The sequence below is a fragment of the Lathyrus oleraceus genome, chromosome 7, assembly GCF_024323335.1.
Source record: "Lathyrus oleraceus cultivar Zhongwan6 chromosome 7, CAAS_Psat_ZW6_1.0, whole genome shotgun sequence".
NCBI classification, from domain to species: domain Eukaryota; kingdom Viridiplantae; phylum Streptophyta; class Magnoliopsida; order Fabales; family Fabaceae; genus Lathyrus; species Lathyrus oleraceus.
The window spans coordinates 329,524,632-329,596,720 of NC_066585.1; the positions used below are offsets into that span (position 1 = coordinate 329,524,632).

General features: G+C 36.7%; 2 protein-coding genes across 2 annotated transcripts; both read left to right on the forward strand.

Moving 5' to 3' along the window:
• The first annotated feature begins 37,605 nt into the window (after positions 1-37,605).
• On the forward strand, positions 37,606-47,685 carry LOC127103264 (uncharacterized). The gene is made up of 8 exons (XM_051040524.1): positions 37,606-38,076; positions 38,501-39,065; positions 41,276-41,346; positions 41,443-41,555; positions 42,360-42,464; positions 43,769-45,427; positions 45,536-45,746; positions 46,297-47,685. Exons 1-8 carry the CDS (start codon positions 37,875-37,877, stop codon positions 47,463-47,465), a joined length of 4,095 nt encoding a protein of 1,364 aa, XP_050896481.1. The 5' UTR covers positions 37,606-37,874; the 3' UTR covers positions 47,466-47,685.
• Positions 47,686-67,833: 20,148 nt separating this feature from the next.
• LOC127103652 (uncharacterized) lies at positions 67,834-70,286 on the forward strand. The gene is made up of 2 exons (XM_051040898.1): positions 67,834-68,640; positions 69,681-70,286. Exons 1-2 carry the CDS (start codon positions 67,834-67,836, stop codon positions 70,284-70,286), a joined length of 1,413 nt encoding a protein of 470 aa, XP_050896855.1.
• Positions 70,287-72,089: the final 1,803 nt, after the last annotated feature.

Below are 72,089 nucleotides of genomic sequence, written 5' to 3' on the forward strand. Positions count from 1 at the left end.
TAGAAAAGTAAACCACTTCAAGAGTCGGTTACTCAAGGAAAAATATTTTCATGACTTTAAATTTTGGGGCAAGCCGTCTCCAAATTATGGTACAATTACTTTCGAAATCCTTTCGAGGTAAACATCCGCAAAGACCCAACAAACTGGGGCAAGATGAGTCACATAGGAGCGAGTCCTCTCCATGTTTTCAAGCTAGTCAATAAAAAAGTTTGGTCGCACGTCAACAACCATAGAGTTCGAGACAAGTGTCGGGGAATCATGATATCATCCCATAAAACAACCATCTGGCAGACAGAAGCCTCTCTGCAAAGAACCTTCTCTTCCAATACCTACACAGGGGCATTTTGAAAACCTGCAAATCATTACATAAATCATCATCATGCATTAGTCATGTCACTTTGCTCTAAGATAAAACCATGCATATCATAAAATTCATCGGGTCTAACCCCATAACATGAACCTGGCATCAAAAAGCCTTGAAACACAAAATCTGACACCAAAGCCCAACATCGCTTGGCCATTTCAAAGTCCAGTTCTCGTCTGGCAATTTATTTCAAAGCCCAGTTTCCGTCTGGCAACTTATTTCAAAAGCCCAGTTCCAGTCTGGCAAACCTTTCTCAAAAAACCAGTTCCCGCCTGGCAATTTATTTCAAAGCCCAGTTCCCGTCTGGCAATTTATTTCAAAGTCCAGTTCTTGTCTGGCAACTTATTCCAAAGTCCAGTTCCCTTCTGGCAAACTATATCAAAAACCAGTTCTTGTACGACAAATCATTTGCCAAATACCAGTTCTCGTCTGGTAAATTATCTCTTAATACCAATTCTCGTCTGGTAGATCACCTATTTCGATACCAGTTCTCGTCTAGTAGCCTACTTTAAAAATCAGTTCCTGTCTGACAAATAAAAACAAATTCAGTCTCGTCTGACATTTTAATTATTTTCCCCAATTCTCGTCTGGTAACATATCCTTCAAGTTCTGTCCTCATTTGGCAGTTCAATCTTCTTCAACAGTTCTTATCTGGCAGTTCCCATTAAAAGTCCAACCTCATTGGCAGTCAAAAATAAAAAATCCTACAAAAAATATCCAATTACCCAGTTGCATTCCCACGTGCTTCACATGCATCATTTCCTGCATAATTTTCCTACCAAACGGAAAATTAAAAAAAAACACAGTCATAATAATCATCAGTATACTTATGCATAACCTTATACAAAATCAAAAAATAGTTACATTCCCATGCACATCCTAAATATCCCCAGTCAATTGCATCCCTTCATACATATCATGCATCATCCCATGCATAGTACTGCCGCCCAAAGTGGGACATCATACAAAAATCAAACATAAAATATCAGGATCCAGAGCCATTCATGTATATCTTGGACGTTCCTTATTTCTAAAATAAAATCATTACCATGCATGTGCTCGTGGAATTATTTCTTAGCAAATCATTTTTCAACTTTATGATTAATAATGATATTCCCAGCATTTTCTCTGCTATCATTGCTCCTCAAACAAAGGTTACCCTAAAAAAGTCTCTTATGAGGTTTTCCCCTGCAGAGCATTTCTAGTAAATCTCCCTCAAAAGGAGTCTTTTCTTAAATATTTCCCCCCAATAGATGAATATTTGAGATACTGCTTCATTTATCTGGAGAATCTCATTTTTACTGTTTGAGATACTGCTTCATCAATATGAAGAGTCTCATTTCAGATTTTTTTAGAGATACTGCTCTAATATCCTCGGAGAGTCTTAGATTCAATTAAAGTATCTTTCCCTTGCTAGAATATTTTAATTCTATCATATAAGATGTTGTTTCGACTCGATACAGAGAATCTCACTTTTACTGTTTGAGATGCTGCTTCATCAAAATGAAGAGTCTCATTTCAATTTTTTTTAGAGATGCTGCTCTAATATCCTCAGAGAGTCTTAGATTCAATTAAAGTATCTTTCCCTTGCTGGAATATTTTAATTCTATCATATAAGATGCTGTTTTGACTCGATACAGAGAATCTCACTTTTACTGTTTGAGATGCTGCTTCATCAAAATGAAGAGTCTCATTTCAGAATTTTTTAGAGATACTACTCTAATATCCTCGAAGAGTCTTAGACTCAATTAAAGTATCTTTCCCTTGCTGGAATATTTTAATTCTATCATATAAGATGTTGTTTCGACTCGATACAGAGAATCTCACTTTTACTGTTTGAGATGATGCTTCATCAAAATGAAGAGTCTCATTTCATAATTTTTTAGAGATACTGCTTTAATATCCTCGGAGAGTCTTAGATTCAATTAAGGTATCTTTCCCTTACTGGAATATCTTAATTCTATCATATAAGATGTTGTTTCGACTCAATACAGGGAATTTCATTTTTACTGTTGAGATGCTGCTTCATCAATATGAAGAGTCTCATGCCAGGTTTTCTTGATGCTGCTCTAGCATCCTGGAAAAGTCTTGAGATTTAGCTAGGATGTCACTCCATTACTAACATATCTCGACTATGACGTCCAAGATACTGTTCTGACAATTCCCAAAGAGTCATGACTATTTCATTTTACCTTTTGATAATTTTTTTACTGTATTTCTCACTGCATTTTGTTTCTGCATTTCTTCCTTGCATTTCAAGGGACAAAATTTGGGTCTTTTCGTATTTAATTACCTTCCACTACAAATGTATGAAGACTATTGTTATTCTTACCTTCTAGTTCAAGATAATGAAATAGGGACTGCTGTCATACCCCAATTTTGTCCGAGCATTTTAAAAATTTCATAAATTCGATTTTTATTTCAATTTGCATCAGTTGTACAGCATAACATGCATTTCATCATAAATAATACCTAAAATATCAGTCAGGATAAATTTATTGAAAATACAGACAAATTGGTTAAATCATTTCTCAAGTACGTGCAAAATCAGTGGGTAAAAAGTTTTGAAATTAAATTTGCATACGTCAGTATTATTAATCTACGGTTCACGTAGTTTAGCCTGGCGTGCTCGTAATATTTTTCGGCAACTTGTTCAGCTGCATTTTAATCCATTTGAGTCTTTTAACCGGTGAAAATTTATTTCAGAATTTGAAGAAACGCTGTATTTTTTCAGTAAGTATATTTTATGCTGATCAGTTTAGTGTGACCGATTTAATTTTTTGAGCAAATTTTTGCCCGACATTTATTCATTTCTAGTCATTTTATTTTTATTCTTTCGCCAAAATATTCACAAAAAATAAATAGAATTTTCCATGTCTTCATTTTATTTTTATCATAATCATTTTTGAAGTTGTCAATTTTATTGGATTTAATTGATATAAACTATTTAAATCAATTAAATAATCTAAGAAGGGCATTTTAGGCATTTTAAAAGTTGGTTGCAATTTGTGTTTCTTTCAATGGATCTCAACCATTAAATCATAAGTAATCAACAGTCCATGTTAGCTATCCATGTGCATCTTTATTCACCAATAGAATAATGAATTAATAATAATAGTAATATATAAAAAAACAAAAAGGAGTAAATAAAAAACGGCTTTCTCTCTCTCCCTGACAGTTTTTTTTATTCTCTCAATAATTGACCACAATCCTCACAAATCTCTCCTCTCAATCTCTCATGTCTTTCCCACTTCACTCTCTCATTCAGATTTCAGAAAGATGTTCTCTGCAAAAAATCTCCATTTAAACAATACTTCATTTTGCAGCAACACCTCATAACCGTATCGTTACAACCTCAAAATCATTTTTCACCCAAACACGATTTACCAACCCCCTTCGACCACTACTTATTTTTCCAGTCAAAATCACATCCATCCTTGTTCTTCCTCTTACTTCTCTAAACCTCACTATGCAAAAACAACCGTAAAATATCGTCCTTTATTTCCTAACCATCAAGTTGCCTCACGCGTTAACATCTAACAACCACCGCATCAACCTTAACTCACCGAAAAGCCATCGAATCTCATCTTCCGTTTCCACTCCACTCACCGAACTCACTCCCTCTTCCGTGTTGCTTCTCCAAACTCACTCACCACCACTTCACCCACCACCTCGTCGTAGCCGCGATCCAAACCACCAGCGAAACTTACCGTCAACGATCTATCCCTTAACTCACCACCACCTTTCACAACTCCGGCCACCTTGCGCAACACCACCGCCGTTTTCCTTTCGCCGCAAATTCTCCGCGAACACCCTCACCACAACCACCACGCTTTCATCCTCACCAAATACCTTCATCGTCGGTTTTCATCCGCTCCACAAACCAAACCACCTCCTCAACCACCGGCGAACTTACCTCCAATTCGCATACAAGCCACCACCAACAACGAAACTCCATCATTGAAACGGCCATTAAACTTCAAGCCGAGATTTCGAAGCTTCGGCGCACATGATCTGGGTGTCTATTTGGTGTTTTCGTTAATCTTTTTCTGTGTTATCTCGTGTTATTGGTTTTTTTTTCAGGATTCGACTCTCGATTCTTTGATTCAGACAAAGTAGTTTCAGCATGTCATTATGGTGATGTTTAGTGTTGCTGCTCCAAATAAGTCTGAGTTGTCGCTTACGGTACTAGTTGTTTGTTGGATTAAGTGATGACATATCCATTTTACGGTGCAAATCAATTTAAATTCGTGGCATAACATTGAATCTTTCACTTTCATGACAGTACTGGATATATTTAGGATAAGTTGTGTTTGGGGCAATTTTTCGGTTTCATCTTAGATATATATTCGTTTTGCTGTGGACTTTGTAATGCTCATGTTAGTTTATCTATTAAAGAATAGGATTGATATGATTTTCTGGTTTTTTTTCATCTTTTTTATTTTCATATCTGGATATGGATTCTGTTAGGATTAAGTTTCCATTCATGGTTACGAACTCAATATTTTTTTACTTTATAACCTTTGCTCCCGGATTCACAATCTTTTTAAATTTATGTGTTTAAGACTTATGGTAAGGCAATGTATCGTCATGTGGTAAACGGTCACTACCAAAGCACCAGAAGCAACAACTTATTTGGTAATGTTTTATCGTCTTGGAGGTAGCCGGTATGAACATTTTATTATGGTGCACGCCTCGTTTACGTTGCACCTCTGTTTTGATCCTATGAGAGGTATAGTGAGTGAGAGCTAAGTAAGAGGGAAGGGGATGTGAAAAGCTTCCTTTTCTTGTTTCCTTGTCTTATTATCAACTAGTTTTTAGTTACTTCTTTTTATAGGGTCTGACAAGTGTCAGCCCCTTATTCGATAAGTATTTTAGAAGGAAAATTGAAAAGGGAGGCGCCGGTTCCATGACACTACGTTCTTTATTTGTTTAATTTTTCACTAAGCATATATTCAATTCAAAATCTATGGCTTATTTGTTAAACTTTTTTATTGTTAAAGTGAAAAAGCAGCAAAACCAAAGTCAATTCCTATTAATCCCTTCCACCATCTTTTCATAATAAGAAATTTAATTTCATTGCATCATTAATTTAAAGTTGTTTCAAAAGATACAAATCACACAATTCTTGATTCAAATGTAGAGTCCATTTTCAAATATCTTTGTAAGTCGATCGCTTTTAAGCATCGTCATCAACCTTACATAGCTTACTCTTGGGCTTTCTTACAATGATACCTATTCGGTTATTAATTAATCGAGTAGAAGAACAATACACTAAGATAAAATTCATTTCATTCATAAACACAAAATTAAAACCTCGATCCGATGTTGAGTATTTTTCATTAAAAATTAAAGGAACGTATCCAATCACAATCAAACAACATTTCATTGGGAAATGAAAAGGGGGGTGGCTTTGAGTTTTCAATTCCTCTCCTCGATTATTTGAATACGAGTTCTCTTATTCGGTTAGTCAAATAGTCGTCACTTCCACCCACTTAAGAACAAATAAATCAAATTATTTTATAATAAGAAACGAAAAGGGAGATGGCTTTGAGTGTTCAATTTTTCTCCTCGACTATTTGAATACAAGTTCTCTTACTTGGTTAGTCAAATAATTGTCGCTCCTCTACAAACTTCCAAACCCCGATTAAATCAAAATATTTTTACAGTAAGCTAAATGAAAAAGGAGTTGACTTTGAGTTTTCAACTTCACTCCTCAATTGGTCGAATACGAGTTCCCTTACTCGGTCAGTCGAACAATCGTCATTTCTCCGCAAACATACAACTTAATCAAACCACTTTCATAACAAATTATGCGAAAAGGGAGATGGTCTTGAGTCTTCGGTTCCTCTCCTCAAATGCTTGGATATGAGTTGTTTTACTCAGTCATTCGAGTATTTGTCGTTCATACTAAAATACGTCAATCTTATACAACCTTATTTTCATAAATACTCAGATGAAACAGAGAGTGGTTTAGAGTCTTCTATTCCCTTTCTCGGTTATTAGGATACGAGTTGTCTTACTCGATTGTCCGAGTAATCATCATCCATTTAAAATACCTTAACTATCATCAAATCCTTTTTACTATTAAGGATGAAAAGGGGGATGGTTTTGAGCCTTCGATTCCTCTCCTCGATTATTAGGATACGAGTTGTCTTACTCGACTATCCGAGTAATCATCATCCAACAAAATATCCCAACACATCAAATCTATCTTTTCTTGCCCTCGTGCAATCTAAACCAATCAAAAAAAACATCAAAAATATTAACTCAACTTGTCACCCCCGTGTGACCGAAACTCTTTTCAGAAAGAACATTGTTTAATCCTTTCTGATGCGCATAACAAACTAGTGCTTAAGCCTCCGCCGAGAGTAGAGAAGCCAACGTTTAGCCTTTAGAATATGATCTAAACAGTTGTTCATTAAAAAAAACACCAACCAACTGTAGTTCCCCGAACTACGAATGCTCTGATTTCCTTATTTAAGGATACGTAGGCAGGAGATTGTTGTATCTTCGCGAGCACACTAATAAAAAACCTCCCCTTTCCCTTTCTGAGGTTCTCATCCATTTCTATTTTAATAATTTTATAACTTAAAGATAACAAACAAACATCAATTAACACTCGAAACACAGTTTAGAACTAAAAGGTTCCCGTTGAATACAACGGACGTGAGGGGTGCTAATACCTTCCTCTCGCATAATCCACTCCCGAACTCGAATATGGTTGCGACGACCATTATTCTATTATTCAAAAGGTTTTATCGATATTTTCCTATCCCTTTGATGGGATAAATAAAGTTCGGTGGCGACTCTGTTCGAACATTAAATTTTTCCGCGACTATCGCGAGGAATCGTATTTTTCGAGATGCGACATACAACCTCCTTTCCTAGCTCCCTTTCAATAACAACTCTACTTTGAATTACAAACTTCCACTTGGCAGCACCATCTTCCAGATGGAAAGAGATGTTGTCTAAGTGCACAGCTGCAACCTTGGTTGGAGACTTTTTAACAGTTTGCCTTTTAGCGGGAGAGATGTTTGGGACATCGTCTTCGACATCATCATCAGAGTCAGAACTCTCTTTGACCTTCCTCTTCCTAACCTCTACTTTACTCCATGATTTGGAGGGTCCTACACCAACAACCTTTTTACCTTTTCTTGCTGTCATCATTTCAGCCACTGTCTTCCCTTTTCTGGTCTTCAATTTCCTAGCAACACTTGGTTTTACATGATGAACCAAGGTGTCATCTTCTTCTTCTGAACTCTCTTCCTCCAGATTAATAACATTCTCAACAGTCTCATGAGAAACATCTATTGGTTTCTTACTAGGCAAGGTTTTACCTAGAGAGCATAGTCCCTCAGCAGCCATGTTTTTCTCTGATCTAGATGAATCATCATCTTTCTCAATTTGGGGTTCCACCTCAGGTGATGGGTCCCTTCTAGACAGAGGGGTAGAAACACCCTTGATTGCATGCCCTCCATTTAGAATCCTAGTTACTAGGTTCCTAATGGCACGATCTGTAAAGTGCATGTCATCCTTATGAGGAGATTTATCAGGAATGTTACCTTGATTACTTCCAGCCGTGGCAGAAGGGCCAGGGATGTCGCCTAGAATAACAGAGAGGGGAATAACCTCCAGAAACTCCATGGAGGGAGTCCTTGCTTTATGAGTGGGTTTTGATCCTGAGGATGAGGGATGTTGTGACATTTTGTTGAAGTTTTGAGAAAAATCTTTTTGCCCTAGCAGAGGTTGTCTGAGAAGTTGGATGAAGATGGAAATGGTTGTGCTGAGGTAGCGTGTGGAAATGGCATAGATACTAGTTCCAATACTAGGTAATGATTTATCATAAATGTGGCACTTTCTTTTAAGTGGGCAGACAATATTTTTATTACCTTTTCCACTCCATTTTAATTGCTATAACTTCTCATGAATACAAATCCCCAATTTCCCTCTTAAACATTCAAACTGATTATCATCCAAAACCCTTGCAAATTTGTCAGCTAATTGCATTTCATGCTTTAGTGCTATGATTTTGTCCTCCACAAATTCTCTAATAAAGTGATGACAAAAATCAATGTGCTCAGTCCAGTTGTGCGGAATAGGATTTTTGGACATATTTGAAGCACTCGGGTTGTCATAGTACAATGTCATGACATCGTGTGTGACATTGTATTCAGTCAACATTAGTTTCAACCAACCCTATTGAGAACAGCTACTTCCAGCTACTATATATTCAGCTTGATATATAGCACAAACACCATTTTCATCTTTCAAATGTGTAGGAGCAGGTGTCCTTTCACTCTCCATCCCAATCTTCTTAACATTGTTCTTGGCACATTTGCTTTGAGATAGACACATAGACCCTTCTATCTGCTTGACTTGTAGCCCAAGTCCAACAAAGTTCTTTCCATGTTCTACCATCTGATCTAACCTCCTACCAAACCCAATATTATCTATTTGAGCCACCATGAGTTTTTCTCCTGGAGGTTTCAGACAAAAATCTTTGAAGATTTCAACCACATCAGATTTGTTTTTGGTCCAGGTGTATCTGGAGGAGTCATCCACCACTGCGTACTTCTTTCCACCAAGGCTTTCCACCTGCATGGGTCCCATCAAATCCATATGGAGGAGTTTCAAACCTTTGGAAGTGATGTCATGTTTGAGTTTCTGGTGTGACATCCTTGTCTGACATTTCCCACAGACTTTTCTTTCATCAATCTTCAATTTGGGAGTTCCTCTAGCAGATATAATCATCTTCATCCCTTTTTCTTTGACTAAGGTACACTTTGAGGAATAACCAATTTGAGAGCTCCACATGTAACAGTTGTCTTTGGTACTGACTCCTTTCATGATCACTTCACTTTCTTTGTTAGTAATCAGACATTCAGTTTTAGTGAAGTTAACATTTAGACATTGGTCACACAGTTGACTGATGCTTATTAGATTTGTAGTCAAGCCATTAACAAGTAGGACCTTGTCAAGTTCAGAAACTCCGGGGCAATCAAGCTTTCCTATCCCCTTGATTTCACCCTTTGCTCCATCACCAAAGGTTACATAGCTCGTGGCATGAGGATGAAGGCCAGTTAGCGGGTCTTTGTTTCCATTAGTCTGGAGCACCCACTGTCAAGATACCAATCTTCTTTGGCTGAAACTCTGAAGGAAGTGTGAGCTATTAGACTTGTAACATTAGTCTTAGGAACCCATTGCTTTTTGTTGACAGGTCTGGGATGTTTGGGTCTAGGTTGATAGTGAATCTGATGATGAACAGGGCTAGGATAACCATACAGCTTATAGAAAAAGGGCTTCAGGTGGCCAAATTTTCCACAGTAATGGCATCTCCATCTTTGGTGTTTCCCTTTCTGCTGTCTTCCCTTCTGCTATTGTGACATATGATGTGACATCTCAGGTTTGCTTTTAATATGGGTGTACTTAGGTTTGGATTTAGGTTTACCACCAGTGTAACTGCACTCAGGCTTAGATTCATTAAACTTAATGCCAGATTTATCTCCTATTATTTGTCCAGTCTGGAGAATCTTGTCTAAGGAGTCAGATCCATTGTTTAACATTCTTACATACTTGGTCATCTCTTCCAGTTTAGAGTTCAAGAACACAGCTTCATTTTTTAACTTGGAGATGGTTTCCACATGTTCTGCCTTCTCATTCTCAAGCTGTACTATCACTTTCTTCTGGCTTTCAACTTGTTGACTTTCATCTAGCTTGGTATTCAGAACCACTGCTTCTGTTTTTAATTTGGAGATGGTTTCCAAGTGTTCTACCTTCTCATTCTCAAGTTGAGTTATTACCTTCTTCTGGCTTTCAACCTGTTGGCACACCTCTGCACTTTTGTGACACAACTTTCTGTAGGTAGTGGCCAACTCTTCAAAGGTTACTTCATCATCACTTGAGTCTTCATCAGAACCCCATCTTCCAGTCAAGGCAGACACCAGATTTGCAGACTCTTCTGTTTCACTCTTATCAGACCAAGTGGCAGCAAGACTCATCTTCTGTTTCTTGAGGTAGGTTCCACATTCAGTTATAATATGTCCATACCCATCACATTCATAGCATTGTACTTATTTTCCTTCTTTGGGCTTATCATCTAACCTTGTTCTTCTTCCAACATTGTTGGATTTACTGATGTCAGATGAGATGTTCTTGACATTAGCCTTAGATCTTACATCCATCTTTTTCAACAGTCTATTGAACTGTCTTCCCAGCATTGCTACATCATTTGCCAGATCTTCATCAACATCTTGACCATTTTCCTCCTCTGTGTTTGACATGAAGGCTATGCTTTTGGTTTTCTTTTCAGATCCATCACTCATTCCCATCTCAAATGTTTGGAGGGAACCAATTAGCTCATCAACTCTCATATTGGAGATGTCTTGAGACTCTTCTATGGTTGTCACCTTCATGGCAAATCTCTTAGGGAGTGACCTGAGTATTTTTCTTACTAATTTTTCATCTGACATCTTCTCTCCCAGGGCTCCTGAGGCATTAGCAATTTCAAGGATACTCATATGAAATTCATGAATATTTTTATCTTCTTTCATTCTTAAATTTTCAAACTTGGTGGTGAGCAGCTGTAGTCTAGACATCTTTACTCTAGAGGTGCCTTCATGAGTGGTTTTGAGAATGTCCCAAGCATCTTTAGCCACCTCACAGTTGTTTACCAACCTGAAGATATTCTTGTCTACTCCATTGAATATGGCATTCAATGCTTTAGAATTTCCAAGGGCTAGATCATCCTCCTCCTTGGACCATTGTTCTTCAGGCTTCTTGTCAGTTGAGGCTTCTCCTTCCTTAGTAATTATTGGATGTACCCAGCCTGTTAACACAGCCTTCCAAGCCCTATTATCCAGAGATTTTAAGAAAGCTACCATTCGAGGTTTCCGATAGTCATAGTTGGATCCATCCAAAATTGGTGGCCTGTGAACAGATCCTCCATCTCTCTCCATAGTACCAAAAAGTATTGTCCCTAGATCTCACCCAGAACTAGAGCAAGATGCCTGCTCTGATACCAATTGAAATTCTGGTATCAGATATGAGATGTTGAAGGTAATGTCACGACACTAATATATGAATAATACAAACAGGATAAAGATAAAGAATGGTAATGCAAGAGACACAAGCAATTGTTAACCCAGTTCGGTGTAACTCACCTATGTCTGGGGGCTACCAAGCCAGGAAGAAAATCCACTAAATAGAATCAGTTCAAAGACTCTCAGTACATTCCACAAGTTGCAGTCTTTTTCACCTAATCTCTACCCGTATGATTTCTACCTAAGAACTCTTAGATATGATATCCCACTCACTCCCCCTCAATCACACCAGTGATAATAAACAACAATTACTTATGAAAAGAAGACACTCTTCAAAGACACACACTTGATCTTACTTAGCAGCTTCAATCAAGTAGACACACACTCATGCTTAAAAGCTTTGAGTGACAAATTACAACTCACAAATCAGACCAATTCAATCATCTATGGATGAATTGAATGGCTTACAAGTCACACGACCACACAAGACACAAACCCTTATTCTCTCTCAATATTTCTCTCTATATTTCTTGTGTATCAAATCAGGTTTTCCATGTCCTTTTTATAGAAGCTTTCAACTGGGCTTGGACATCATAAAACCCTAAAACTATTTTCCATTCAAATATTCTCATGACAGCTGATTAGATCTCTTTGGAAAATAAGTAAATCAGGTTGTAATTAATGATTGAATGCGTTTGCAATTAACTCTTCAATCAAACATAGATTGCCATTAAAAGCGCAATCACATAACACATAACATTCACCCTGAATGTTCTGTGTACAGATGTCATGACATCTGGTCTGACATCCTGGAACAATCCTGCATAATTCCTTTTTAAATATCCAGCAGGTACATTATATCAGATGTCATGACATCGGGTATGACATCCTGAAACAATCCTGCATAATAATATTTTAAACTCCAGCAGGTACAAGATATCTTATGTTAAGACATCACATGCAACATCTTGTGAACACTCTTTGTTTTACCAAAATTGCTGCCAACACTTAGAACCAACAATCCTTGAATTTGCACATAAAGATTGTAAAATATATCTCAAGAAGGTTCATCTGCACCAAAATTCAAGCTTGTCATGTGTTGAGGTGGACAATATACATGACTAGCTGGTAATGACTCTTCTTCTTCTTCTTCTTCATTCACCATTTCATCAACCAATAACTCGACTTCTTCTTCTTCCTCATCAACAACATCAACTTCAGCTTGTTCTTTACCATCAGTTTCACAAAACACTTGTAACGGATCAACGAACTATGTAAGACCCCAATTTTGACCCTAAGATCCCCCATGTTATTCTCATCATATGCATTAACATTGGGATCGCACCTTGGCATCCTCATTACCCCTCATTAATTGGGTTTGCATTGGGAGAGATCACCAAGCATATTTGATTGTATCATACTTTGTTTTTCTTTATTTACTAACCAAAATACCAAAAGTATGTCATTTGTATAGTCTAACTATTTTGTAGGTAGTGCACATGCTCACCTTTGATCTATCAAGCTCATATCTAAGGTTTAAGACCCTCATTACAAGGAGCTCAATCAAGAATTGGACTATTATGGCTCTAAGCATCATATATGAGTCCCCATGATCTTCACATGTTATTTTGATCAAGAAATCATCAAGAGTTTGGAGTTGGTTTGCCTTGGAAACCCTAATTCATCTGGGTATCTTGTGTGACTTCTTCAACAAGTTTCTTCATCAATTAATAAAATATTTCAAGGTATACTTCACATTTCATCATATTGTGCATATATGATCCTCCATGAGTCCCAAAAGTCAAGAGAATGTCAAGCTAGCAAGTTGGTTCATGGTGGTTGACCAGAGGAAGTCAACTGATCAAAGCTGGGGTTCCCTAGACTCTATCTCCTACTATTTTTGTCATATGAAAATGATTCCAAGAGAAAAATTACTCTAAATGACATTACAAACAACTTTCATGTTGAAGTCTAGAGCTAGTTTTGCTTGGAAAGTCATTTTTTATGGTTAAAGATTATAGGTCATTTTGTCTAAACTCTAATTTGGAGGTCAACTTCTCAAGACCATAACTTTCTCAATTTTTATGATATGAAAGCCATTCAAGTTGAATAATAAAATTGAAGGTGTCTACTTAAACTTTTATGTTTGGAGAAAGTGAAAATTCAATTTGCAAATACATGTGATATAAGGAAACATTATAGGTCCTTTTGGGCCCATACCATTGAACAAGTGATTTTCCTCAACTTCTAAAATGCATAACTCCTTCATGATAAATCCAAATGAGGTCCAATTTGTGACCAGATTGAATGTATTTGAAAGAGCTACAACTTTTATGAAGGAACCTTTCTCATTTGAAGTCCACAGAAAAAGTTATCTAAGGTGGAAGAAGTGAACATATGGCTTGGTACTTAGAATTGTTTTTGATATGTTTGATTTTCCAAACTTCCATATCAAAAATCATCATGATCCAAGCTTCAAATGAAAAAGTGTTCAACATGAAAGTTGTTCCATTTGATCTAACCTTTCCAAAAACTCCAAATTCATCCCATTTGGACAAAGTATGAATGACTTGCGCATGGCTTAAAGTTGAAGGACCATTTGAAAGATTTGAAGTTCCACTTTCCACACATGATTGCATGGCCTTTCCACATGACTTCAGCATTGCTTACACTCATTTTTGGACCTGAATGCATCATTACATGGGCCTATCACACGCCCATGCATTCATGCAAAGGTGGATTACTATTTTTGAAATTTTGAAAGAAGTGTGCAAATATCAATGCCTTGGCTATAAATAGAAGCCCTCTCACTCAGAATTAGGGACCCTTGTGCGCCAACTTTGAATCAGCAACCCTAAACCTTCACATTCAAAGGATAACCTTGAGGATTTTCATTGAAAATCGAGTTTGAAATCTCCCACTATTTTGAGATTCAAACTCCAAGAGTCCTTCTTCTTCATTGATCCATTTCCACTCCATCAAGCATCAGAAGCAAGGCTAAACACAACTGAGAGCAAGATCGTGTCCATCTGAACCTGCAGTGAAGGTGAATTTCTAAATTTTTCATCTCTTCGATTCTCACTCAATTCTCCACTATTCTTGTTAATTTTTGGTTGTCTGAAGTCCTACCAATATAGGCAAGAAGATTGAGTTGCTTTGAGGTCAAATCGAAGCAACTCAGATCATGATCCTCAAAATTCAACTCCTTGTATCTTTCTATATACTTGGAGTTAGGTAAAATTGAGGCCATATTCGAGCTCCTGAGCATTTTTACTTTAAATTCATGCCCTCCTTTTTCATTTTGGTGATGGTTAAGGGTGGACCAGTCCGGTGAGGTCCACCGGAGAAGAAGACCGGAGCTCTGCCTCCGGCGATGCGTTGGCGTGTCTCTGAACCACATGATCCATTCATTTTGTTTTAATCTTAAGCATTAGTTTTGATTACCACATGTGCAACGCTGTTGACTCTAGAACACATGGAACACGCGCTCTGATCCACTTGATCTGCCACCTCAATTAATGAGGGAGACCAAGTGGTCCACATTTTTTTTTGTATTTTCTGATTTTTATTTTAATTTCCTTATTTTCATTCATTCATATTAATTTTAATGTTGATCCAAAAAATATGGGACTTTCACCAAATAATTTCCTCTTCCATTTTCTGAATTAAAATTATTTTTTGGATCAATATTAATATTTTTCATGATTTAATTGTTTTTGTGCATATTTTTAATTGTTTAAAAATACTTTTAAGTTTCCAAAAATTATGATTTTTTTCTCCAAGGTCCTTTGACCTTGTTTGACCTATGATAAATCTCTTGGCCATTTATTTGGTGTTTTGAAGAGGTTTTAGGTTTTTGACCAATCATAATTTAATTTAATGTATTTTTAATTGATTTTTAATTGTTTAATTGCAAATAAATTGTGGTGAGCTATTTGTGTTGACTTGTTAAGTTTGACTATTGTTGTTGGGCCTTAGTCAAGGTTGATTTGACTTTGTTGGATTAAAACCATTGGATTTAGGGGATTGATGAAATGTACATTTCATCTCCCAAAATGAATGAATGATTTTAATTTGGTAAAAGTCCTCCCATGACCAATTTGTGTTTGATTCATTTCCCCTCCCTCTACATCTTCAATCCCTTTCTATACCATCCATTTCATTGACCTATAAAATCTTTATATCCTAAGACTAGTTGATTGCAAAATCAACATAAGTATGGATGAGATTAGGTTCATCCTTTTGCCATTTTTCTTTTTGTGTATGGTATGTTTTAGGAGTATGGTTCATTATACCATATCTCTAAATGCATTAACACCAAGATTTTTATTTCCCGACCTCAAATAGTTATGACTTCTACATAAATCCAATTACGATTGCTTAACATAACGCTAAATTTTGACACAAAAGGCATATCATTCTAGTAAGTGAGATTGTAAGTCTCCCCCCCCTTTCATGGTATTGTGTGGAAACTTGACCTTTTTTCCTTCCTTTGGAAGACGTCTTGGTTCAAGGATCCATGCTTGTGAATAGAGGGTTGAATGTTCTCCAAAGAATGACTTAAAACATGAAAAGCAAAAACAATACTAACTTCTAATCCACTAACATTTGACTAACATTTAATTTCAAGCCATTTACTTTTATGCACTTTAAATTCAAGTCTTTTATCATTAGCCATTATTCATGCCATTTAACTTGTTTATTTTAATGTCATTTTCACTTTGCTCACTTGAGCCATATCTTGTGATTATATTGTGATTGTATATACTTGTTTGTGTATTTTGTTTGTATTTGTGGTCTTTTGACCTTAATATATAATAACAACAAAAAACTCTAAAAAAGATTTGTGTGGACTGTTGGATTTGATCTAAGACTTTGGACTTAGAATTAGGCAACACTCTTTATGCAAAAGGACTTGGTCAATGACACCTTTTCTGAAACCAAGTGCTTGTGAAGTGAATCTTCCTCTGATGCAAGTATTGAAGATCCATTTGAGTTCATCAGCTACATGGTCTTGATGAAGTTGTCACTTTGAACCTGTGTCTAATGACTTATTCTGAGCTAATCAAGGATCATTTCATCTGATACATGGGGAAGATTATGAAGATGATCATAAAGTTGGTAAGCTTGGATGTGGCTATCTTTATTTGATGCCTTGCTATCCATCTTGCTATTTGTGTATTGATATTGCTTGATTCTAAAGTCCAAGAGAAAATTGGGTTTCTATATGACATTCTTGTTTATTGGATTGCATCCCATTGGTCAGATCTTTTTAACTCTTAACTTTTAAATTTTTGCTTAGGATTAGTCTCTTCATCTCCTCCCACTTCTTTAATTTCAAATCTCTCCCCCCTTTAAAATCTTCTTTGATTGTGATTTCTAAACTTAGACTCCTGTGCAAATTAGAAACCTTGGCCTTATGCCATTGCATTTTTAAACTCCTTTTATTAATCAAACTTGTAAATGAATCTAATTATATTGACTTAAAATTTCAAAATACAAAAAGAACTAACACTCATTCAAACTCTTTTAGGCCTTTTGTGCCTCCTTTAAACTTAAACTTTTGTTAAAAGCAACTCACTCACTTTGAAATTGATACCACAAACTACGAGGTTTTGATCCCTCATTTTTATGTTGGTACGTAGGCACAAGTCTGAAGGTCTTGTCAAACACAAAAATATAATTAATTAATTCTTTTCTCATCCTCACACTCTATTTATTGCAAACATCATTTTATACCAAAACACATGTACACAAAAAAAAGGGCTCCCTATGAGTACCTATGACACTTTGGGTGCTAACACCTTCCCTCTGTGTAACCAACCCCCTTACCTGTAATCTCTGGCATTTTATTAGTTTTTATTTGAAAACTTCTTATCTTTGGGTTTTGTTCGTACTTTTTACTTTTCCCTTGAAAACAATAAAAGCGCGGTGGCGACTCTGGTTTTATTAACGTTAAGTTCATCAATAACTTAATGGTCATGAATTTACCGCTACAAACTGAGACACTTATTTTATTATGTTAATATATATAACTCTATATCATTGTACTCAAATTGTTCATGATTGAGAAATATATGGTGAACATCGTCATCATCTAGAATCTTCAACTGATAAAACTTTATTTGGTTGTCTGCAAAGAACACCAGATTTTTGTATATGATTTGTCCCACCTAACTACACTGCAATTTCTTTTCTATTCTTTATTTCAAATGTGAAAAATTTGATCGTCTATTTATTATAAACCGCGTTACTTTTGTGTTGCGAAAACAAAAACCGATTAAGTGACACTCAGATATTTCACCATCAGTATGGGCACTTATCATGTAATATGGTGATGAAGACATTTTTTTAAGATGTAAGTTTAATGTTTGATGGTGAGTACATTGATCACATATTAACATGCAGTTAAATAGGGTAGATGGTGAAGGCAACACATGCAGAAGACAAGGCAAGTGCACTTATCACGTATCAACTTTTTTAAGAATCTGCAGGATTCCATGCAGAGACAAGACAAGGAAAGCGCTCTTACCAATGGCGTCTGCAAGATTCTTCTGCCCTAATAAGCCAAGGCATGCGCCTGCATGATTCTCTACAAAGATGCTTCTGCCCTAACATGACAAAGCACACACCCTTATCAATGGTGTGCGATCACATGCATAAAACAACTCATGCCCCCTCTTCAATGGCGTATACTCACGTGTATGCGTAAATACAAGGCATGCGCCCTTACCAATGGCGCATCCTCGCATGCATGAAAAAATATAAGGCGTGTGCCCTTACCAATGACGCATTCACATATATAGCACATGCTGCAACTTACCATCAAACTTACTTTCTCATCTATAAATACTGCAACACTCAACCTATCTCTACAACACTCAACATCTCTGTAACACTCAACCTTTATGCAACACTCAACCTCTCTGCAACATTCAACCTATTTGCAACACTCAACCTATCTGCAACACTCAACCTATCTGCAACACTCAACCTCTCTACAACACTCAACCTATCTGTAACAATATGTATCTATTGACAATGGATAATGAACATTGAGGAACAATCGATAATGTTGCGACATTTGTATTTTATTACTTAATCTATATTATTTTTTACTTATTCTTATTCTTATTCTTATTTCCTAACAAAATGTCTCTATTGTTTATTACTTCTTCTTACTTATTTCTTACTTATGTTTTACTAGGACCCAAAGAGATTTCGATGTCGTGTACATGAATATGTACCACACGATCCTTTGATAGAACCATATATTCGAGGATGCGCTTTTGGTAATCTACTTAACATAGTCTCATACTCAGTTAACTACAAATTTATTCTTGCTTTGTTAGAAAGATGGAGACCCGAGACCCACACATTTCACCTTCCTGTCGTTAAGTGTACCGTCACAGTTGAGGATGTCTATATGTTGTTAGGTCTATGTATCGATGGTAAGGTTGTAAATGGTAGAGTTAACCAAGATAACTATATATGCGATGAATTATTGGGCGCCCTTTTGTGTGAAAACACAACTACGGGAGAGACTTCTGGTCAACCTAGGGATCAAGGTATTAATTTAAAATATCTTAAACAATATTATTCAAGTATAACATTAAACGAAGAATCTACCGAGTATGAAAAGATAATTAAAGCTCAGTATTATATTATGATTCTATTTGGTAGTTTTTTATTTCCTGAAAGTACTGGTAATACGGTAAATATTATGTATTTGTCGTTGTTACGAAACATAAATAAGATAATCAAAAATAGTGGGGGTTCAACTATTTTGTCCCATATATATAGTTCATTGTGTAAAAATGCCAAAAAAAATACTTGTACGTTTTATTCTTGCGCCTATTTGCTACAAGAATGAGGTTAGTCAAGACTGTCATCACTCGCCCCGATCAACGAGAAGTCATTCACATTCCCATATGCAACAAAATAAGTTTATATTTAATATTCTAATTTATTAGACTTCATACTACAACTAACTGTAACTAATATATTTTCAATCTTTTCGATCTAAGTGGTCAGTTAAAGGGATGAACTACAACATGTGTCTCAAACACGTTGTAGTATTCTATTGCAATCTTTTAGACCACATTGGACTAGATGTAATACTACTACACAACTCTACACTTGATTTTAAAAAAATTATCCAATTACATATCCTCTAATCATGTCATATTCTTGTACAGTTTATCTAGAGGCCGTATCTGGGTCTTGATCATCAAGTAACCATGATGATAATGCAATTTGGACAACAAAAACACCAATTATCTGATTCACTACTGTGGAGATGCACCAGAGTGACCATGTAAAACTGTAGTTCGACATGCAATAACAAATTCCAGAACCTCCGACGTGTTTGGGAGATTGGCATCAATAAAGAGTCGATGACAAATGGGATTATTCCGATTGGAGAGACTTCGCAAAAGAGATATGTCGTCATTAGAGGAATCGATGAAAACATATCTTAAATGAATCAGTCATACATGGTGCTAGACCAACTAAACATTATATGGCATGGTTTAGGTCGATTACAACGCCACCGTTTGTGTCTGAGTCAATGTATTTGATATAGTGTATGTATGCGCCAATGCATGTGGCTTCAAGACATGCATGAGCCAATGCATGTGGCTTCAAGGCATGCATGCGCCCAACCAAATGACGCATATGTTCATTTGCAATGCATGCATGCGTCCAACCAAGTGGTGCCTATGTTCATCAGAAATAAAATGCGCTAGTTCAACTGGCGCATACGTAATGAAATATGATTATATTCGTAATTATTTTGAAAAATAGGTTATTTTAGAATTTAAATTGAAAATTTTGGTTATTTAAAAAAAATCCATAGTTACTAGTATTTAATTTTTTAATCTCAACATATGACTAGAAATAGTTATGAGGCCTGAGTTTTTTAAAACTATTCTACAAATACTTCAAACCAAAGTGTTATTTTAGGTTTTATCTATGTATTTATTTTTTATTATTAATCACTATTTAATTTTATAATCGATGTATGACTAATATTAATTATGAGGCTGATATATAAATTGTATTTTGAAAATGTTATTAGGTTCTCCGTCCTAATTTATGAGAGGTTTTGGGTATTTCACACCGGTAATTAATTTTGTATTTGAAAGAGAAATTATGTATAACTTTATAATAATGTATTTTATTAATTACGTATAATAAAAAGAATTAAAAATGACTTACATGTGTCAACTCATAACTCCTATGTCTCGATTCATAGAAACTTGTTCTTCTATGTGTCGACTCATAACATCCATGTGTCGACACATAGACCTGATTTTCACATGAAAATCAGTTTTTTAAGAATGAAATCTTTTCTAACTCATTCATAATTCTCCTAATACTAAGATGCGCATTTAGAATCATAGAATGTCGTCTAATATACATAAATGCTAAATTGTCATAGTTTTGACACCATACAAAACAATTATAATAAGAAGGTGCATGTTAGATGCCCAAAAGTGCTTATTTGAGTTATCAAATGTGGGCATTTTTCACTCCTTTTTGTTGCTAAAGCGTTCGAAACCGCCTTTGTTTTAGATGAGTCGCAATACAATGTTAAACGACCTTGGTACCTTTGATTTGTGCGTTATTGTGCAGGAATTAAGCATGAAATAATAGAAAATGAAGGCACAAGAAAATGGCAAGGGACCAAGAAAAAGAATGCATTCATCAGCTTGCTTGCTAGGCGAGTGCTGTAGCGAAGTGCTCGCTAGGCGAGCACCCAGCGAGATTCCAGCGAACATCTCCAGTATTTTCCAATAGCAAACATCAACAAACTCGCTAGGCGAGCATCCAGCGAAGGTGGTAGCGAACACGTCCAGACTTGGTCAAAAGAGCAGCCAGCACTCACTCGCTAGGCGAGCCATTAGCGAGCTCCCAGCGAGCAATTCCAGTAGCAAAACCTCTTAAGCTTGCTGGAGCGAAGGTTGAAGCGTGGGATTCGCCAAGCGAAGGTTTTGTTCGCCTAGTGAACATGCAAATCTGGCAAAGGATATTTCTCTGGGCGCAGGTGCCTCTGGTGCTTATTTTAGGGGCTCGCTAGGCGAGCCATTCTGCTCGCCTAGCGAGCATGACAGCTCAGACCATAGTACTATAAGTAGCAAGGGCTACTTTTTGGACAACAACTTAGATTTTCTTAGATATTTTCCTGCATTGCTTTTTGGATCATTTTGTGACCTAGAAACCCATTTTATCATCTCTCTTCATCTCTTAACAATCTTTCACAAAAAGAAGGTGGATTCCCATCCAATCTCAATTATTCGACTCAGATGTTGATCAACCTTCTTCCGAAACTTGTTGACCAAGCTACCATGAAAATGAGTAGCTAAGTTCTTCATTTTGTCAAGGTTAGATGTAGATAATCATTAGCTTTGTATGTAAATGGGATGATCTTCATTTGTAAACTCTTTAATGATGAATATATGGTGAAAACTTTGTTTTATTGATAACTCTTTGTGTTGGTTTATGATCGAGAGATGTTTACCAACTCTTTACCTAGGTTTTCATCCAATCTTGTTTGTTAGCTAGAGATAGTAATTAATGATTTTGTTCACCATAAAGTTGAACCAAAAAGTTGTCATTTTGATAGATTGTGTTAGAGATAAACAATGGATCAAATGGGAAAACCCATAATGTGTGTTAGAGATAAACACATTGGGAGAACTTTGTGAAATAGTTTATCATCTAAAGGAGTTTATAAGTCTTGTTGATCGAACATATGCATGCAAAGTGATTGTCGAACCCTAACTTTGGCAATATTTCTCAAATATTAAAACCAAATCTTTTACCGCATTTTCTTACACTTTTATGCAAGATACCGTGACTAAAACCAAAAACCATTGTTACCTTAAGCTAAGAATTAAAACAACTATCGAAAGGCGGCGATATCTCACAATCCCTGTGGAGACGATAACAAAAACCCGACACTTAAAATTACAATCAACAAAATGGCGTCGTTGCCGGGGATTGTGAATTGATATTGCGAGCATCGCAATAGTTGCTTAATTTTTAACTTTTGAATTTTTGACTTGTGCTTGTAATTTGTTTGGTTTAGTGTGCAGCTTTCGTTTTATGCGAGGGCAGGTTCCTGAGGACGAACTTCTTTTTTATCCTGAGATCGAAAGAACCGCCAGGAGACTGAATAGCAGAACGAGACGAAGGAGGCAACAAGCTAGACAACGACAAGAACAAGGAGAAAGTTCTTCTACAACACATCCACCACCTTTCACACCTATCATGGATCAACCACCACAACCACCGCCCATTTCCACACCATGTGTCAACAGTCCAAGGAATGCTGCTCAGTTTGCCAACCACACGGGAAGGCAAGCCGAGATGAAAATGGGAACTCTTAACCTACTATATGGAAGTCCATTCACCGGAATGGACCATGAAGACCCCTTTGCTTTTCTCACCAAATTTTATGAGATAGCATTGGCGGCTGGAGTTGATCAAGCTCAAGAGCTACCATTGTTCAAAAGATTATTTCCCCACGCTTTGCTCGGCAAAGCAAAAGGTTGGTACTTGGATCAAACACCTGCAGTCATGACGGATTGGAACGTGTTGGAAGAGAAGTTCATTGAAAGATTTTTCTCCCACAACCGTTTCATGGAATCCAAAACGGCAATCTCCGTGTTTTCACAAGGGACCAACGAATCATTGAATGAGGCGTGGGAAAGATTCAAATCCATGCTTCGGAAGTGCAAAGGGCATGGATTTGACGAATTGACTCAAATCCACATTTTCAAGAATGGCCTCCAACCGAATTGCAAGACTTTATTGGATGTTACCTCGGGTGGTTCTTTGTTGTCTAAAAGTGCCGATGAAGCTACTGATATCATTAATCGAATGGCTCTAAATGACCTCCAAAGTCAAAGTAGAGGCAACTCTTTGAAGAAACCGGGAGTGCTTGAACTTGGGACGAACGATGCTATTCTTGCCCAAACCAAACTCATTTCACAATAAGTCGAACTCTTAACTCAACAAATAAGAGTTGAAAGAGCCTTCTAGAGCTAAACAAATAGCTTGTTGTGAGCTTTGCAAGGGTGAGCATGACACCGGATTTTGTCCACCTCCCGGATTCGAAGAAGTGAATTACATGGCGAACCAACGAGACTACCAACCGAGGCAACAACAACAACAATCGTATCAACAACCGTATCAACAACATCCTCAAAACCAACAACATACCCAAAATCCTTACCAACCTCAATCGTCGGTCGTTGCTTCAAAGTTAGAAGAGACATTGACTCAATTTATGCAAATGTCAATGGCTAATCAAAAGAGTAACGATGCGGCAATCAAAAATCTCAAGACTCAAGTCGGTCAACTTGCTAAGCAACTAGCAGAACAACAACCCGGACCTTCTTTTTCGGCGAACACGCAAACAAATCCTAAGGAACATTGTAAGGCGATAACGACGAGAAGTGGAAGGGACTTGATTAGTGAGAGTAAGAAAAGAGATGAGAGTGAAAAAAGAGAGGTTGAGAAAAATGATGAGGAGAAAAGAATAGAGGATAGTATTGATGGTGAAGTTGGGGAGTGGAGTGAGGATGAAGTTGAAAAGAATGAAAAAAATGGTGAAGTTGAAAATAAAGAAAGTGTGGAAGTAGAAAATAATAAGAGTGATGAAGTGATGGTGGAGGGAGTGAAAAAGCCTAGAGCAAGGAGTTCTAGAGTTGCTAAAGGAAAGGAGGTAGTGAGTGTTACTCCAATCCAAAACCTTTCGTATCCTCATGCTCCATCTAAGAGGGAGAATGAACGGCATTACGCCCGGTTCATGGATATTTTCAAACAACTTCAAGTGAACATTCCGTTTGTCGAAGCATTGGAGCAAATGCCTAAGTATGCCAAATTCATGAAAGACATACTTACTAAAAAGCGGAGGTATACGGAACCGGAGACCATTGTCCTAGATGCGAGTTATAGTGCAATCATTCAACAGACGCTTCCGAAAAAAGAGGTTGATCCGGGACGAGTTACTTTGCCGGTTAAAATTGGTGATGTCTATGTCGGAAAGGGACTAATTGATTTGGGGTCAAGCATTAATTTAATACCATTGTCAATTGTGAAAAGGCTTGGCAACATTGAAATAAAGGCCATCCGGATGACTTTGCAATTGGCCGATAAGTCGACTACCCATCCTCATGGCGTAGCCTAAGATGTTTTGGTCAAAGTTGACAAATTTTTCTTCCCAGTTGATTTCATTGTTATTGATATGGAAGAGGACGATGATGCTCCGCTCATTCTTGGCCGACCGTTCATGAAAACCGCACGCATGATGATAGACGTGGACGACGGTTTGATGAAGGTGAGGGTCCAAAACGAAGAAGTTACTTTCGATCTATTCAAAGCCATAAAGCATTCAAAGGATAGAAGCGATAACTTTCGCATTAATGTGATCGAAGAGGCGACTTTTGAGGTTTCTAAGCATATTCATGAGATATCTCCTATGGAGTTAGCTCTTGATGACTCGTTTGAAGTGTTCACAGTTGAAGAAGAGCAAGCTCTTGATGAATGTCTAAGGGAGCTTGATAGTCTAGAAGAGTTGAATCCGTGGGAAGTTGAGGAGGAAGACTTGAAGAAGGAGGTTAATGACGAAAAATCGCCTATTGAATTGAAAATGTTACCTTCTACTTTGAAGTATGCATTCCTAGATGAGACCGAAGCAAAGTCGGTCATCATAAGCAACCTTTTGTCAAATGATGAAGAAGCCCGTTTGATCAATGTGCTGAAAAAAAATCAAGAAGTCATGGGTTGGACTCTTTCCGATCTCAAAGGAATTAGTCCTTCCTATTGCATGCACAAGATCTTAATGGAAGAGGATTTTAAGCCAGTAGCTCAACCACAACGCCGCTTAAATCCTACTATGAAGGAGGTTGTTAGAAAGGAAGTTGTCAAGTTGTTGGATACGGGAATGATTTACCCGATTTCGGATAGTCCTTGGGTTAGTCCTGTGCATGTGGTTCCGAAGAAAGGTGGAATTACCGTGATCCGAAATGACAAGGATGAGTTGATCCCTACTAAAGTTGCAATGGGGTGGCGAATGTGTATTGATTATAAGCGGTTGAATACCGCAACTCGAAAAGATCATTTTCCACTCCCGTTCATGGATCAAATGCTCGAAAGACTCTCGGGGCAACAATATTATTGTTTCTTGGATGGCTATTCCGGGTATAACCAAATTGCGGTTGACCCGGCCGATCATGAAAAGACGACTTTCACATGTCCGTTTGGAATTTTCGCATACCGAAAAATGCCCTTTGGGTTGTGCAATGCACCGACGACTTTCCAAAGATGTGTGCAAGCCATTTTTGCCGACCTTATTGAGAAAACAATGGAAGTCTTCATGGATGACTTCTCGGTATTTGGTGGTTCCTTTAGTTTATGCTTGGCAAACTTGGAAACGGTCCTTGAAAGGTGTGTGAAGACCAATCTTATGCTTAATTGGGAGAAGTGCCACTTCATGGTGACCGAGAGGATTGTGCTTGGCCAGAAAGTCTCTTCAAGAGGGCTTGAGGTCGATCGTGCTAAAGTTGAAGTGATTGAAAAGTTACCTCCTCCGATCAATGTGAAGGGAATCCGAAGCTTTTTGGGGCATGCTGGTTTTTATCGGCGCTTTATCAAAGACTTCTCAAAGGTAACTAGGCCTTTGAGTAATTTGCTCGCTAAGGATCAGGTATTTCTTTTAACCGATGAATGTTTGCAAGCTTTCGAGATTTTAAAGGAAAAATTGGTTACCGCTCCGATTATAGTCGCTCCAAATTGGAATTTAAATTTTGAGCTCATGTGCGATGCGAGCGACTATGCAATTGGAGCGGTATTAGGCCAAAGAAAAGAGAAAAACTTTCATGCGATACACTACGCGAGTAAAGTTCTTAATGAGGCTCAAATTAACTATGCCACCACCGAAAAAGAATTACTTGTGATCGTGTATGCGCTTGAAAAGTTTAGGTCTTATCTTATAGGGTCCAAAGTTGTAGTGTATACCGACCACTCGGCGATTAAATTTCTGCTCACCAAACCGGATTCGAAGCAAAGGCTCATCCGTTGGATCCTCTTGTTGCAAGAATTTGATGTTGAAATCAAAGACAAGAAAGGATCGGAAAATTTGGTGGCGGATCATTTATCTCGCTTAGTGAATGTGGAGGTTACAGCTTTTGAAAAGGAAATCCGGGAAGAGTTTCCTGATGAAAAACTTTTTAAAGTTCAAGTTAGGCCGTGGTTTGCGGACTTTGCGAACCACAAGGCTAGTGGTTTTGTGCCTCCCGACCTAACTTCGAAATAAAAAAGGAAGTTCATCTCGGATGCGAAGTATTACGTGTGGGACGACCCATATTTGTTTAAGTTGGGTGGTGACAACCTCTTGAGAAGGTGTGTTACCGGCGATGAAGCCCAAAGCATTCTTTGGCATTGTCACAACTCGCCTTACGGCGGACACTATAATGGGGTAAGAACGGCCACTAAAGTCCTTCAGTCAGGATTTTATTGGCCCACTATTTTCAAAGACGCACATGCCCATGCGCAAAGTTGTGATAATTGCCAGAGAAGTAGGGGGATTGGGAAGAGAGACGAGATGCCTCTCCAAAACATCCAAGAGGTTGAGGTATTTGATTGTTGGGGTATAGATTTTGTAGGACCATTCCCACCCTCTTATGGTAACGAGTATATGCTTGTGGCAGTTGATTACGTTTCTAAGTGGGTTGAGGCAATTGCCTCACCTCGGGCGGATGCGAAAACGGTAATAAAATTCTTAAAGAAAAACATTTTTTCCCGTTTCGGAACCCCCCGAGTGTTGATTAGTGACGGAGGGTCGCACTTTTGTAATGCACCGTTAGAAAACGTTTTAAAACATTACGGTGTGTCACATAGAGTGACGACTCCATATCACCCACAAGCTAATGGTCAAGCCGAAGTCTCTAATCGCGAGATTAAGAGAATTCTGGAAAAAACCGTGTCAAATTCGAAAAAAGAGTGGTCACAAAAATTGGATGAAGCGTTATGGGCATACCGTACCGCTTTTAAAGCTCTGATTGGGTTAACTCCGTTTCAATTGGTGTTTGGTAAAACTTGCCATTTGCCGGTTGAATTGGAGCACAAAGCATTGTGGGTCCTGAAATTGTTAAACTTTGACAAGGATTTGGCCGGTGAGAAAAGGAAGGTGCAACTACTTGAGTTGGAAGAGATGCGCAATGCCGCATATCACTCAAGTTGGTTGTATAAAGAAAAATTAAAAAAGTATCATGACAAGAAGCTGCGAAAAAAGAAATTTGTGCCCGGACAATTGGTCCTATTGTTCAATTCCAGGTTGAAGCTATTCCCTGGAAAGTTGAAATCTAAATGGTCCAGGCCATTTCGGGTCAAGGAAGTCAAGGAATATGGAGCAATTGTCATTGAAGACTTAGAAATGAAGGAGAGTTGGACGGTAAATGGCCAACGTTTGAAGGTTTATCTCGGCGGTCATGTGGATCGCGGGAGCTGTGCTATTCCCTTGGATGCTCCTCTGTGAGCATCGAATCGTCGAGCTTATCCGACGTTAAACAAGCGCTTGTTGGGAGGCACCCCAACATTGTAAGTATTTACAGTTTTTTTTGTTGGTTGGTATTGGTGTTCAACTTGAAGAAACTTGCTGAATTGTGCATTGCATTCTGTTTTGAAAAGCAAAATACTGTCATGCTTGCTAGGCGAAGGCAATAGCGACGATTCGCTAGCTGCTCGCTAGGCGACGCAGTAGCGAGCGCTGCGTGACTGAACCAATTTAAGTTTCAGCAGGCCACTGTTTTGGGCCCAAATACCATTTTTCTTTTTAGTGGTGTAGTCTGAATTAGCACTCACAAACACTCTCTCACTTTTCATCTCACTCAAACCCTAAACGGTTACATTGCATTGCAAACCTCATTGTGCACTTCAAATTCAATCAATCTCTTTCACTAAGGTTTGCCCTAATTTCATTTCTTTATGTTTTAACTTTGTAAATTTCGGATGTATATGTCATTTAGGATGAATTTGGGGGAATGGGTACATTAGGTTTTGCATGTGGGTGTAGATTTGCATGTACCTTAGAACGATGCCTTTCATGATAAATCATTTTGTTATGAAATAGATACCATGAGACCTTGGGTTTTTCTGAAATTTCAGTGTTAACAAGGCAGAACCCAAAACCTGCAAGATTCGCTAGCACCTCGCTAGGCGAATCAGTGGCGAACATGACAGTAATTGGATATTCTATTTTGCTTTCTAATCTGTTTTGTGTTTGTGTTGTTTCCTCTCTATGTCTTTGCAGATGGCATCCAGATCAAGCGCGCCTAAAAAGAGAAAGGTCGGGAGCACTTCCCGTACCATGCCCATACGATTCGACACCGACAAGTTTGTCGGGCCAAAGCAAGCAGCTAGATATATCGCTTTGGAGAAGAGAAAAATTCTGCCGGAGAAAAGATTCATAATCAACCCCGAGGGTGAATACCGTACATTTGCCGGGTTGATTCACAGTAAGCGGTGGGACCGGTTGATATCTCCGCTTGAACATTATGACATCGAAACAGTGCGTGAGTTCTACGCGAACGCAATGCCTAACGATGACGAGCCATTCACATGGACAACACGAGTGTCTGGCCGTCAGGTTGCATTCGATCGGGACACAATTAACCGTGTCTTGGGTGAACCGCTCCATCTGGGAGCGAATGAGAGAGACACTTACCATCAGGATTTGAGGCTTCACCGAGACACCAACTCCATTTCTGCTGCCCTACTATTTAAAGGGAAATCAGTTGAGTTGAACCCATCTGGGGTTCCGATGAGATACCATAGGGAGGACATGATTCCCATGGCTCAGCTGATACTCATGTTGGTTCTCACAAATATAAAACCCAAGTCTCACACCTCTACCGTGCCGATCCCAGTGGAACATCTGGTTCACTGCATCTTCACGAATATTCAAATTGATGTGGCGAGGGTAATTGCTTTAGAGATGAAGTCCGTGGTCGAGAGCGGGCTAAAGTCGGGGGCACGAGTTAACTGCCCCCTTGCTTTCCCGTGTCTAATAATGGCTTTGTGCCAACATGTGAAGGTGAAGCTACCCTCCCAGAGTCAAGTAAGGATCCCGCCGGCCATCAATGATAGATATGTGGCCAAGTTTTGCAAGCCTAAGAACTTAAGAAGTGGTGCAGCTGCTGGTAATACCGGGACTTCTGATGGTCCTGGTACTTTTGCTCATGGATCCGATCCTTTCCAGCAGGCTGTCTACAACTACAATTGGGATTGGATGGCGGCAACTCAGCACGCCATGGTTGACATGCACGATTCTATGCAGCTGTTGCAGTTGCAGGCACGTGACCCCTCCGGTGATCACTCGATGATGACGCGTGAGCAGTTTCTGCAGAACACTAGCTGGCCTGTGGACAGGCCTATGTTTGGAGAGGGGGCGGGTGCCGGTGCATCTGGTACTGGTGTTTCAGGTGGTGCTGAGGATGATGGTGATGATGACGATGATGATGATGATGATGCTACCGGTTCTGAAGCCGGTAGTGATGAGGGTTTTGAGTCCTTTGAGGGCTAAGTTTGTTTTATTTTGTTGTATTTTTCAGATTTGTTATATTTTGATTTTGGTTATGTGCTTTTGGGGTGTTTTGTCCCCCATGCACATTTTAAAATTTTTAAGTAATAGTTATTGTTTATGTTTTTAATTTGTGTGTTTGGTTCAAATTTCTTTTGTTTAATAAAATTTTGGTTGTGAGTGTCAAACCTTCTAGATTGGTTGCTCCTCAAAGAAATATCCAATGAAGGTGCATCCGAACTTGGATGGCAATGATAAAAATAACAGGCGAATAATGCTAAGGTACATGGTTACCTTCGGTTAGAATTTTAGAATGCATTAAGAACTTTACTCTTTTTTGTAATTGAATATTGTTCTTTTTGCAACATAATTGAAAGAATGATTCACTTAGGACTTAGAACCACAAATTGTGAGGAAACCTCCATTGTACACTTAAATGCTGAATTCTAATAAACTTTGTTGATTCATTTGATTCATGTTTGATCTTTTATTATTGTGAATATATGGAAGCAATTAGAAATGATCAAGGCGCTTGTTTTCTATCGAGCACAACCAGTTCCAAATACAACTTACCCGTGAGCAGAGAGAGTATTCGTTAACCCCTTCGAGCTTAAACAGTTGAATCTCGGCTTGAAATAAAGCGAGATGTCAAAAAAGAAATTCTTGAAACCCGGAAAATTTTGATAATTGTTCTTTTGCCGTAAAAGTCAAGAGCATTCACTTAGGGTGAGTAAAAGAAATAAGTTGGGGAGAACGAAAATGAGAATCAGTAAGTGCCACAACTCTTGAAAAACCGAGCAAGCATTGAAAAAAAATATATAAAATATAGAAAAGAGAAACATTTGTTTTGTAAATATGATGTGAAAGAAAAGAAAAAATAGAGAAAATGAAAATGAATGCTTGCTTGGAAGAAAAATAGTGAAAAACAAAAGTTGAGTTGTGAAATAAAAGTTGTGAAGGTTTCAAATGAGAAACAAATGGAACGAAGTTGAGATGTGTGAATAATGTACAGTGAATGTCTCTTTTGCATCGGCAATTTCGTTTTCAATGGCCTTAAAAATGACCCTTGTTTGTTAACCTAACCAAGCTACAACCGAAAAGTCCTTAGTGATCTTCGTGCTTCCACATTACCATTTATAATTGTTAGACATTGTATGAATTGAATTGATTTCTTCATTGTTTGTTGGAGAGTGAGATTATTCCCGCGGTTGCAAACGCGTAATTTCTTCAATCCTTATTCAAAGAGGAGAGATAGGGTGATTCATTCACGATAATATTGTTGTGGATAGATACATATTTCACATTGCTATTAAGTTTTAGTTCTTGTGCATTATGTTATTCTAACCATTGGGAACTTATGCCTGGTTGATTTTCTTGTGTTTGAGCCGTTTTATCCAACTTCGGAGAAACCTTTTTCTTAAAGCAAATCCTCTTGTCCTTCGAGAGGCATACTTTGCTTGAGGACAAGCAAGAATCTAGTTGGGGAGAGTTGTTAGATGCCCAAAAGTGCTTATTTGAGCTATCAAATGTGGGCATTTTTCACTCCTTTTTGTTGCTAAAGCGTTCGAAACCGCCTTTGTTTTAGATGAATCGCAATACAATGTTAAACGATCTTGGTACCTTTGATTTGTGCGTTATTGTGCAGGAATTAGGCATGAAATAATAGAAAATGAAGGCACAAGAAAATGGCAAGGGACCAAGAAAAAGAATGCATTCATCAGCTTGCTCGCTAGGCGAGTGCTGTAGCGAAGTGCTCGCTAGGCGAGCACCCAACGAGATTCCAACGAACATCTCCAGTATTTTACAGTAGCAAACATCAACAAACTCGCTAGGCGAGCATCCAGCGAAGGTGGTAGCGAACACGTCCAGACTTGGTCAAAAGAGCAGCCAGCACTCACTCGCTAGGCGAGCCATTAGCGAGCTCCCAGCGAGCAATTCCAGTAGCAAAACCTCTTAAGCTCGCTGGAGCGAAGGTTGAAGCGTGGGATTCACCAAGCGAAGGTTTTGTTCGCCTAGCGAACATGCAAATCTGGCAAAGGATATTTCTCTGGGCGCAGGTGCCTCTGGTGCCTATTTTAGGGGCTCGCTAGGCGAGCCATTCTGCTCGCCTAGCGAGCATGACAACTCAGACCATAGTACTATAAGTAGCAAGGGCTACTTTTTGGACAACAACTTAGATTTTCTTAGATATTTTCCTGCATTGCTTTTTGGATCATTTTGTGACCTAGAAACCCATTTTATCATTTCTCTTCATCTCTTAACAATCTTTCACAAAAAGAAGGTGGATTCCCATCCAATCTCGATTATTCGACTCGGATGTTGATCAACCTTCTTCCGAAACTTGTTGACCAAGCTACCATGAAAATGAGTAGCTAAGTTCTTCATTTTGTCAAGGTTAGATGTAGATAATCATTAGCTTTGTATGTAAATGGGATGATCTTCATTTGTAAACTCTTTAATGATGAATATATGGTGAAAACTTTGTTTTATCGATAACTCTTTGTGTTGGTTTATGATCGAGAGATGTTTACCAACTCTTTACCTAGGTTTTCATCCAATCTTGTTTGTTTGCTAGAGATAGTAATGAATGATTTTGTTCACCATAAAGTTGAACCAAAAAGTTGTCATTTTGATAGATTGTGTTAGAGATAAACAATGGATCAAAATGGGAAAACCCACAATGTGTGTTAGAGATAAACACATTGGGAGGACTTTGTGAAACAGTTTATCATCTAAAGGAGTTTATAAGTCTTGTTGATCAAACATATGCATGCAAAGTGATTGTCGAACCCTAACTTTGGCAATATTTCTCAAATATTAAAACCAAATCTTTTACCGTATTTTCTTACACTTTTATGCAAGATACCGTGACTAAAACCAAAAACCATTGTTACCTTAAGCTAAGAATTAAAACAACTGTCGAAAGGCGGCGATATCTCACAATCCCTGTGGAGACGATAACAAAAACCCGACACTTAAAATTACAATCAACAGTGCACTCATAACCTTGGGTCTGTATCTGACAGGAAGACTCATAAGAATCTTCTTGACATGATCAGAGGTAGTATAACTCTTGTTCAGAACCTGAAGTTCATATATAATAACTTGAAACCTTGAGAACATGGTTCCAATGTCTTCATCCTCCTTCATTTTGAACAACTCATACTGTTGAACTAGAAGGTTGACCTTAACTTCCTAAACTTGTTGATTCTCTTCATAAGTAGTGCATAGGGATTTAAAAATGGTCTTAGCAGTAGATTTATCAATGATCTTGATGTACTCGTAATGAGCTAAAGCATCAACCAAGATGCCTCTAACTCTATGATGTTTTCTATAAATCTTTTTTTGAGCAGTTGTGAGAGTTTTTCTGTCAGTAACCATCCTACTCCATTAACTATAATATCAATGACATCTTCCAGAATATCTCACAACTCATCATCAAGATCTATGATATGAGTATACATATTTATTTTCCACCATTCAAATTCAGTAGAGTCTCCACTGAAAGTTGGAGGTCTAGTTGTATAATTGTTCTTTTCTAAAGTGCTATAATCAAGATTAATAACATCATGTGGATGAGGAATCACACTATTAGATTTAGAAACTCCGGACATAATTCAATATGTTTTTCTCAGGATCTTTTTTTCACCACTGTTAAGTGTTTAGCCCAGACCATGCTCTAATTCCAACCGAAGGTGAGAAAAACACAAGAAATGGGTGTTGAATTGTGTTAACTTTTTCTTTCTCTTTTAAACTCTTGGTCAAATTCTAAACATAAAGTATAGAATATGAATCAATTAGAGGTAGGCAACGGATAAATAATTCAAGAAAGAAGAGACACACACAAAGTTATCCCATTTGCTCTCACAATTCGAGAGTAATCCAGTTCCCTTGTGAGAGCAAGCAAGAGACTTCCAATGCTCAAACAAAATTGGTGTACCAACATAAAAAAAAATTGGTACGACTTCGGTGCGTACCGTATACGTACTTCACAGTTGGCAAGCTACTTGATCTCTAATCATCACGTAACTCCATTTTCGACATCTTTGGCAAGCTATCGAGAATTTGACCTTGCATCACCACCGCCATGAAGAGTTGCTCACCTCCACCATCATACTGTCGCCACTGCTCACCTCCACCACCATACCGTCGCCACTGCATGTACCACTCATATCGGACTGCTGCACCACGAGAGCTTCATATCTCCGACTGGAAATTTTAGTTTTTTTTAATAATATACTCTTAGGAGGAAATTTAGAAATTTTACATTTTTTTTAATAATAAAGCTTAGCAGGAAATTTGTAAATTTTATATTTATGATAATTTGGAAACCAAACTTTTAAGTCCATGGAAGGAATCTGGAAATTTTATATATTATGATAATTTAATTTCATTTATTTTAGTTTATTTCAATATTTTATTTATTTTAGTTTATTTAATATTTTTATATATTATTTAAATAAAAAATAATTATAAATAATATATAAATTATTTTTTTCCACTTAATTTACGCCACACAATCAATTAAATTCTCATGTTATGTAAAATGATATTTAAATAAGGTGGAGATTAAAATTAAAAAATTAAAAAAAAATGAAAATCTCGAATTTTTAAAATAGAGATCAAAATTTTAAAAAAAATATATAGATCAAAGTTGTAATTAAGCATTTCTATTTATAATTTGTAACAAAAAAAATAGTATTTCTTTTTCCTTATAAATTGATAAGAAGGGGGTAATTATTTTGAATGGAAGAGTTATATTACCTTTTATTGATGTATTTATTGATTGATAATGACTATTTAATTTCAATAATTATTTTGAATTGAAGAGTTATTCACCATTTATTGATGTATTTATTGATTGATGATGACTATTTAATTTTTCAATCTCAAATGTATGACTAATAATAATTATGAGTATAATTTTTCAAATCTAATTTATACTCCCATTGTTTTTTTATTATAAATCGTTTTAAAAGAAATTGTAGCATAATATTAATTATTTTATATTACCAATGAATAATTAATATTATTTTTTTTATTATATTTTTAAAAAATTATTATTTTATTTCATTTCAATTATGTAAATTTATCTTTCCCACGTCATTAATAAATAAATTTTTTGTAAAAACATTCATAATCTCTAATTTTCATACAATAATCATTACTTTTTTGATTAAATAGTTAATGATGAGAGTCCACCTTATTAAAAATGAATAAATATGATAGCGAGGGTTCAAATTCACACTTCTGCATCCGACTATGTGACTAAACCAACTAAAGTGTCTTAGCAAAATTTCCAACTATTTTGAATTAAAGAATTATTTAAGATTTTATATATGTCGTTTTACTAGTTGATAATCACTATTTAATTTTCTAATTCTAATATAAGAGTAATAATAATTATGAGACAATTTTTTTTAAAACTATTATACAACTATTTTTAAATTTGAGAGTTATTTCAGCTTTTAATGTATATTGCTCATTGATAATCACTATTTAATTTTTCAATCTCAAACATATGCCTAATAATAATTATGAGGTGTGACTTTTTAAAACTATTTTACAACTATTAAGAGTTGTTTAAATTTTATTTATTGAAAATCAATACTTAATTTTCAAATCTCGATTAATACTATCTCCGTGTTTAAATTTTATCTATGTATTTATTGTTGATTATTAATCACTATTTAATTTTATACGCAGGACTAATATTAATTATGAGGTTGATATATAAATTGTATTTTGAAAATTTTATTAGGTTTTCCGTTCTAATTTATGAGAGATTTGGGTATTTCACACTCATAAATATAATTAATTTTAAATTTGAAAAAAAAATTATGTATAACTTTACAATAATGTATTTCATTAATTACATATAAAAAGAAACTAAAAGAGTTGAAAAAAAATATTAATAAATATTAAAGAATATATTAGAAAAAATTATTAATATTGCATTAGAATTAGAATGGTAAAGTGATTTATAATATAAAACAATTTTTTAAAACTAATTTATAAACAAAATATTATTTTATATATAAAAATTAAAGTATCAAGTACTAATACAATTATTTTATATTAAGTTATTCAAAATTAGTTGATTTAAAATGATTTTCTTTTACATAAGCAAAACCATTTAATAAAAATATTTTTATAAAAAATAAACTTTGTGTACAAAATTTTAAGAATAATCCAATATTAAGAGACATAAAAATAAATAAAAAATAATCTTTTTATTAGGAAAATAGGATTATCATCATAAAAATTACTCCTACACACCATAAAAATTATTCTTGTAAAAGAACATTTCACACGTAATAAAAAAAATATAAATGAATTTTAATTTATTAAATGAAGAAAAAATTATATCTCATCTCTTAAAGTCCGTTAAAATGATACCGACGTCTCTTAATTTTAAAATATACACAAATATTTCTTAAACTTATATATACCAACACAATTTTTTTATGAGAAGCAAAAAGACTATCAAGACTATCGGTAAATGCCATATATATTACCGTTTCTCAGGGTGTCACTTAAAAGTTAAAAGTAGAGGTAAAGATTATAATTTTATTCATATTAATGAGTATTCATAAAAAAATTCTTCAATATATAGAATAAAAATTCACAAAATAGATAAGAACATGAACACATGCAATTATACGTTAAAATAATTAAATATGACACGAGTATAACTATCTTAGTATTCATATGTCTTACTAATAAATTTGTATAAATTTTAATATAAATATTTGATTATTTCTTAACTCAACAATAATATTCTTTAATCTTTTTAATGTTAAAAACTTAAATAAATATGATAGATATTTATATAATATAAGCATCCTTACAAACTTACAAATGAATGAATGTATCAGTTTTAGTATAAGGATTTTTTTAATACAAACTCTAGTAGTAGTATGAGAAAATGTACTATAATTCTCTATTTAATTTCTGACTATTGTTATCTCTAAGTCATTTTAATAGAGCTCAAATCATTTTAATAGAGCTCAAAGAAAGTTAATGAACATTTTAAAACTATAGGAGATATTTTGCCATTTTAATAAATTTTAGGGGAATAACATGGATTTTCTCCTTAAATTAAACTTATTATTAATTATAAGTTGATTTATTCAAGTTTACACTTGAATGAGATAAAAAAAACATCATTTGCAATTTTGAGAATAAGGTACAGTTTTATAAAAAAATTATTGATTGATTTTAATTATCATAAATATAAATTGAAAAATACTCTCTCAAATTTAAATTATAAGTCACTTTTTCAATTTGAATCCAACATTAATAATTTTTTTTCACTAATATACCCTTTAGTATTTAGTGCTTATTCTTTTTACTTATTTTGCTTTAGAAAATCAATTAGATTTTTTAATTCGAGCGGAACTCACAATTCTTTAATCTGAAACAAAATAACACTACATGAAAAAAAATGCACATAATTTAATTGAATGAAATTTAGGAAAAATAGTTAATACTATCCTAGTACTTAATTTTTTGATAGCTTAATTTTCCATAGACTCGTTCGTATATGCAACTCTATTACCTTAAAAATGCTTTAATTACATTTCCCACAAATAAGCTCTTATGACTAGTGGCTTCAAACGGGCTTAAAAAACACCCCATTGATAACATTTCCCCAATCATCCTCTCTCTCTCTGAAAGTTCCGTAACATTATTATTACTACTATAGTTCCAAATCCGTAATTCTAATATTAAGAACTATAGTAGTAGTAGTAGTAGGTATTTTCTTCAACTCAAAATCAAAACTAGTAAAAATCATTTCTCCATTTCCACACTTGCTATTTTCGTTGATTTAGGGTTTCTGCATTCTCGATTCATTCCAATAGCATTGTAGAACGAAATGGTGTCAAGTCCTTCTTCATCTGAGAATCACAGGAAGATGAAATCATCACCAACAACAACGCCCAGTCCTTTGAGGAGATCTCAGAGACAGCGAGACATTTCATCTAAAGAAAAGGATGAGGAAACTTTTTCGAATCGGAAAGATAAGATTATAGATGCTCGCAAGTATAGAACTATTTTAACAAAAAATAAAAATAAAGGTAATGTTTGTTTTTTATTTTATTTTGTTTTTTAATTCAACGTTTCAATAATGGGGATTATTTTATTGTAAATCTTAATATTGCTAGTTTGATTTTGCTGTCTTGTGTTTTGATTAGCCTTTGCATGTTGCTGTTATATGATGTAGTGGTTATGATTAACGAACTAGTTTTAGTCTTCTAGAGCTGTTACATTGTTGTACAAGCCGGAAGAGTTTGTTAGACTCCGGTTCAATAGAATAGTGTGGCGATGAGTTAATTAAAGAGTTGGTGATGACTACAATGAGGGTCTTCGAAGTTTTGTTAATAGTTCTTTCTGTTATCAAAATAAGCATAATTGTAAATGGTGCTTAGTGAGGTTTGGAAGTTTGATATATTGTTGTTTTTTGTATGGATGTTTTATTATTTTTCTTTTGTTGATTGCTAGATTGCCACAAGGAGACAAAGGATGAGCATAATTTGACTCCAAAAGATAGCAACAAGGGTGAGGGAAATATTGGTGAGTGTTTTAATGGGATTAGTTTACAGTGTAAAGAAGTTTTTGAGGATTGTATTAAGCTATCTAAAGATGCCAAAGCAAAGGATATGAGCGCAAAGGATATGTCGAGAGGACTTGTGAAAGAACCGTTAGAAAATAATGTGATAATAGGTTCAGCGGCAGTAGCATCTAATTCTACTGCTCAATGGAGTAGTGAGATACCTGAAAGAGTTCATTCGAGTAGCCATGAAGACGAAACTAGGGGTTCTGATTCAAATGTAAGTTCGATTAGGAAATGCGTTGGAAATGATAAGGATGGAAATTTGACACCTTCCAAAAGAAAAAGCACGGTGGTTTCGACACCTTCTAAAAGAAAAAACATGGTGGTAGACAAACACTATGATGTTTCTCCTATCTTGGTTGATGATGTAAACTGCAACTTAACTGTGGATGCCGACCCTGAAAGGCTTCGCATTAATAGTTTAGAGACCAGTGGGTCTTCCAAGAGGATAAGGTAATTGTTATTTGCTTTTAAACTATGTTGAATTAAACAATGCTGATTTTTGAATAAAAGGGTTAAATATATTGTCGCCTCCTATAAAATCATAACCATTCAACTTTAAAAAATTATTCTAAACAAATACATAATAATGATTGTGATTTTATAGCACTAATTCATATTTTCCCCTAAATAATATGGAATAAGAATTCTAGTCCATTCTTTGCTTGAAATTTTTGTTGTGCTCTGTTGCCTTTTTTAAGTTTAGCTTTCATGTAGCCTCAAGCCTCTTTTGTCTCTCTGAGAAAAATAATTAAGATATATATTAAAAATAGTATCGGCTTTTGTTGTTTCCCCGTCCCAAAGACTCTTTTCTGTTTGCATTTCAATGCTGTCCCAACTGAGCATCATCTCACTAGGGGGTTAGGCTGATACTAGTGACAATGCATCGTTCGAAGGTTTCTCCTATTGTTTTCTTAGATATACTGCTAGCCCTTTTAATCAAATATTTTTCTATATTTGTTTCCTTCTCACATAATGTAACCACTTTTCTACGAGAAAATCATATAAAATATGCTGTCTGATATATGTGACATCAAGCTTCTTTTGACCTTTTATAAATTTTGGACCTATAAGTTATTTAGTGAAGTACATTTTCCCTCCATTGAGAAAGGCTTAAATCAACTCTCCTACTCATTTAAAAATTAAATTCCTTTCCCTTGGCGATGAATATGTTACACTTCAGTCCATTTAATACAAACAAGCTTCTTCTACATTTCCTCCCCATCTTTTTGGATTTTTAACATCATCAATATCCTGCTTTATATGATTTGAATATGTGTAGAGAAGACCCGTAAAAACTTTAGTAAGGAGGATTGACCTGGTATACGATAGTAAAATAGTTAGAGGTTGAGATAGACACCAAGAAAAAGAACTAAAGGTCATACCATGAATAGAAATTGGGAGGTAAATGTCTATCTTCAAAATAATATATGATAGGCAGTTACGGTGTCACACAAGCCATAGTAGGAAAATGTTTGATTTTTATTATTGTTGTTATGGGATATTAGAATGTGAAATAAATGTTTTGTATGAAGTTTCTGCAGCCGATAAATGTGTTTTCAAAACATTAGTTGGTCCTCTGAAGTTGCTCACCACGCAAATGAAGGTGAGGGAAGCACAATGACTTCTCTGACTCAATTTTGATTCCCCCTCCAATACTGTGGATTTGGAGAGGAGAGGCGAGTTTGTTAAATTTTGAATGTATTAACGAAAATATCCTTACATAAAGTGTAATGTAAAAAAATGGTTGAAGTGGTAAACTAGTCCGTCTCCTACATTTAAGTCCCTCTTCCCCTTGTTAATCAAGCAAAGACAGGGTTATCCCCCTCTCATGTCCTTGTCTCAACCAAACCGAATATCTAATGAAATCCCTCCCCTCCATTAAAGTTCCTCTTATTTGAACAAACAGATCGCAAAAAGATTAATTTCTTAAATGAAGAACTGTAGTGCATATCATCTTTCAAGAGAGAGAATCATAGTTTTAAAGTACGAAGTGATGGTATAGTTTAAGCATCTCCCAGGGGAAAAGATTATGTACTTTATTCTTACAGTTTTTTGGTCATGTTTTTTTTAACTAGGTTTTTTTTTATTTTTTTTTATTTTTATAAAGTTTGTTCATTTTGTCTTTTGATTTATCAATTATATCGTTATGGTAAATTATCTAAATATTCAGTTCAAATGTAAGGTGTCATATTAGAATTTTTTGTATAAATAATACTACAAAATTAATAACTGTTTGACACATTACAGTTTACCAAAATTTTGATGGATGATCACCATAAGGCAATTTGATGTAATGGATAAACTGAGTTGACTAAAATGAACCAATTGAAAATATTAAGGACACAAGTGAATGTAGTGAAAAGAATATTGGAAAGAACTTAATTAAAAGCCATAATATTGTGTTTGTCAATCATGCTAGTTTTGGGCAGTATTGTATGGAAATTTTTTAGTTTCTATCTTTTCCCTTCTATTCATCACACGGTAATAGAAAATAAAAAAGGAGGAGGAAGGGGTAAGACATTAAAACATAAATTCAGTGTTGCTATTAATATTGGGGTTTTTCATTATCCAGTAAATGAGAGCTTTAGTTTTCATTGCATTGGGTGATTATTTTGTCACATAAGCTTATTTTTCTAGCTTCTTTGGTCCGGTTTCCTTAGGGGGATCAATAATGTTGATCAACCTACTTCAAAATCTAATGATGAAAAGTCATGTACCAGAAACAAGGAAGGTTAGTGATCTCTGTCATCTTTTATTGTAGCATTTGGTAATTTATCCCATGTGATTTACATCTTTTACTCAGTTTGTTTGTTCAATCGAATGTCAGAGATACCTCAAGGGAACAATGTTGAAACTGAGAAGATAAGGAAACAGCAGAGGAGCTTACATCTTTTGCTGAAGCCAGAGATAGCAAAGCTTTGTGAAATTCTTCTTCTCCCTGTATGCTTTTTGTTTTTTACTTTATTAGGTTTTACCTGCTGTTTTTTAGCCCCACTGTTGTCCTTTATTGTTGACAATACATTTTATTTACCATATTTTGGGTATTAATGAAATATAATTTATAACAGATTGTATAATAACACGAAGTTCATTTATAATTATTATGATTTAGAAATGCATCCAAAGTTGAAATGGCCAGATCTTGGCTACGTTGAAAAAACTTATCAATTGAATTTCTGCTTTTTTACTATTATTGGTGCTGTAACCATTTTGTTTAGAACAAAAGATTAATATAATTTTGAAGTGGTGGATATAAAATATGTAAGAATCAATTGATCAGAGCATATTTATGATATTATGATTTATGATCTACTCCAGGTTTCTTGAGTTTTTCTGTTTATAGTTTTATTTTGCTGGGAGAGCATTCAAGTGTCATTACTCATTGATGGATTATTTATTATTTATTATGGAGTCATTGAACATATTGAAATAGCCGCAATAGTGGCTTTATTTGTAAGCAATAAAACATGGATTCAAGATAACAAATGCAGAACCTAAGGAATATGGAGTGCCTACTTTTGAAAATAGTTTACATTTTTATAAATTTTGAACGCCTTTGACTCTGGGTTTAGAAATGAATATTGCTGTGGGTTCTTCTAATGCAACTTTACCTGCATCACAAAGGACTTTAAAAGATTTTATAAGATCATTCATGGGCTTTGTGATGGTTTATCTACTATCTCAATATAAGCTATATTATCAGCAAATTTGACAATGTTTTAACATATCTTTGTGACTATGCAGGATAATGTCAAGAGTATGGTTGGAAAGTTTCTTGAATATACCATGAACAATTACATGATCTGTACAGAACCAGTATCAATATTACAGGCTTTTCAATTATCTCTGGTGAGAATGTTTTCTTCATTTTTCTTATTCAGTTTTCTCCCCCCATGGTGACACAGCTTTTTATGATAATCCCCCCTGTTTATGTGACTGTTGGTAATCCAATGTCAATTGTATAAGTTGATTGTTTTCATGTCATGTGAGAGTTGTTCGATGACAACTTTGCTGCATTTTGTTTTGCATCTTCTGGAACTTTATTTGAATGGTTGCCTCCCCTCCAGAATCCTACCAAATTATAAAGTGCATTATGCTTTGTTGGTTTGGTGTTACAGAATGAAGAGGCGTGTTTAAGGATTATTCTGTTGTATAGGGATTAGTGTTACTCTTAGAAATTTGAAGAATAACATAATAATCTGTAAATATGCTTCTCTATTCTGCACCATTTGACTCTTTATCTTCGAAAAATGTATCACATCATTAATGTATGTTGCTTGAACATCTACTGTCACATTTTTCTGTTGCTGCAACCTTTTTTGCAAGCCTTTTTGATTTGTACTTGATCCAGCTGGTCAACTTCGCGTCTGTTTTTTATGTTGCCTCCCCTGAAATTTAATGTAGTTGAGACTCTGATTACTGGGTAGCATGGTCAATCGGGTAAAAAACGAGGCGACATTCAAGCCTCCATGTGCATGTAGGCATTGGTTTCATGGTCAAGTAATTCGACTTGAAGTAACTCCAGTCATTATTGTCTTGACAATGTGATAGGTTACAGTAGAAAGAAAGAAGATACTGAAGTAAGAATGTGGTAGTATTAATGTAATTTGTACTGAAAAATAGAAGAAAATCTGATAGCGAACTACCAGACCTAGCCAGGTGATTCCTTGACCAGAAAGTGATTATCAGTGATCCCTCTCACTGATAGCTGTAGGTTAGTTACCACTAACCTGTGCACAGGATTAGAAGCAGTTGCAGCTAACCTGCACGTGTGTACAGGATTAGCCTTTCTATATAAAGCTGTAGTCATCATAATTGAGAATTGTTGGAAAATATATTTTTTCCAATAAGAATCAATGAAAACAGAATATTCTAGCATCACAAATCTGTCATGAGTCATTCTTAGATTTTACACAATTGAAATTCTCTCTCAGCCGTTACATTTAAATAATTCTCTTCTTTTCTATGGGATTTGTTTAGCTCTATCGTTTTTATTACCTCCTCTTTATTGCAATATGATTACCATCTCAAAAACCCATTTAATGTGGGAAACCCTTAGTTTATACAGTTTCGTAACTTAAAAATGTGTATTATTATTCATTTGATCGCCTTTAGTACATTTAACTGACAAGCTTTTTCTTGTACTATTTCAGTGTTCGACTGTTGCTTCGTTGCTAAGCCACAAACTTGACTCTGAAGCTGCCCTCATTCTTGCAAAGAGGCACTTGAATTTTTCCTGCAAGAAAGATGCGATTGATGAAATTAGTGCAATGCTGTGGGATCTGAGGGACACGTTTTTATTACTCACTGGAAACTCTAATGCCAATTGCTCTCCAAAGGTTTCGGAATCATCAAAAAGGGTTCGTTTGAATTCAGATACAACATCAGATGTTGAATTGACCAAAATTTCTAGAAATATTAAAGTAAATCAGAAGCGCAAAGAGCAATGGAGAAAGCTACTTCATAGTCAACAGGAAAATAAACGTAAGTTGGAAGAAGATATTGAGAAAGAAATGGCTGATTTTAAAAAAATGCTTGATATAGAGTGGCAAGCTACTTTACCATTTTATGGGAAGGAAAAAGAGAAGCTCAGAGAATTCAAAAGTAAATACAATATAAAGGAGGCAATATTGAAAAGGGAACAAGAAGCACGTCTCCAGGCTCTTGAGGCCACACAGTTAGAAGCAAGGCAGAAATTCCGTGAGTTGTCAGCACCAGATGAATTGTCAAACCTAGTTTCTTTGAAGGAACTTGGGACATCCCATAATGCTCCAAAAATTCTTCTGTCTAATGAAGTGTCTGAAACTAGTTGCAAACAGGCCACTCCCAGTGAATTGAGTAGGAAGGAAGCTGTGGGATTGCCCAGCAAAGTCAGAAGTACTGATTATCCAGATAATGCAGCTCCTCTGAACTCTTTATCCACAGATCAGATATCTGATGAAGGTTATGAGGTTGTATCATCAACGCCTTGTATATTTTCTAGTCCAGGTGATGGTCGTCCAGCTACATCTTCCCTTTTGGTTTCACCTTCAAAGCAACAAGTTCCTGATAGAGTCTTGCTACCCATAACTGATGGACAAATACCAGTCGTAGTGCCAGAAAATAATCACGAAGAGGCTGAATGTCAATTAACAGACGATGTGGAGGTGAATGAGAGTACTGCATCAGATTACCAGGAAGTAGTAGACAGAACCATGGCAGAAAACACTTTGTCCCAGGAGACTTCAGTATCTAGAGCAGTGGATCCCATTGAGCCTCAAAAACAAATGCATGGGCAGCCATTATCATCAGTAGAGCCACTGCCTGGTCCAGTTCATATTTTACCTGCATATCAACCCAAACAAGTTTCAACGATCTTGGAGCATCGGGAGCAGGTGCAGCCATTACCTTTTTCAGGGTTCCTTTCATCCAACCAGGATATCTCTAACTTGCCTTCGGCGGCTGGAGGTGAAGATCAGGCAGCAACCAATGAAGATTCTTTCTCCAGACAGATTCCCGAGGCATTAGCTGAGGTTCAAAATCAAGCCGCCGAGCAACCTGCCTTGAATTTGGAAGTTGATTCACATTTGCGTCAAGATGTGCCTCCAATCTCAGACACGGTCCTTGATTCACCTGTGCCTGGTGGAGTCAGAATCCAGGCATTAGACACAAGAAATTTGTCAACTCACAGAGTTATCAATAATCATCCTATTCAAACTCCAGCACAATCAGCTTCAAGGAATTTTCCATCTTTGTTCTATGATCCACTTAGTTATGAATTGGAAAGAATACGTAAATCGACAAAGCAAAATCTGAAAAACCATGAAGATATGGTTAGCTTCTGTGCAACTCATTGCTGTGAGAATATCTATTTATATTTTATATCTTATGTCTTCCTTTTATGATAAATAACTGCTATATTATTCTATTTGTTGGAACAGAAATTACAGCTGAAATGTAATTTTGAGAAGGAAATTGAAGAACTTCGCAGGAAGTATGATATTCAAATGAAGGAGATTAACGATGAATTTCAGAAAACAAGCAAGAACTATGATACACAATATAAAACAGTTTATGTACATAAAATATTGGCCGATGCTATGAAAGCAAATTCTGATCCTAGGTTTTCTGGTGAATATGGAATGCCACAAGGTATAGTCCCTTATAGTGAGTGCATTAATTGTTGAAATGTCTATGACATCTATTATTCTCTTGATCTTGACTATTAATTTGTTACCCAAGTAAAAAGTATATTTACTGCTCTTAAACACAGATATATGTTTACTGCTCTTAAACACAGATATATGTGGAGATTTATTTACAAGACAATGTAGTGTATCTTCTATTGTTTAATTACTATTATATTAGAGAACCTTTCCCCTTGAGTGACGGGTATTTGATACCAAGCTCTCGGGCATACAATGCATGTCTGTAGCTTTCGTTGGTGCTATCTGTCTTTTTTCTTTATAATGATGATGATCTATATGCATTTGCTGCTGTTGTTTTTAATATTGGCTGTTTGGGTTCTCATAAATTTCAAGGTTTTTTTTTATTTAATTAAGTATGCAATTGGATATTTGTCTCTTGCTGTGATTGTGAGCACATTCATCTCATCTTTTTCACGTCCTACTCATTTATGGCCAAACCATCATATTTTTCTGTTTATCTTTTTCTAACAATATTATACTAATGCCGGATGCAGGTTTTACCCAACTTCCAAGACCGCAAAATCCTACTCATCCCTCTCTGGTTGCTAGACCGTCTTGCCGTGGACCTCCTGCGACCACTTTCGAGAATTCACACGCCTCAACTGGCTCTCATGCTATGTTGCCATCACCTATACATGCCTCTTACAATACACCGGGAAATTTCAGCGGTTTTTCTGCAAGACCACCTCATGTCAATATCTCTTCGCCTAATCTTCAAGCTGGTGGAGAGATATGCGCCCCTCCACTGCATCCCCCGCCTTATAGACCCTCAACATCTGTACCAGCCTCCAGTCTCATGGGGGAGTTCTGTGCCCCTCCACCTCCTCTCCAGCCTTACAGACCCTCAATATCTGTACCAGCCTCCAGTCACAGTGGGGAGATCCGCGCCCCTCCACCTCCTCTCCCGCCTTATAAACCCTCAACATCTGTACCAGCCTCCAGTCGCAGTGGAGCGATGCGCACCCCTCCACCTCCTCTCCTGCCATATAGACCCTCAACATCTGTACCAGCCTCCAGTCACAGTGGGGCTATGCGCACCCATCCACCTCCTCTCCTACCATACAGACTCTCAACATCTGTACCAGCCTCCAGTCACAGTGGGGCAATGCGCACCCTTTCACCTCCTCTCCCGCCTTATAGACCCTCAACATCTGTACCAGCCTCCGGTCACAGTGGTGCAATGCGTGCCCCTGCACCACATCTCCCGCCTTATAGACCCTCAACATCTGTACCAGCCTCCAGTCTCAGTGGGGAGATACGTGCCCCTGCACCGCATATCCCGCCTTATAGACCCTCAACATCTGGACCAGCCTCCAATCTTGGAGGAGTTCCACATGATATACCAAGTCACCCTGCACCCAGTAATGCTCCTGCAAGTTCTTTATTATCATCTCAGAGGCTTCCCAGTCCAATGCCAGCAGTCTCTCAGTTTGGTCCTCATAGGGGGCATGGGTATGAGAGCACAGGTGGGTTCCCCACTCCTAATGTAACTGCCACGGATAAGCGCATGAATGCTAATAGTCAAACTAGCATTAATCTGCCAAATACCCTACCACACATGTCAGATTCGGCATCTTTTAGCAAAAGCAGAAGCGTTCCGACCAACTCAACCCAAGAAGCTACTCCACCTTCTGATGTTGTCTGTTTATCAGATGATGACTGACCAGGAAGTGTTCATACATTTTTTTTCATTTTTATCCTAACTAGGAAATGATTCAAGCTCCTTTTTCGGCGACTTGAATTTAGGACAGAAGTTTGGTGATAGTAATGCCTCGCTCACCAGTTTTTGTTTAGTGCATATTTGTAATCATTAATTTACACACCATATGTAAATACATAATGCATAATGTAATTCAAATTCCTAGGTATCTTTGGGATTGCAATTAATGGTTGCACGCTTAAATGAAACAGCGATACAATATTTTTTTTAAAGTATAGTATATTGATGATTAAGAGAATTTTGAAATCCTTAAGTTTGTTTTGGTAACCAAGTTAATTAATGTTATTTGAAAGGGTAATGCTAACATTTAGGGCAAATGTTAAGGTACCTACAATTAGAAAGTTCTTGAAAAAAATAATTCAAAAATTAATTATATATTTATAATATATTCAATACACAATTTTTAAGATAAATTTTCTTTATTTAATTCTTAACATAACAATATTAACATTATCCTATTTGAAATCCATTTTAATAATCTTATCGCTGAGTATTTAATCATTGGTAACCAATGTAATCTTTGCAACAGTAACATACGTTAATCATGTTAACAATTTATTCAGTAACAATTTATTCATTGTATAAACCAATGTAATATCCGCAACAGTAACATATGTTAATCATGTTAATAATTTATTAAGTAACAATTTAATCACTGGTATAAACCACTCAACAATCCACAATTATAACTTTAATAGAGAATAAATAATCGATTCAGTATCTAACCTATCATAATCTCTTTAATTTAGTCTTCAAACTATACATATAAAATAAGAAATATTGAAAGTATTCAAGGCACCACATGCTGCTATTACCTTTTATGTTCTTATTAAATGTTTTTAGATTTTTGAAAGTATCATAAAATACCAGATTTTTTAAAGTAATATTAGATTTTTGTGTTTTTTAAGAAAACAATATTGGATATTGCAAAAAAAATATAGGATATTTTGAGATTTTTGTGTGGAGAAATATCGGAAATTTTCAATAAAAATATATTTTGATTTTTGATAAATATTTGAAGAAATATCGGATATTTCAAAATACTTCCTAGTTTGCTGGAATTTTAAAAGATGTGTTGGGTTTACGGTTAGCTAAAGAATAGATCTAAATAAGTTAGTTTCTAGGAGTTGATTTATTCCAGTTTGTTATAATTTATTTTTCTTATTTTTCTCTATTGCAGTTGCATTCAAATTGTAAGGCTTTATAAAAGCCAGCGTAGTCTTTTGAATAAAGCATAAAACATTCTAGCTTCCATTTTCTATTCTGTTTCCTTTATCTGGTATCAGAGTTCGAAAGAGCCTGATAAGAGTAATTTACAAATTGAGTGTTTGAGAGGAAAAACACTGAGAGGAAGTAACGAAAGTCTGCAATAGTGTTTGAGAGGAAAAACACAGAAGAAAGGAATTATGGCAGCATAAACTCTCTCAACACCATGCGTTCCGAAGTTCGATGGTGACTACGATCACTGGAGCTTACTTATGGAAAATCTCCTCCGTTCTAAGGAGTACTGGAGCGTCATCGAACCTGGGCTCGAAGAGTTGAAGAGGACCGAAGCCATAAGCGCGAAGGCACTCGACGAAGCAAAACTGAAAGATCTCAAAGCAAAGAACTATCTTTTCCAGTCCATAGACAAGAGCATCTTGAAAACCATCACCCAGAAGGAAACAGCCAAACAATTGTGGGATTCAATGAAAGTCAAGTATCAGGGAAGTGCTAGAGTGAAGCACGCACAACTGCAACGGCTTCGGAGAACATTCGAAACCCTTGAAATGAAATTGGGAGAAGGTGTGTCTAAGTACTTCGCAAGAGTCATGTCTACTGCCAACGACATGAGGAACTGTGGAGAAGACATGAACGATGTCAAAATTGTCGAAAAAATACTTCGGAGTCTCACAGACAACTTTAACTTTGTGGTATGTTCCATCGAAGAGTCCAAGGACATTGATGATCTCACAGTAGATGAATTGCAAGCATCTTTGCTTGTACATGAACAAAAGGTGATTGAGAAAAGAAGTGAAGAGCAAGTTCTACAGGTGGAGAACGAGCAAAGAAATGTACAAGGAAGAGGTAGAGGCATATATCAGAGAGGAAACAACAACTTCAGAGGCGGCAACTTCAGAGGTCGGGGAAGAGGTAGATCTTTCGTCAACAGGTCAGCCATCAATTGCTTTCGATGTAGAAAGCAAGGGCATTATCAATTTGAATGTTCAAGTCTGGAAAAAGGAGTCAACTATACCGAGTTCGACGAGGAAGAAGAACTCCTCCTAATGGCGCACACAGAAGTCAGTAAAGCTGAAGGAAAAGGTATTTGGTTTCTCGACTCCAGGTGTTCAAACCATATGACAGGAGACAAAACTTGGTTTGTTGAGTTTGACGAAAGCTTCAAGCATTCTGTCAGATTGGGTAACAGCACAAGGACGGCGGTTCAAGGAAAAGGCAGCATCAGGTTTGAAGTACAAGGAATCACACAAACGGTATCTGACGTCTATTATGTCCCAAACCTCAGCAACAACTTGTTGAGCATAGGACAGCTACAGGAAAAGCGTTTAGTGATTATAATTAAAGATGGTACTTGCAGAATCTATCATCATCAAAGAGGTTTGATAGTAGACACTCCAATGACTATGAATCGTATGTTCATGGTCTATGCAAAGATGAAACCACTGCCTGGTAGTTGTTTGAAGATGGAGGAAGAAGACTTGGAGAATCTCTGGCACAAGAGATATGGACATTTAAATAACAAGTCCATCCAAATAATGCAGCAAAAACAAATGATAAAAGGGTTACCAAAGTTGAAAGAAGCAACCAAAGTTTGCAAGGTATGCAATGTGGGAAAACAGCAGCGGGGGAAATTTCCAAAGAAAAGTGGTTGGAGGGCATCGGAGAAATTGGAATTAATTCATGGATATCTATGTGGACCAATCACTCCAACCTCTCACAGTGGTAAGAGGTATTTGTTAGTGTTTGTAGACGATTTCTCTCGAAAAACTTGGATCTATTTTCTCTCCGATAAAGCAGAATCCTTTGAGGCATTTAAAACCTTCAAAAGTTTTGTTGAAAAGGAAGCAAAAACATCCATTTGCGGACTAAGAATTGACAGGGGAGGAGAATTTACATCAAATAAATTCAACCAGTTCTGCAAGGATTATGGCATAAGGCAGCAGTTGACAGCAACATACACTCCACAGCAAAATGGAGTGGCAGAAAGAAGGAATCGAACCATCATGAACATGGTGCGCTGTTTGTTGACTGAGAAGGAGATGCCGAGATCACTATGGCCAGATGCAACGAGATGGACAGCCCACGTCTTGAATCGAAGTCTTACAAAGGCGGTAAAAGACATGGTACCTGAAGAAAGGTGGACAGGAATAAAGCCGAAGGTTGACTACTTCAGAGTATTCGGCTCCATTGCACATGTACATGTCCCTGAACAGAAAAGAGTTAAACTTGACGATCGAAGTCACAAGTGCATCTTGCTTGGAGTCAGTGACGAATCTAAATCTTATCGGTTGTATGATCCGATAACAAAAAAAAATAATTATTAGCAGGGATGTCATATTCGAAGAAGGTGGTAAATGGGATTGGAACTTGAGCGCAACAGAGTTAAAGCAAAATGCTCTTGCATGGGGAGATGACGAAGCTGTAACAGAAGAATTTGAAGCGGAATATACGGATAGTGATGTTGAAGAAAGTGAATACGACAGGACAAAGGAGCTCCCAGAAGCTGGACAGTCATCACCAGAAGAACAAACAAGAAGAGAGAGAAGAAAGCCTAGTTGGATGAATAACTATGAAAGCGGCGAAGGCTTGTCTGAAGAAGAGGAACTAGAACAAAACTTAGCCTTTTATATCTCTCATGATGATCCAGTAAGCTTTGATGAAGCTGTGAAGGAAGAAAAATGGCAGGAGGCCATGAAGCTGGAAATTCAAGCTATTGAGAGAAATCAGACTTAGAAGCTTGTGTCACTGCCACATCAAGCAAAGAAAATTGGGGTTAAGTGGGTATACAAAACAAAATTAAATGAAGAAGGCAAGGTGGATAAATGTAAAGCTAGACTCGTCGCTAAAGGGTATTCGCAAACAGCGGGAGTAGACTATAATGAAGTGTATGCGCCAGTGGCTCGTTGGGATACCATCAGAATTCTCTTGGCAGTAGCAGCTCAGCGTGGTTGGTGCGTTTACCAGCTTGACGTTAAAAGTGCTTTTCTATACGACGAATTAAAGGAGGAGGTATACATCGATCAACCGGAAGGGTTCATCAAAAGGGGTGAGGAAGATAAGGTGTGTCGGCTGAAGAAGGCTCTCTATGGCTTAAAGCAAGCCCCGAGAGCTTGGTTTAGCAGAATTTAGAGTCACTTTAAGAAGGAAGGGTTTCAAAAAAGCAACTATGATCACACCTTGTTCTTGAAGAAAAATAGAAACAAACTATTGGTGGTAAGTCTTTACGTTGACGATTTAATATATACAGGAAATGATGAGCATATGTGCATAGAGTTCAAGTTGTCAATGCAGAAGAAGTTCGAGATGACCGACTTGGGAAAAATGAAGTTTTTTCTTGGAGTTGAAATCAATCAGCGTAAGGACGGGATTCATTTGTGCCAAAAGAAGTATGCTAAGGAAGTCTTGCAAAGGTTCCATATGTGGAGTTGTAATGCTGTCAAGAATCCAATAGTTCCTGGTACTGTTTTGTCAAGGGAAGGCAGCAGCAAAGATGTTGATGCAATGTTGTACAAACAACTAGTAGGGTGCTTAATGTATCTAACGGTAACGCGTCCGGATTTGATGTTTGTGGTATGCTTAATCTCTCGTTATATGGCTGAACCTAAAGAAGAACACATGATGATTGCTAAAAGGGTACTAAGGTACTTGAAAGGAACACTGGAGCTGGGAATTTTTTACAAGAGAAGCACGAATGCGAATCTGTTGGGATACACAGACATCGACTATGCACGAGATGTGGACGATAGAAAAAGTACTTCGGGCTACGTCTTTCTACTAAGTGGTGCAGCAATTTGTTGGAGTTCAAGAAAACAAGGGATTGTGACTCTCTCATCTACAGAGGCTGAGTATGTAGCTGCCACTGCCTGTGCATGTCATTGCGTTTGGCTGAAAGGAATTTTGAAAGAGTCAAGCGTCAAAGACTGTAATTTCATTCACATAATGTGTGATAACAGTTCAGCAATTAAACTATCCAAGAATCCCGTTATGCATCGAAGGACAAAACACATTGATGTTAGATATCATTATCTACGCAATTTATCAAGTGAAGGAACTGTGAAGTTAGCATTTTGTGGAACTGATGATCAAGTGGCAGACATAATGACTAAACCTATTAAGTTGGATCAGTTTGTGAAACTTAGAGGTTTGCTTGGTGTTCGACGACCTGAGGAGTAAACTGATGCTAGTTAAGCATGTGTCAGTTTAAGGGGAGGAATTTGTTGGGTTTACGGTTAGCTAAAGAATAGGTCTAAATAAGCTAGTTTCTAGGAGTTGATTTATTCCAGTTTGTTATAATTTATTTTCCTTAATTTTCTCTATTGCAGTTGTATTCAAATTGTAAGGCTTTATAAAAGCCAACGTAGTCTTTTGAATAAAGCATAAAACATTCTAGCTTCCATTTTCTATTCTGTTTCCTTTATGTAGTTCATATTTGATAGGCAGTTTTTTTAACACTACTGAATTTTTCAAAATGTTTTGTAGTTTTCTGGTATTTTTTGAAAAATTCGATAAACTACAAAGCATTTCAAAAAGTCTGATAAACTACAAAACATTTAGAAAAATTGGGTAGTGTTAAGTTTTATTTTTCCTATCAAATACGAACTATCGATTTTTTCAAAAATCTAGAAAATATTTATACAAAATCCGGTATGTTAAATTCATTTTTATTAAAAATCGATAAAAGTGCATACCAGACTTTATAAATATGCTACCATGTTTTTCAATTTATACCGTATTTTTTACTTGTTCTACCACATTTTTCGATAAAATTTTGACAAGGAAAATATGGATATTATGAAAATATACGGGGATGTCAAGTCAAACCATGCGGGTGGCAGGATAAATCCTCCTTCGCCCATGACTATGTTCAGATTCCAATAACATGTGAGGCCCAGAAGCGTGTGCCCCAATAACAAGGCACGTGATGCCCAATAACAAAACATAAAATTAAGAGGCCTTTTTATTGATATGCCACAATTAGGTCGTGATGTAAAGAGAAAGATATCTTATCCATAACTATAGATTATAGGAAGGTTTAATGACATCGGGGACAAACGCCGACATGTCTTAGGATAACACATGATCTAAACAAATGATTGAAGGATCGTCAAATGACATAACAAATTGTACTCTGACATCTGTCTATTTGAACGTAATTTTATATCGGAAGATTCCAGACCTTCAGAAACTCTAAAAAACCATATAAAAGGGATCATAAACGTCAAATCAAGCTACTCATAATTTTATGACATAAATACCTCACACCCGATAATCACTAAGTTAAGGGGTCTGAGTGTTTACAGGTACACCCCTTTTCAGGTTGAATGACCATATACAACATCTCTTTATGAAGCTTCCTACACCTAAATAATTTCACAACTACCTTAACGATTCCTTACCAAAAGGGTCATTGGCACTGTCTATAGGAACACCATTTATAGTCAACCACCTAACATCAAAATGGAAAACTGAGGAAAAATAAAAAATCATAACTCCAACCGTCCAAATCCGTTGCTAGCGAAGTCGTGAGGAGAAACCACAATCCTGAAGAGGGGGAATCACAATGTCTTCCTCTAACCCAAAAAATCGAATCCATCTTCCACCAACTATATATTGAGACAAGCTATATTCCTCCACAGGACGACGAACCTCCAATACCATTGGAGGAAAACTTTGATCCAGGCTAAGAAAGGTGCAACAACACACCTCAGATTTCACTATGGTGGTTCAAATGACAAATGTTGAAACAAAACCCCCTCTAAGAGACCTGTTTGTGGCGGTCAAAAGACAATATGCATCCTTGGAGTTTCGAAACGAGCAACTTTGAGAGGTTGAAATTTCATATCCCGAACATTTCCCATCATCATCTCAAACACTTCCAGTCGTCCATACTCCATAATGATATATTAATAAATCATAGTGACGAATTCTCCAGATATCGGCGACCTCGAGGTCAATGGAGACACCTAACATGTTCCCTACTACTAAGAAGGCTTTATCCGTCAAAGTCAAAATGCAAAGGAAACCTACTGAGACGTCGTGGCCACCGTCAACGACGTGCCTCACATTCTTCATCCTGTAAGACCCTAATTTTTATCCTAAGATCCCTTATGCTATCTCATCATATGCATTAACATTGAGATTACACCTTGGTATCCTCATTACCTCTCATTCATTGGGTATGCATTGGGAGATATCACCAAACACATTTTTGATTGTATCATACTTTGTTTTTCATTATTTACTAACCAAAATACCAAAAATATGTCAATGTATAGTTTGTTACTTTTGTAGATAGTGTGTGTGCTCACCTATGCTCTATCAAGCTCATATCTAGGGTTTGAGACCCTCAATGCAAGGAGTTAAATCAAGAGATGGTTCACATTGACTCTAGACATCATATATGGATCCCCATGATCTTCACACATCATTTTGATCAAGAAATTATCAAGAGTTTGGAGTTTGCTTGCCTTGGAAACCCTAATTCATCTGGGTATCTTGTATAACTTCTTCAACAATTGAGCAAATATTTCAAGGGATACTTAATACTATATCATCCTACATATATATGATCATCCATGAGCCCCAAAAGTCAAGCTAATGTCAAGCTAGCAAGATGGTTCATGGTGGTTGACTAGAGAAAGTCAATTGGTCGAAACTGGGGTTCCCTAGACCCTATTTCCTACAATACTTGTCATATGAAAATTATTTCAAGAGAAAAGTTACTCAAAATTACATTTCAAACAACTTTCACGTTGAAGTCAAGAGCTATTTTTTCATTGAATGTCATCTTTTATGGTGAAAGGTTATAGGTCATTTTGTCTGAACCCTAGTTTAGAGGTCAACTTCTCAAGACCATAACTTGCTCACTTTTTATGATATTAAATCCATTCAAATTCCATGATCAAATTCAAGATATCTAGTTCAACTTTGATGTTTGGAGTAAGTTCAAATTCAACTTGCAAATGCATGTGCCAAGAGGAAATATTATAGGTCATTTTGGGCCAATGCCATTGAACAAGTGATTTTCCTCAATTTCTAAAATGCATAACTCCTTCATGCCAAATCCAAATAAGGTCAAATTTGTGACCCAATTGAAGATGTTTGAAATATCTACAACTTTGATGAAGAAATGTTTCTCATTTGAAGTGCATAGAAAAAGTTATTCAAGGTGGAAGAAGTGAACATTTGACTTGGGACTTAGAAAATTTTCAAATATGTTTGGTTTCCCAAACTTCCACCTCAAAATTAGTCATTATCCAAGCTTTAAATGAAAAAGTGTTCAAAATGAAAGTTGTTCCCCTTGATATCACCTTTCCAAAAAGTCCAGCATCATCTCATTTGGATCAAAATTGAAGGACTTGCGCATGGCTCCATTGTGGGAAGTGTTTTGGCAAGATTTGGATTCAAATGATCATTCTTCTTTGCATGCTTCCACATGATAACTTCAGTACGCTTTGCACATGAATTGAAGTTGGATTACATCAGTCCTTAGGCCCAAATCATTGCCCATGCACCCATGCAAGGTGATTTCTAAATTTGGCCAAATTTCAAGTGGTGCAAAAATAAAATTCATTGCCTATTTAAACAAGCTCAAGGCTTCAGAATTAACATCAACACCCTGTCCAAGCTTTGTTAGACTTATCCAAACCCTCACTGCCATAGAGTTTCTGAAGGTTTCTCTTGAAATCGAGCTTGAACTTCATCTTCTATTTGGAAGTTCAAACTCCATAAATTTACTTCCCTTTTCATCTCAATTGGCTTCTGCAAGCAAGAGGAAGAGAAAGCAAGCAAATCCAGATCAAGATTAAGTGAAATTGGATCAACTCGAAGGTGATTTTTCAGAAACTTCATCTCTTCGATTCTCTCTCAATTCTTCACCATCCTTTGTAATTTTTGGTTGTCTGAAGTCCTATCAATATAGGCAAGAAGATTGAGTTGCTTTGAGGTCAAATCGAAGCAACTCAATTCATGATCCTCAAAATTCAAATCCCTGTATCTTTTTATATACTTGGAATTGGAGAAAATTGAGGTCAGATTCGTGCTCCTGAGTATTTTTCCTTCAAATTAGTGTATACACTTTTTATTTTTCATGAAGTTGAGCTTGAACCAAACCGGTGGTGATCACTGGAGAAGATGACTGGAGCTAGGGCTTCGGTGGTGCGTTGCCAAGGTCCAAGCCATCTGATCTGATTCAAATGTTTTAATCTCAAGTGTTCATTGTGATTACCACGCGTACAACGTATTGACCAAGGCGTATGGTGGAACGCGCGTGTGTGGTAATCAGATCTACCACCTCAAATAATGAGGGAAATCTGATGGTCTTTGTTTTTTTGATTTTTTGATTTTTATGTTTAATCCATTTATTTTGATTAATTCATATTAATTTCATTTTAATCCAAAAAATATGGGACTTTCACCAAAAATCTTTAAATATTTTCCTCTTTCATTTTCTGAATTAAAATTATTTTTTGGATTAATTTTGATATTTTTCATGAATTAATTATTTTTATGCATAGGATAAATCTCTTGGCCATTTATTTGGCTAAGGTCCTTTGACCTTGTTTGACCTAGGATAAATCTCTTGGCCATTTATTTGGTGTTTTGAAGAGGTTTTAGATTTTGACCAAACTAATTTCAATTTAATTGCATTTTTAATTGATTAATTGTATAAAAATTATGTTGAGCCATTTTTATTGACTTGTGATGTTTGACTATGTGTTTGAGCCTTGATCAAGGTTGATTTGATTTTTGTTAAGTTAAAATCATTAGATTTAGGGGATTGATGAAATGTATATTTCATCTCCCAAAATGAATTAATGATTTTAATTTGATAAAATTCCTCTCATGACCAATTGTGTTTCTCTCATCTCCCCTCCCTATTCATCTTCAATCCCATTCTTTCCTATCCCTTTCGTAACCAATAAAATCTCAAAATCCTAAGGCTAATTGGTTCATTAATAACCTTGTGTTAGATGAACCAATACAAGTATGGATGAGATAGGTCCATCCCTTGATCTCTTTTTTTTAGTGTGTGGTATATTTTAGGAGTTTGGTTCATTATACCAAATCTCTAACATACATTAACACCTAAATTTTTATTGCCCGACCTTAGATAGTTGTGACTTCTACATAAGTTCAATTACGATTGCTTAACATAGAGCTAAATTTAACCCTAAATGCATAACATTCTATTAAGTGAGATTGTAAGTCTCCCCCCTTTCATGGTATTGTGTAGAAACTTGGCCTTTTTTTCTTCCTTTGGAAGATGTCTTGGTACAAGGATCCATGCTTGTGAATAAAGGATTGAGTGTTCTCCAAAGAATGATTTTATCAATTGAAAAGCAAAACATCCCTAACATTTAATCAAGTAACATTTGACTAACTTGCATTAATATTGCTTTTATTTTTCAAGTCATTTACTTTATACAATTTAAATTCAAACCATTTACCATTTCATTTGTCATTTACATATCATTTAACTTGTTTATGTTTATGCCATTTTCACTTTGCTCATTTGAGCCATATATTATGATTGTATATATTTGATTGTATATTTTGTTTGTGTTTATGGTCCTAGGACCTTAAAATACTTAATAAACAACAAAAAACACTAAAAAATGTTTGTGTTGACTGTTGGATTTGATCTGAGCTATTGGACTTAGAATTAGGCAACATTCCATATGCAAAGAGGACTTGTCCAATGCCAACATTTCTGAAAAGCTTTGTGAAATTGATACCACTCATTTTGAAATTGATACCACGAACTACGAGGTTTTGATCCCTCATTTTTATGTTGGTACGTAGGCAGAAATCCGAAGGTCTTGTCAAACACAAAATATAATCAATGAATTATTTTCTCATCCCCACACTCTATTTATTGCAAACATCTTTATACCAAAATACATACACACATAAAAATGGCTCCCTAGGAATACCTAGGACACTTTGGGTGCTAACATCTACCCTCTGTGTAACCAACCCACTTACCTGTAATCTCTGGCATTTTATTAGTTTTGATTTGAAAACTTCTCTTTGGGTTTTGTTCGTACTTTTCCCTTTTCCTTTGGAAATAATAAAAGCGCAGTGGTGACTCTGGTTTTATCGACGTTAAATTTATCCATAGCTTAATGGTCATGAATTTACCGCTACACATCCTTTGATGTAGAAAGTTGTGATGACACCTCATTTTGAAATTCCTTTAGTAAGAGTATCAGAAGTACCCAATCTGGAGGGAACTCGAGAGATTACCCTAAAGAGAACCTATAACAGGATGATTGGCCCCGACAAACATAGGGAGCTTGTTGACATCCTCAAAAACTTTAAGGGAGCAAGACGCCTTGATAAGTGCAAATCAATTTTCCTCACTTTAAAGACAGTGGTCATGGCTTAGTATAAGGGGATTAAGGAACTAGTAAATAAATTCATGGGGATAATTTCACAAACGTTTCTCTGTGCATTTCACGATGTTTCGAAGGCAATACATGTTAGTAAAAAGTCTAGGATCCATCAGTCAAGGTGTCGTACCTCAAAAAATGAGAACACGACTCTCAAGAAGCACAATCACACGCTCATGAGATGGACTAACAGATTCACCATTGAACTTTATTTATTCCCAAAGAGGGAAAGGGAAAATATCGATAAAACCCCTAAAAAGAACGACAAGAAAATTGTCATCGCAACCAATTCAGGGTTCAAGAGTCGATTATATAAGGGGAAGGTATTAACACCCTTCACGTCCGTTTGGTTAGTTGTGCGCATTAGTGTTAACTTAGAAATATTAGGCTTCTCGAGTAATTAAAAGAAAAAAGAAAAGAACAAAAATGTATATTTGTTATTAGGGTGCATGACGAGACTTTCAATCTCACTCTTACATATCTCCGAGTGCGATGGAGAACTCAAGGCTACGTAGTTATGGGTAAAAAATATTTGTTTGTTGGCCGATTTTAGCAAAAGCTATTTTGTGTCAATCGACAGAAAACAATACTTACCAAAAACAGGTGAGAGCAGACATTTGCATTACATTGAATGGATTTTCAAATTAACATTCACGAGAAAATGCCACTTATCTCAACTCACATGATTGTGGACGAAGCATTGTCTAACATCGTCTTGAGAAAAAACACCTTTCGTTTGTGAAAAGGGTATGAAGGATGCCAAAAGACAAAAAAAAAAGGTTTGAATTCATTTGATGTATTTTTGGGTTGGAAGTATAGTATTTATGACTTGCAAACTTTTTACGACTTGGGTCCAATACTCGGGACTATGACTGGATTTTACACCTAGGTAGTTCTTTTCCTCCATTTTGTTATGAAAAATTCATAGTTGTTAATGGTTAATCATTTTTGATTTTCTTGAGAAAGGAGCTTGACACTGGATCAAGCTTTTATTTGTAGTGCGAATGAAATTGAAATGGTTCGATGGTTTTGGAAATGATTTTGAAGATGATTTATGGTTGAAATGGGTTTGGAGTTGAATGGTGGAAACTGATTTGAATGCAGAAAGTTGATAAAAATGGTTAGTAGAAATGGTTTGATTTGAGAAAAGTGGCTCGACGATGGATCAAGCGCTTATTATTTTTTATTCATTTTGAAAACAATTATTTTTTTTGTTATTTAAACGGTCAATTTGTCTAACTAATGGTAAACAAATAATTAAAAATTACAATCAAAGTGATGGGGAATACACTTGTCAATCGAGGGATGTGATAAAATGATTAAAATACAAACCAATCAAACAAGTAAATGCAAACACACAAAAAGAAAAGAGCTCATTGTAAGAATGCCTAAGAGTAAGCCACGGGACCGGAAACCAACTGAAATTGAAAGCAACTAAATTTAGCTCTAAGCTAACTTAAGGTGGGTGGACTCATGTATGAATCACCCTATAAGAAGTCGAGCAATAATCTATGCGTCCAAACAATGTTCGAAAGCTAAATTGATTTTAACTTCAAGATCACAATGCAATAAAATCAAACAGCAACAAACTCATAATAATTATTTAACAATTAAAAAAACAATTGATTAATTAAACTACAAGCAACTAATAGATTAACAAATAATTAATTACTAATTAATCAAGATATAAATTATAAAAATAAAATAAAAACTAATCACAAAAGAATGTGCATGCTGATATAGGGGATTTGTGAAGATAATTATGGGCCTCATGGTCCAATTGGCTAAAATATAACCCTAGTTTAAAATGATCTAATATATAATAAAAAATGAAAGAAAAAAAAAATAAGGATGGTACATTATGAGGCGGCCTATCATGACCCCAACCTGATTCAATTTTTTTTTATAAATAAAAGTAAACAAATATCCACCATAGTAATTCAAGATTGATTTTGACTTTTCAAACATGCAAAAACATAAACACTTTATTTACAGAAAAAGACCAACCAAACTCAAAAGATCGCAAACAACTTTCTTCTTCTCTTAAACTCAAACACAAATGCAGACTCGTGCCTTTCTTTTGATTCTCTTCGATTCAAAAGAACAACAAAAGAAAACCAAATAAAATAGTGATTTGTGGTTGAGGTGAGGGATTACCGAACATATGACGAAGGTTGAAGTGGACCTCGCAAGTGATTGTAAATGGCAGCGTAGTTTGAGGACGGTGATGGAGATGATGTACAGTTGCCTTTTGACGCCTTGCAACTCTTGTGATATGTTTGACGAAAATACTGAACTGGAAACTTTCTTCTCTTTCTATCGTGTTCTCTATTACATTGTGTTGTTTTGATGAGTGAAAATGGTGGAGAAGGAGAAGGAGAAAGAAGTATTCAATGTTGCGTGGCGGAGGATGACGTCGGTGAAAAGCTGGATCTATGGAGAATGAGACAGAAACTTGCGAAGGAGAAGAAGAACAACTCTTCTCTTTTTTTCTTTTTTGTTATTTTTGATTTTTCTGATTTGTTGAAGGTGAGAGAGGTTTATGGTGGTGATTGAAGCTTTTATGGTTGAGAGAATCAACTTTCATGAGTTTGTGTGTTATTCTCTCCATCATTTTTGCACACTTTTTCAAATGAGAGTAAGAGCTCATGTGTGTTCATGAGAAAGGTGGATAACATGTTGTAAGAGGTTATGTTTTGAAGTGTAGTAAGGTTATGTGTAGTTAATGTTCTTGAAATGCAAGTGAATGGAGGTTCGTAGTGATGTAGTTTGTTTATGAGTTTTTTGTTCGTGTATTAAGGTGTTGAATGAAATGATGGATATGAGGGAGGCTCACTGTTTTAAGGGGTTTAAAATGGTAGTGTGTAGGTGTTAGCTCATAATTTTGACGCCCACTAAAGGATTACCAAAAGGGAAATCCTATGTAGAGGTGTTTCGACCAGGAGGAGATGTTCGACCAAGTAGGGGTGTTTCGACTAGATAAGGGTAATAAGAGTCGGTTGCAGTTGGGACTTCAGAAATATTTCTTAAAATGGTTGAATATGGTTTTCGACTGTAGATTCAAAATTCAAATAAAGGAGGGATTTTGCTCTTATCTGAAACTGTTGAAGGTACACGTGAGGCATAATGGATAGTTACATCAATGCAAGGTGCCATGTGTCTCGACGTGATTGAAGGGCCGCTAGAAACGATTATTTTTTTTAAGTATAAATAAATGGTCTTAGTGTTTGGATCAAGTGTGTCAAAATGTGTACATAGTCTGTAAATTTACCAAGCACCTGCGTGAAGAGGAATCGTAAATCAAAGAATGTATGTTTGTTTACACCATTATTAGTTATTTTAAAGCAATACCATTCATCTTTATTTTTCTTCCAGAAATACATTTCTTTACTTTGTTATTTCAAACAGTCTCTTTTTACTTCGTTATTTCACAATCTTAATATTTCTTTGTTTCGAACACTTACCGTTGCCACTTGGTTATCATCATAGTCTTTTACAATTTCTCTCCTTAAATCATATTAGCCTTTTACCGTAAGTGTCAATCACTATTCTCACTAGTATTGTCGAAGTGTTCATGATTACTAAAATTCATTTTAAAAACAGTTAGCACATGTCCTAGGATCAATCTGATTGATCCTGTGAGTAACCAAATTTAGAAATTTGGAAGATCAACGGTTGTTTACTAATTTTCAAGGTAAACAAATTGGCACACCTAGTGGGACGGTGCTAGTGTTTTGGAATTGTGTAATTTTTTCCTTTTTTGTTGGAAAGAATTCGTTGTATGTTATTAAGGAGTGGTAAAGTAGCCATAAACAACGAACAACGACCAAGGAGAGAATCCCATACGAGGATGGTAAATGTAAATGCGCCATATTACCAAAACTCTCAAAATCCATCAACCAGTAACATAACGCCCCATTCTTCTTTGATAGGGGCGAACACGGCCACAGTGCACGTGTCTGAAATAGTTCCATCTATGGTGAGTTCGATGCCTACGCATTCGATTTCCCATACTGAACCGATTTTAACTTACATTGGGCCTAGGGGGGCTCCATATACTCCCCCACCAATTAGAGATATTCCAAACAGGCCTTTGGTACCCCCTGGTTTCTCAATACCATTTGGTAGTCGAGAACAACCATACAGAATGCCAACTTCAGTGGTGGCCAGTTTACACAATGTTGGTTCTACTCTCTCAGAACCAGTGGTTAACATAAGCTCTCCAGTACAAGGGTTTGAGGTTAACATGGGTCGAACTAACCGATATTCAGGTTTGAGACACCATACACAACTACCTAGTCCTACCAATAACTCTGCAGCAGCATGGAGACAACAGATGGACGAAAGTAACCATGAGATGGTCCAAATGTTGACCCAAACATTGACCACCATATTAAATCCTCTGATTCAAAATATGGCTCAGTCGATTCAACAGATGACAACGCAGGTGGCGCGAATGTCTGAATTCCTAGGTGTACCACAACCCTAGTGACACCCTCCTAGGGATTAGGTAAGAGAAAACCAGGAGGCCACTTTTGAAGAAGACCTTACTATCAACCAGATCCCACAAAATCAAATGCAGCCAGAGATGTGGAATCAGGGAGTAAGAGTAGTACCCCCTAGGATCGAACCACAAATACCCAGGGAACCAATGGTAGTAATGGTAAATAGAAACCAAAACGATGATGATATCGTATGGCAAGTTCAACATGATGATTTGGCAGCAGATAATAATCTAGCAGCCATGGTCGAAAGGATTATGGTTCGAAATGGGGTAAGTTTCTGCCTTTGAAGGCCAAATTATACATCACCTCTCTCAGAGTGTATCTTACAGGCAGAAGCACCCCCTAGAACCAAAATCCCCATATTCACTAAGTTTTTTGGGGATACCACTGAATCCACTGTCGAGCACGTGGCTAGATATTTCATTGAGGCGGGGGATATGTCAAATAATGAGATCCTTAGGACAAAGTTTTTTACAAGTTCTCTCACCAAGAATGCCTTCATATGGTTCACCACCCTACCCCCAAAGTTCGATCCATACTTGGAACCAACTAGAGAGAATGTTCCATGAGCAGTTTTACATGGGACCAACGAAGATAAGTCTGAAGGAACTGGCTAGTATAAAAAGAAAGTTTACTGAGCCAATTGATGACTATCTGAATAGGTTTCGATTACTCAAAGCTAGATGTTTTACACAAGTTCCAGAGCATGAACTGGTCGAAATGGCCGCCGGGGGCCTTGACTATTCTATTAGGAAGAAATTAGATACCCAGTATCTAAGAGATATGGCCCAACTGGATGATAGGGTTTGACAGTTAGAATGTTTGAAGGAAGAAAAGGCTAGGGCAAATAAAGGTAAAAGGGTAGCCTATGTCGATTTCAGAAATGATGATGAAGGATCTTGTCATGGACTTTCAGACTTCGATGATAACGAGATCGACCTTGCTGAATTGAAGCAAGGGCCACCGTACGCATGTAAAGTTTTGGCCCATTCAAATGGAAAAACCCCTGTCAAACATAAAAAGAATGATAAATTTCCCAAGAAAACTTATATTTTCGACGTTACAAAGTGTGACGAAATTTTCGAGTTGTTAGTTAAGGATGGTCAAATGATAGTACCCCCGGGTGCTAAAGTACCTCCTTTAGAACAAAGAAAGAAAAAAGGGTTTTGCAAATACCATGGTTTTCTGGGTCATAAAATGTCTCAATGTTTTCTTTTCAGGGATCTTGTGCAGAATGCCATCCAAAAAGGGAGACTTAAATTTGGAGACAAAACACGGAGCCAAATGAAGATCGACTCTGATCCTCTGCAAGTAGCTGATACCCATTACACGGAGCCAGAGAAAGTGAACCTAGTTGAAGTCACTGATGATTTCGACATGACTGAAGTCACTAAAGACTTTGTCAATGAACCTGTTATGGCTAAGGTTTCTGAATACCTTGAGCATGAATCTCTTAATGACTTCATTCAAAAAGATGTGGGAGAGACCACCAACAAAAACGTTGATGTCTCTGACGCTGAGGACGCTGAAGGTTCCAAGCTGATGATAATCACCAAGGAAACCACTGATGGTTTCATACAAATAGACAAGGCCACTGAGGGACTTCAATTACAACTCCAAAAGTTGGACATCACTGAAGATGTAAATATGGAGGTTAATATGGTCGAGATATCCCATGAGACCTCCATGGAAGTTGACGATGAATGTCGACAGGAAGGGTATAACAAAATCACCTTCCCTAAAGAAGACGAAATGTTGTCTGACTTCCTTCGAAGGTGCCAGAAAAAGCAATCAGAAGTCATGTTGTGCCCTCGGTGCAGTGTTGTGTCGACAAGAAGGCGGCTCGAAATCTAGAAGGGATAAGAAGAGTGAATCACCAAGAGGGTCACAAAGCTTTTCAAAATCATCGAAAGGGGTTCGTCATTAGCTTACCGTAGGGAATTTTGGGCTGACAAAAGAACCTCCCATGTATCTGAAAACTATAAAGGAAAAAACCCTATGATAAGGTATCAATAGAGGAGGGAGCAAAGGAGAAGGAAATCCCGTAGGGATGCTGGTGAGAAAGACAAAGATGAGTCTAGCACCAACGTGTTTGCGAAGCAAAGGGAAGACTCAAGCTTCGTCAAAAGAAAATTCAATGATCTAGCAGAGGAGGCCATAGAAAGATATATCAAGTGGTTGCTGAAGATGAAATGTTGACTGATGATTTCGACTCATGATCTGAGGCTTCTCTAGATATTTTAGTCAGTGTGGTATCTGTGATGCCCAGGGAGTTTGACCGGATCACATAGGTGGAAGATACCGACAGTATCACAGAGAGAGAAATGGTTGCTCATAAGCCAGTATGCTACTATGTGATGAATAATGATTGTGTTGAAGAATAAAATGCCTTCTTCGAGAGACCCAATGAGGCTATGAAGAGTTATCTTAAGCCTCTCTTCATTACTGGAAAGGTCGAAGACATTCCCATTAATAAAATCTTGGTGGACTGTGGTGCGACTGTGAGTTTGATTCCTCATCACATGCTGAGGAAAATTGGCAAGTATGACACTGATGCCAAGCCTCAAAATATGGTGCTTACCAACTACGAAGGTAAAGTGGGTTCCACCCTTGGTGTTATCCAAGTCGAATTAACCGTAGGAACGGTCACAAGATCCACAATGTTTATGATTGTGGAAACTAAGGCCAATTATAATTTGTTACTTGGAAGGGAGTGGATACATGGGGTCGGAGTTGTCCCATCCTCAACGCACCAGAGGATAATTATTTGGCGTCCCGATGGTATTGTGGAAAATATAGAGGCAAATCAAGGGTACTTCAAAACCCATATCAATCATACCGACAGACTCCAGTTCGACAAGCATTTGGCCAATATCGCTCCTTGTGATTCGGCCGATTTTGCATTTATTCCTGATGACAACGCTTATTGTTCCCTGTCATTGCACCCATACAATGGCTTTTGCTGGGACAAAGAAGTAGTGGGCAAAGACGACTTTGGAGACTTAGGTGCGTCTAAAGTTGAACCCACAGGTTCGGGAAGCGAATTCAGTGCTGATGACTGAGTTCGCATCGCTAAAAAGGATTTCGGTTTACATAGCCGAAAATAAGCAACAATTGGCCTTAGAGGCCGAAGTAAAAAACATGGTTGTCAAAGCCAGCGAAGTTTCTCATCCAATAGGTCCTGGGAAGGACTTTGACCCAATGTCACCTGACAAGGGGCAGAATGAAGAGCAAGGCCAGAGGATAGATGCTATCTACGACGATGAGCCTTTGGGTTTCGAGAAGGATCCACTAGAAATAAACATTAAAATGTTAGCTCAGGATCCACTTGAGGAAGTAGACTTGGGAGAGGGATTGATAAAAAGGTCAACTTACATTAGCGCCAATATCCATCCTCAACTAAAAGTCGAAGTAGTCTAGTTGTTGAAAGAGTTCAAGGACTGTTTCAGATAGGACTATGATGAGATACCTGGTTTGAGCAGAGATATGGTCGAACTGAAGTTGCCAATCAAGCTTGGAAAGAAGCATGTTAAGCAGAACCCAAGGTGATTTGCACCAGCAATACTTTCGAAGATCAAAGAAGAAGTCGAAAGGCTCTTTCGCTGTAATTTCATTCGCACAGCCAGGTATGTCGAATGCTTAGCTAATATTGTGCTCGTTGTCAAAATGAATGGTACTTTGAGGGTTTACATAGATTTTAGAGATTTAAATACTGCAACCCCAAAGGATGAATATTCGATGCCAGTGGCAGAAATGCTAGTCGATTCCGCTGCAGGCTATGAATATTTAAGCATGCTTGATGGATATTTTGGGTATAATCAAATATTTATTGCATAAGAGGATGTCCCAAAAACAATATTTTGATGCCCTGGAGCCTTAGGCACCTACGAATGGGTGGTGATGCCTTTTGGTTTGAAAAATGTTGGGGCAACCTACCAAAGAGAAATGAATTCAATCTTCCATGATTTTATAGAGACTTTTATGAAAATCTACATAGATGATATTGTCACTAAGTCTGTTTCAGGGAAGAGTCATATAGACCATCTTCGAATATCTTTTGAAAGGATGAGAAAGCATGGTCTGAAAATGAATCCTCTAAAATGCGCTTTTTGTGTGCAGGCTGGTAATTTCTTAGGCTTTGTGGTCCACAAAAATGGAATTGAAATAAACCAGAATAAGACCAAGGTCATAATGGAAGCGAGAGCGCCATTAACGAAGAAAGGATTGCAGCCACTACTAGGCAAGATCAATTTCATGAGGAGATTCATCTCAAACCTTAGTGGGAAGACACAAGCTTTTTCACCATTGCTTCGACTCAGCAAGGAAGGGTTCAAATGGGGGCAGGCTCAGGCTCAACAAGAGGCATTTGATAAGATTAAAGCATACTTGAGTCATCTACCAATCCTGACGCCCCCTTGTAGAAATAAAAGTATGAGATCGTATATAGCTGCGCCTGACAAGACTTTAGGGAGCATGTTGGCTCAAGAGGATGATAATGGCGTCGAAAGAGCCATCTATTACCTCAGTAGGGTCTTAAATGATGTAAAAACTAGGTATAACATAGTTGAAAAATTGTGTTTATGCTTGTATTTATCTTGTACAAAGTTGAAGCATTATATAAAACTTGTTGATGTTTATGTTTCATCTCATTTCGACGTTATTAAGCATATGTTGTCCAAACCAATTTTGTATAGTCGAATTGGGAAATGGGCATTAGCGTTAACCGAATTTTCTTTAACGTACATGCCATTAAGGGATGTTAAAGGACAAGTGGTAACAAATTTTATAGTCGACCACTCCATAGATGCAAATGCACTACACTATCTTGAAGTAGAACCTTGGAAGTTATACTTCGATGGGTCTAGTCACAAGGAAGAAACAAACATAGGAGTGCTAATTATTTCTCCTAATAAAATTCCAACAAGACTCAAGTACAAAGTAGAAGGTCTCTGTTTGAACAATGAGGCCGAATATGAAGCCCTCATAGCCGGACTTGAAGTATTATTGGAATTGGGGGCAACTCGGGTCGAAATAATGGGTGACTCAAAGTTAGTCATAAAACAGATCACAAAGAAATACAAATGTATTAAGGAGAATTTAATTATGTACTTTATAATAGTCAGTCGATTTCTAAAAAGATTAGAAATGGCTAATATTTAATATATACCTCGATTGGAAAATCAAGTGGCTAACGAGTTGGCTCAGATTGCATCTGGGTATAAAATTTCAAAAGAAAAATTGCAAAAAGTCATCGAAGTCAGAGGAAAGGTCGTGGCAACAAGATTAACCCCTTCAGACTTAGAAAAGACAAAGTTGGGATACGCTGATGAAGGGAACTTCGAAATATTGGCAGTAGATTATCTGACAGATGAAGATTGGAGGAAACCAATAATGGTATATCTACGTAATCCAACAGTGTCTGCTGATCGAAAAACCAGGTATCGAGCATTAAGTTATGTTCTTTTAGGGTTATAGTTGTTTATGAAATCTCCTGAGGGAGTTTTGCTTAAGTTCCTCAGTGAGTCAGAGGCGTATTTATCACTTTCGACTGTCCACAGTGGGGCATGTGGGGTACACCAAGTTGGTCATAAGATGAAGTGGATTTTATTTTGCCAAGGGATGTATTGGCATACTATGTTGAGGGATTGCATTGAATTTTCAAAGGGATGCCAAGAATGTCAGATACATGCAGGCATACAACATGTTCCCGCAAGCGAATTGCACTCTATCATCAAGCCTTGGCCATTCAGAGGTTGGGATTTAGATTTAATTGGGGAAATTCTACCACCATCATCCAAAACTCAAAGATGTATCCTGGTGGGAGTTGATTATTTTACAAAATGGATCGAAGCTATACTCTTACCAAACGTGAGTCAAGAGGATGTGATCGAGTTTATCCAGAAGTATATTATTTATAGATTTGGAATCCCAGAGACTGTTACAACAGATCAAGGGCCAGTATTCACTAGTCGAAAGTGCAAGAATTTGCTAAAGAAATGGGTTTCAAACTGTTAACTTCGATGCCATATTATGCTCAGGCTAATGGACAAGTCGAAGATGCTAATAAAGTGATCATTGGTTTGATTAAAAAACATGTGCGGAAGAAGCCTAAAAATTGGCACAAAACTCTAGATAAGATTTTGTGGGCATGTCGTACCTCTCCCAAAGAATCCACTAAGTCAACCCCTTTTCGGCTAACTTTTGGCCATGATGTTGTTTTAAAAATAGAGATTCACCTACAATCTATAAGCATTCAAAGGCATCATGAAATTCCAATAGAGTCTTATTGGAGCATGATGCTGGATGAATTAGTTTATTTAGATGAAGAAAGGTTAAATGCCTTGGAGTTATTAAAACGGCGGAAGAAGAGTGTAGATAACTCTTATAACAAGAAGGTGAAAGTCAAAAGTTTTTTATCTGAAGACTTGGTCTGGAAAGTGATCCTTCCAATGGATCGAAAAGATAGGACCTTAGGGAAGTGGTCTCCAAAATGGGAAGACCCTTTTCAGATTTTGCAAGTATTTTCTAATGGTGCCTATGAAATCGAAGAGCTTAATGAAGATAAGAGGACTCTGAGAGTAAATGGGAAATATTTTAAAAAATATAGACCAGTACTCCAAGAGATAAAAATAAGAGATGAATAGTTATATATAAGTTAATCAGAGCCAATATGGTAAAAATGCCAAAATGGTTTACATTTGATTCGAAGGCCCAAAGGGATAATATTCATTACAATTAAAATTTGTCTCATTACATCAAAAGATTAAAAAAATGGAAAGGAGCCTAAAAAATTAGAAAGGAAGGTTGACCTTGATCTGAAGGTACTTTGCTTTAAGAAACTCCAAACGTTTCTCACATAAAGATCGTTTCGATCGGAGAAGTTTGAGGTCAGACTCAAGTTTTCGAGCCTGTTCGATGAACTCCATGCCAAATTCTAGCTCTTTAGCCATTAAGGCATCATTAAACTCTAAGATTTGGCTTTTGCTTTTTTCTGCATCAGGAATCTTTGCATGGAGTTCTTCTATTTGCTTCCTCCAAGAAGAAATGTCATGATCATGGCCTTCGATCTTTTCTTTGTTCTTTTATTTAGTTCATTCTAATTCCATCGCCTTGTTGGTGGACTCGGTGGCAGCATCCTAGGCAGCTGCCTTAGAACCAAACTTCTTCTCAATTTCCCATGTTAGCTGAGATAGCAGCTTATTATCTGTGACAGCTTGGTCGATCATAGTACCTATCTCCAATATAACATTGGAAACTCCAGGGGAAGTTTCTAGCAGGTTGACTTGATTCAGAAGAGCCTTTAAGGTTAAAGGGGCAAAAGGATCATCCAATAGCAGCAGGAACAAGTCGCCTTTAAAGATTTTATCTTTAATCTTGGAAAGCACTTCATCTGCAGGAGTGCTCGAAGTTTGATCTTCAGACATCGAAGCAATGCTAAGACTTTTTTCAGAGGAACTTTCCCTACAGCTTAACATAGCCTTCAAATATTCAATGGGTTGGCTTCGTTTCAGAATAGCCAGTCTTTCTGCAGAAAGGCCCCAAATACTACTTGTCGAAACTCCGCCCATCGGAATAACTGCAATAGTTGGAGTGACAAGAGTTTGGTTTTGAGTCTTCCATTCACCTGTATCAGCCCCTCTCTCTTCAAAGCCTTCATCATCATCAGGGACTGGGATCTGGTTTCCTTCATTCTCTTCCTCCATCACCGTATCTTCGACGTTGCCACCTTCCCCCTGGGGATTGATTGTTCCTTCGACGTTGTATAAATCATCTTCAGGATTGTCTCCATCTTAAATCAATCCATCCACCACCATGGGAGTTCCCTCTAGCCTCACCTTCTTCGATAGAAGCAGTTTCATGATCGGAGTCGCTGGTGTGGGAGTGTTGAGTAGCAGTCTTCGGTGGTGAAGTATCAAGGCCATCAGAAGGAGGTTGGTTAATCTCACTCATGGAGCCTTTCTCAGATGATGATCGATAAGTGGGTTCGCCAACACTGTTTAAGACATCCGCTATAAAAGATGGCGTGGAGGAAGTTGTGGTTTTAGCTCGAACGACGATACTTGCACCACCCTGAAATCAACACAATCGAAATAACAAGTGGTGAAAGACGGTAAATAAATGTAAGGCAGAGTGAAGTTTGTTTTACCTTGTCACCTTCGACCCCAGGGCTGGAGTTCTCACTCTCACTTTGGGTCGCCGCTATCTTTTCCATCTCTTTAGGAGTAGGCTCTTGGATAGTAAGTGTAGAAGGCCTTTTCTTCGGGACTTTTTATGGAGGCTAACTCTAAGAGTCGGTGACCTTTGGTGGCTGTTTTCTCTTCCTGGAAGTTAGGTTGAGAACCGGCGATAGATCCTCTTCGTCAGATTCTATTATGACGGGGATTTCGGCAGGTTTTTGGATTTTGATGGGGCTTAGAGGAGGTTTTCGAGCAGCCTGAGTTAAGAAT

Coding starts and splice junctions, on each gene's coding strand:
- LOC127103264 (XM_051040524.1), top strand. CDS start 37,875: ATGGTGTCAAGTCCTTCTTCATCTGAGAATCACAGGAAGATGAAATCA. Junction 38,077..38,500: donor AACAAAAAATAAAAATAAAG/GTAATGTTTGTT, acceptor GTTGATTGCTAG/ATTGCCACAAGGAGACAAAG. Junction 42,465..43,768: donor AGGCTTTTCAATTATCTCTG/GTGAGAATGTTT, acceptor GTACTATTTCAG/TGTTCGACTGTTGCTTCGTT.
- LOC127103652 (XM_051040898.1), top strand. CDS start 67,834: ATGGAAGCGAGAGCGCCATTAACGAAGAAAGGATTGCAGCCACTACTA. Junction 68,641..69,680: donor CCCTCATAGCCGGACTTGAA/GTATTATTGGAA, acceptor TATTATGCTCAG/GCTAATGGACAAGTCGAAGA.